Raw genomic sequence first — 71,521 nt, 5'->3', positions numbered from 1 at the left:
GCGTTTCAGAGCGAGAGCAGCCTGTTTTTGCACTAAGCTGCATTTCACTGAAAAAAGGTCTTTCAAACAGGTTTACTAGCCTGAACTGGTTGAATTTGGATCTTCTTCATGGCAAAGGAGTTTTTACCTGGAATTTCATTCATTAAAGGTGAAAAGTGGCTTATGTCAAAAATGAGCGTTTCAGAGCGATTGGAGGCTGTTTTAGCGCTGAAAAGTGGCTTATGTGAAAAATGAGCGTTTCAGAGCGAGAGCAGCCTGTTTTTGCACTAAGCTGCATTTCACTGAAAAAAGGTCTTTCAAACAGGTTTACTAGCCTGAACTGGTTGAATTTGGATCTTATTCATGGCAAAGGAGTTTTTACCTGGAATTTCATTCATTAAAGGTGAAAAGTGGCTTATGTCAAAAATGAGCGTTTCAGAGCGATTGGAGGCTGTTTTAGCGCTGAAAAGTGGCTTATGTGAAAAATGAGCGTTTCAGAGCGAGAGCAGCCTGTTTTTGCACTAAGCTGCATTTCACTGAAAAAAGGTCTTTCAAACAGGTTTACTAGCCTGAACTGGTTGAATTTGGATCTTCTTCATGGCAAATGAGTTTTTACCTGGAATTTAATTCATTAAGGCTGAAAAGTGGGTTATGTCAAAAATGAGCGTTTCAGAGCGATAGGAGGCTGTTTTAGCACTGTACAGTCGCCTAAGGCTGAAAAGTGGCTTATGTGAAAAATGAGCGTTTCAGAGCGAGAGGAGGCTGTTTTTGCACTGTACAGTCGCCTATAAGGCTGAAAAGTGGCTTATGTGAAAAATGAGCGTTTCAGAGCGAGAGCAGCCTGTTTTGGCACTAAGCTGCATTTCACTGAAAAAAGGTCTTTCAACCAGGTTTACTAGCCTGAACTGGATGAATTTGGATCTTCTTCATGGCAAAGGAGTTTTTACCTGGAATTTCATTCATTAAAGGTGAAAAGTGGCTTATGTCAAAAATGAGCGTTTCAGAGCGATAGGAGGCTGTTTTAGCACTGCACAGTCGCCTAAGGATGAAAAGTGGCTCATGTGAAAAATGAGCGTTTCAGAGCGAGAGCAGCCTGTTTTTGCACTAAGCTGCATTTCACTGAAAAAAGGTCTTTCAAACAGGTTTACTAGCCTGAACTTGTTGAATTTGGATCTTCTTCATGGCAAAGGAGTTTTTACCTGGAATTTAATTCATTAAGGCTGAAAAGTGGGTTATGTCAAAAATGAGCGTTTCAGAGCGATAGGAGGCTGTTTTAGCACTGTACAGTCGCCTAAGGCTGAAAAGTGGCTTATGTGAAAAATGAGCGTTTCAGAGCGAGAGCAGCCTGTTTTTGCACTAAGCTGCATTTCACTGAAAAAAGGTCTTTCAAACAGGTTTACTAGCCTGAACTGGTTGAATTTGGATCTTCTTCATGGCAAAGGAGTTTTTACCTGGAATTTCATTCATTAAAGGTGAAAAGTGGCTTATGTCAAAAATGAGCGTTTCAGAGCGATTGGAGGCTGTTTTAGCGCTGAAAAGTGGCTTATGTGAAAAATGAGCGTTTCAGAGCGAGAGCAGCCTGTTTTTGCACTAAGCTGCATTTCACTGAAAAAAGGTCTTTCAAACAGGTTTACTAGCCTGAACTGGTTGAATTTGGATCTTCTTCAAGGCAAAGGAGTTTTTACCTGGAATTTCATTCATTAAAGGTGAAAAGTGGCTTATGTCAAAAATGAGCGTTTCAGAGCGATTGGAGGCTGTTTTAGCACTGTACAGTCGCCTAAGGCTGAAAAGTGGCTTATGTGAAAAATGAGCGTTTCAGAGCGAGAGCAGCCTGTTTTTGCACTAAGCTGCATTTCACTGAAAAAAGGTCTTTCAAACAGGTTTACTAGCCTGAACTGGTTGAATTTGTATCTTCTTCATGGCAAAGGAGTTTTTACCTGGAATTTCATTCGTTAAGGGTGAAAAGTGGCTTATGTGAAAAATGAGCGTTTCAGAGCGAGAGCAGCCTGTTTTTGCACTAAGCTGCATTTCACTGAAAAAAGGTCTTTCAAACAGGTTTACTAGCCTGAACTGGTTGAATTTGGATCTTATTCATGGCAAAGGAGTTTTTACCTGGAATTTCATTCATTAAAGGTGAAAAGTGGCTTATGTCAAAAATGAGCGTTTCAGAGCGATTGGAGGCTGTTTTAGCGCTGAAAAGTGGCTTATGTGAAAAATGAGCGTTTCAGAGCGAGAGCAGCCTGTTTTTGCACTAAGCTGCATTTCACTGAAAAAAGGTCTTTCAAACAGGTTTACTAGCCTGAACTGGTTGAATTTGGATCTTCTTCATGGCAAATGAGTTTTTACCTGGAATTTAATTCATTAAGGCTGAAAAGTGGGTTATGTCAAAAATGAGCGTTTCAGAGCGATAGGAGGCTGTTTTAGCACTGTACAGTCGCCTAAGGCTGAAAAGTGGCTTATGTGAAAAATGAGCGTTTCAGAGCGAGAGGAGGCTGTTTTTGCACTGTACAGTCGCCTATAAGGCTGAAAAGTGGCTTATGTGAAAAATGAGCGTTTCAGAGCGAGAGCAGCCTGTTTTGGCACTAAGCTGCATTTCACTGAAAAAAGGTCTTTCAACCAGGTTTACTAGCCTGAACTGGATGAATTTGGATCTTCTTCATGGCAAAGGAGTTTTTACCTGGAATTTCATTCATTAAAGGTGAAAAGTGGCTTATGTCAAAAATGAGCGTTTCAGAGCGATAGGAGGCTGTTTTAGCACTGCACAGTCGCCTAAGGCTGAAAAGTGGCTCATGTGAAAAATGAGCGTTTCAGAGCGAGAGCAGCCTGTTTTTGCACTAAGCTGCATTTCACTGAAAAAAGGTCTTTCAAACAGGTTTACTAGCCTGAACTTGTTGAATTTGGATCTTCTTCATGGCAATGGAGTTTTTACCTGGAATTTCATTCATTAAAGGTGAAAAGTGGCTTATGTCAAAAATGAGCGTTTCAGAGCGATTGGAGGCTGTTTTAGCGCTGAAAAGTGGCTTATGTGAAAAATGAGCGTTTCAGAGCGAGAGCAGCCTGTTTTTGCACTAAGCTGCATTTCACTGAAAAAAGGTCTTTCAAACAGGTTTACTAGCCTGAACTGGTTGAATTTGGATCTTCTTCAAGGCAAAGGAGTTTTTACCTGGAATTTCATTCATTAAAGGTGAAAAGTGGCTTATGTCAAAAATGAGCGTTTCAGAGCGATTGGAGGCTGTTTTAGCACTGTACAGTCGCCTAAGGCTGAAAAGTGGCTTATGTGAAAAATGAGCGTTTCAGAGCGAGAGCAGCCTGTTTTTGCACTAAGCTGCATTTCACTGAAAAAAGGTCTTTCAAACAGGTTTACTAGCCTGAACTGGTTGAATTTGTATCTTCTTCATGGCAAAGGAGTTTTTACCTGGAATTTCATTCATTAAGGGTGAAAAGTGGCTTATGTGAAAAATGAGCGTTTCAGAGCGAGAGCAGCCTGTTTTTGCACTAAGCTGCATTTCACTGAAAAAAGGTCTTTCAAACAGGTTTACTAGCCTGAACTGGTTGAATTTGGATCTTATTCATGGCAAAGGAGTTTTTACCTGGAATTTCATTCATTAAAGGTGAAAAGTGGCTTATGTCAAAAATGAGCGTTTCAGAGCGATTGGAGGCTGTTTTAGCGCTGAAAAGTGGCTTATGTGAAAAATGAGCGTTTCAGAGCGAGAGCAGCCTGTTTTTGCACTAAGCTGCATTTCACTGAAAAAAGGTCTTTCAAACAGGTTTACTAGCCTGAACTGGTTGAATTTGGATCTTCTTCATGGCAAATGAGTTTTTACCTGGAATTTAATTCATTAAGGCTGAAAAGTGGGTTATGTCAAAAATGAGCGTTTCAGAGCGATAGGAGGCTGTTTTAGCACTGTACAGTCGCCTAAGGCTGAAAAGTGGCTTATGTGAAAAATGAGCGTTTCAGAGCGAGAGGAGGCTGTTTTTGCACTGTACAGTCGCCTATAAGGCTGAAAAGTGGCTTATGTGAAAAATGAGCGTTTCAGAGCGAGAGCAGCCTGTTTTGGCACTAAGCTGCATTTCACTGAAAAAAGGTCTTTCAACCAGGTTTACTAGCCTGAACTGGATGAATTTGGATCTTCTTCATGGCAAAGGAGTTTTTACCTGGAATTTCATTCATTAAAGGTGAAAAGTGGCTTATGTCAAAAATGAGCGTTTCAGAGAGATAGGAGGCTGTTTTAGCACTGCACAGTCGCCTAAGGCTGAAAAGTGGCTCATGTGAAAAATGAGCGTTTCAGAGCGAGAGCAGCCTGTTTTTGCACTAAGCTGCATTTCACTGAAAAAAGGTCTTTCAAACAGGTTTACTAGCCTGAACTTGTTGAATTTGGATCTTCTTCATGGCAAAGGAGTTTTTACCTGGAATTTAATTCATTAAGGCTGAAAAGTGGGTTATGTCAAAAATGAGCGTTTCAGAGCGATAGGAGGCTGTTTTAGCACTGTACAGTCGCCTAAGGCTGAAAAGTGGCTTATGTGAAAAATGAGCGTTTCAGAGCGAGAGCAGCCTGTTTTTGCACTAAGCTGCATTTCACTGAAAAAAGGTCTTTCAAACAGGTTTACTAGCCTGAACTGGTTGAATTTGGATCTTCTTCATGGCAAAGGAGTTTTTACCTGGAATTTCATTCATTAAAGGTGAAAAGTGGCTTATGTCAAAAATGAGCGTTTCAGAGCGATTGGAGGCTGTTTTAGCGCTGAAAAGTGGCTTATGTGAAAAATGAGCGTTTCAGAGCGAGAGCAGCCTGTTTTTGCACTAAGCTGCATTTCACTGAAAAAAGGTCTTTCAAACAGGTTTACTAGCCTGAACTGGTTGAATTTGGATCTTCTTCAAGGCAAAGGAGTTTTTACCTGGAATTTCATTCATTAAAGGTGAAAAGTGGCTTATGTCAAAAATGAGCGTTTCAGAGCGATTGGAGGCTGTTTTAGCACTGTACAGTCGCCTAAGGCTGAAAAGTGGCTTATGTGAAAAATGAGCGTTTCAGAGCGAGAGCAGCCTGTTTTTGCACTAAGCTGCATTTCACTGAAAAAAGGTCTTTCAAACAGGTTTACTAGCCTGAACTGGTTGAATTTGTATCTTCTTCATGGCAAAGGAGTTTTTACCTGGAATTTCATTCATTAAGGGTGAAAAGTGGCTTATGTGAAAAATGAGCGTTTCAGAGCGAGAGCAGCCTGTTTTTGCACTAAGCTGCATTTCACTGAAAAAAGGTCTTTCAAACAGGTTTACTAGCCTGAACTGGTTGAATTTGGATCTTCTTCATGGCAAAGGAGTTTTTACCTGGAATTTCATTCATTAAGGGTGAAAAGTGGCTTATGTGAAAAATGAGCGTTTCAGAGCGATAGGAGGCTGTTTTAGCACTGTACAGTCGCCTAAGGCTGAAAAGTGGCTTATGTGAAAAATGAGCGTTTCAGAGCGAGAGCAGCCTGTTTTTGCACTAAGCTGCATTTCACTGAAAAAAGGTCTTTCAAACAGGTTTACTAGCCTGAACTGGTTGAATTTGGATCTTCTTCATGGCAAAGGAGTTTTTACCTGGAATTTCATTCATTAAGGCTGAAAAGTGGGTTATGTCAAAAATGAGCGTTTCAGAGCGATAGGAGGCTGTTTTAGCACTCTACAGTCGCCTAAGGCTGAAAAGTGGCTTATGTCAAAAATGAGCGTTTCAGAGCGATAGGAGGCTGTTTTAGCCTAAGGCTGAAAAGTGGCTTATGTGAAAAATGAGCGTTTCAGAGCGAGAGCAGCCTGTTTTTGCACTAAGCTGCATTTCACTGAAAAAAGGTCTTTCAAACAGGTTTACTAGCCTGAACTGGTTGAATTTGTATCTTCTTCATGGCAAAGGAGTTTTTACCTGGAATTTCATTCATTAAGGGTGAAAAGTGGCTTATGTGAAAAATGAGCGTTACAGAGCGAGAGCAGCCTGTTTTTGCACTAAGCTGCATTTCACTGAAAAAAGGTCTTTCAAACAGGTTTACTAGCCTGAACTGGTTGAATTTGGATCTTCTTCATGGCAAAGGAGTTTTTACCTGGAATTTCATTCATTAAAGGTGAAAAGTGGCTTATGTCAAAAATGAGCGTTTCAGAGCGATTGGAGGCTGTTTTAGCGCTGAAAAGTGGCTTATGTGAAAAATGAGCGTTTCAGAGCGAGAGCAGCCTGTTTTTGCACTAAGCTGCATTTCACTGAAAAAAGGTCTTTCAAACAGGTTTACTAGCCTGAACTGGTTGAATTTGGATCTTCTTCATGGCAAAGGAGTTTTTACCTGGAATTTCATTCATTAAAGGTGAAAAGTGGCTTATGTCAAAAATGAGCGTTTCAGAGCGATTGGAGGCTGTTTTAGCACTGTACAGTCGCCTAAGGCTGAAAAGTGGCTTATGTGAAAAATGAGCGTTTCAGAGCGAGAGCAGCCTGTTTTTGCACTAAGCTGCATTTCACTGAAAAAAGGTCTTTCAAACAGGTTTACTAGCCTGAACTGGTTGAATTTGGATCTTCTTCATGGCAAAGGAGTTTTTACCTGGAATTTCATTCATTAAAGGTGAAAAGTGGCTTATGTCAAAAATGAGCGTTTCAGAGCGATTGGAGGCTGTTTTAGCGCTGAAAAGTGGCTTATGTGAAAAATGAGCGTTTCAGAGCGAGAGCAGCCTGTTTTTGCACTAAGCTGCATTTCACTGAAAAAAGGTCTTTCAAACAGGTTTACTAGCCTGAACTGGTTGAATTTGGATCTTATTCATGGCAAAGGAGTTTTTACCTGGAATTTCATTAATTAAAGGTGAAAAGTGGCTTATGTCAAAAATGAGCGTTTCAGAGCGATTGGAGGCTGTTTTAGCGCTGAAAAGTGGCTTATGTGAAAAATGAGCGTTTCAGAGCGAGAGCAGCCTGTTTTTGCACTAAGCTGCATTTCACTGAAAAAAGGTCTTTCAAACAGGTTTACTAGCCTGAACTGGTTGAATTTGGATCTTCTTCATGGCAAATGAGTTTTTACCTGGAATTTAATTCATTAAGGCTGAAAAGTGGGTTATGTCAAAAATGAGCGTTTCAGAGCGATAGGAGGCTGTTTTAGCACTGTACAGTCGCCTAAGGCTGAAAAGTGGCTTATGTGAAAAATGAGCGTTTCAGAGCGAGAGCAGCCTGTTTTGGCACTAAGCTGCATTTCACTGAAAAAAGGTCTTTCAACCAGGTTTACTAGCCTGAACTGGATGAATTTGGATCTTCTTCATGGCAAAGGAGTTTTTACCTGGAATTTCATTCATTAAAGGTGAAAAGTGGCTTATGTCAAAAATGAGCGTTTCAGAGCGATAGGAGGCTGTTTTAGCACTGCACAGTCGCCTAAGGCTGAAAAGTGGCTCATGTGAAAAATGAGCGTTTCAGAGCGAGAGCAGCCTGTTTTTGCACTAAGCTGCATTTCACTGAAAAAAGGTCTTTCAAACAGGTTTACTAGCCTGAACTGGTTGAATTTGGATCTTCTTCATGGCAAAGGAGTTTTTACCTGGAATTTCATTCATTAAAGGTGAAAAGTGGCTTATGTCAAAAATGAGCGTTTCAGAGCGATTGGAGGCTGTTTTAGCGCTGAAAAGTGGCTTATGTGAAAAATGAGCGTTTCAGAGCGAGAGCAGCCTGTTTTTGCACTAAGTTGCATTTCACTGAAAAAAGGTCTTTCAAACAGGTTTACTAGCCTGAACTGGTTGAATTTGGATCTTCTTCATGGCAAAGGAGTTTTTACCTGGAATTTAATTCATTAAGGCTGAAAAGTGGGTTATGTCAAAAATGAGCGTTTCAGAGCGATAGGAGGCTGTTTTAGCACTGTCCAGTCGCCTAAGGCTGAAAAGTGGCTTATGTGAAAAATGAGCGTTTCAGAGCGAGAGCAGCCTGTTTTTGCACTAAGCTGCATTTCACTGAAAAAAGGTCTTTCAAACAGGTTTACTAGCCTGAACTGGTTGAATTTGGATCTTCTTCATGGCAAAGGAGTTTTTACCTGGAATTTCATTCATTAAAGGTGAAAAGTGGCTTATGTGAAAAATGAGCGTTTCAGAGCGATTGGAGGCTGTTTTAGCGCTGAAAAGTGGCTTATGTGAAAAATGAGCGTTTCAGAGCGAGAGCAGCCTGTTTTTGCACTAAGCTGCATTTCACTGAAAAAAGGTCTTTCAAACAGGTTTACTAGCCTGAACTGGTTGAATTTGGATCTTCTTCAAGGCAAAGGAGTTTTTACCTGGAATTTCATTCATTAAAGGTGAAAAGTGGCTTATGTCAAAAATGAGCGTTTCAGAGCGATTGGAGGCTGTTTTAGCACTGTACAGTCGCCTAAGGCTGAAAAGTGGCTTATGTCAAAAATGAGCGTTTCAGAGCGATTGGAGGCTGTTTTAGCACTGTACAGTCGCCTAAGGCTGAAAAGTGGCTTATGTGAAAAATGAGCGTTTCAGAGCGAGAGCAGCCTGTTTTTGCACTAAGCTGCATTTCACTGAAAAAAGGTCTTTCAAACAGGTTTACTAGCCTGAACTGGTTGAATTTGTATCTTCTTCATGGCAAAGGAGTTTTTACCTGGAATTTCATTCATTAAGGGTGAAAAGTGGCTTATGTGAAAAATGAGCGTTTCAGAGCGAGAGCAGCCTGTTTTTGCACTAAGCTGCATTTCACTGAAAAAAGGTCTTTCAAACAGGTTTACTAGCCTGAACTGGTTGAATTTGGATCTTCTTCATGGCAAAGGAGTTTTTACCTGGAATTTCATTCATTAAGGGTGAAAAGTGGCTTATGTGAAAAATGAGCGTTTCAGAGCGATAGGAGGCTGTTTTAGCACTGTACAGTCGCCTAAGGCTGAAAAGTGGCTTATGTGAAAAATGAGCGTTTCAGAGCGAGAGCAGCCTGTTTTTGCACTAAGCTGCATTTCACTGAAAAAAGGTCTTTCAAACAGGTTTACTAGCCTGAACTGGTTGAATTTGGATCTTCTTCATGGCAAAGGAGTTTTTACCTGGAATTTCATTCATTAAGGCTGAAAAGTGGGTTATGTCAAAAATGAGCGTTTCAGAGCGATAGGAGGCTGTTTTAGCACTGTACAGTCGCCTAAGGCTGAAAAGTGGCTTATGTCAAAAATGAGCGTTTCAGAGCGATAGGAGGCTGTTTTAGCCTAAGGCTGAAAAGTGGCTTATGTGAAAAATGAGCGTTTCAGAGCGAGAGCAGCCTGTTTTTGCACTAAGCTGCATTTCACTGAAAAAAGGTCTTTCAAACAGGTTTACTAGCCTGAACTGGTTGAATTTGTATCTTCTTCATGGCAAAGGAGTTTTTACCTGGAATTTCATTCATTAAGGGTGAAAAGTGGCTTATGTGAAAAATGAGCGTTACAGAGCGAGAGCAGCCTGTTTTTGCACTAAGCTGCATTTCACTGAAAAAAGGTCTTTCAAACAGGTTTACTAGCCTGAACTGGTTGAATTTGGATCTTCTTCATGGCAAAGGAGTTTTTACCTGGAATTTCATTCATTAAAGGTGAAAAGTGGCTTATGTCAAAAATGAGCGTTTCAGAGCGATTGGAGGCTGTTTTAGCGCTGAAAAGTGGCTTATGTGAAAAATGAGCGTTTCAGAGCGAGAGCAGCCTGTTTTTGCACTAAGCTGCATTTCACTGAAAAAAGGTCTTTCAAACAGGTTTACTAGCCTGAACTGGTTGAATTTGGATCTTCTTCATGGCAAAGGAGTTTTTACCTGGAATTTCATTCATTAAAGGTGAAAAGTGGCTTATGTCAAAAATGAGCGTTTCAGAGCGATTGGAGGCTGTTTTAGCACTGTACAGTCGCCTAAGGCTGAAAAGTGGCTTATGTGAAAAATGAGCGTTTCAGAGCGAGAGCAGCCTGTTTTTGCACTAAGCTGCATTTCACTGAAAAAAGGTCTTTCAAACAGGTTTACTAGCCTGAACTGGTTGAATTTGGATCTTCTTCATGGCAAAGGAGTTTTTACCTGGAATTTCATTCATTAAAGGTGAAAAGTGGCTTATGTCAAAAATGAGCGTTTCAGAGCGATTGGAGGCTGTTTTAGCGCTGAAAAGTGGCTTATGTGAAAAATGAGCGTTTCAGAGCGAGAGCAGCCTGTTTTTGCACTAAGCTGCATTTCACTGAAAAAAGGTCTTTCAAACAGGTATACTAGCCTGAACTGGTTGAATTTGGATCTTATTCATGGCAAAGGAGTTTTTACCTGGAATTTCATTAATTAAAGGTGAAAAGTGGCTTATGTCAAAAATGAGCGTTTCAGAGCGATTGGAGGCTGTTTTAGCGCTGAAAAGTGGCTTATGTGAAAAATGAGCGTTTCAGAGCGAGAGCAGCCTGTTTTTGCACTAAGCTGCATTTCACTGAAAAAAGGTCTTTCAAACAGGTTTACTAGCCTGAACTGGTTGAATTTGGATCTTCTTCATGGCAAATGAGTTTTTACCTGGAATTTAATTCATTAAGGCTGAAAAGTGGGTTATGTCAAAAATGAGCGTTTCAGAGCGATAGGAGGCTGTTTTAGCACTGTACAGTCGCCTAAGGCTGAAAAGTGGCTTATGTGAAAAATGAGCGTTTCAGAGCGAGAGCAGCCTGTTTTTGCACTAAGTTGCATTTCACTGAAAAAAGGTCTTTCAAACAGGTTTACTAGCCTGAACTGGTTGAATTTGGATCTTCTTCATGGCAAAGGAGTTTTTACCTGGAATTTAATTCATTAAGGCTGAAAAGTGGGTTATGTCAAAAATGAGCGTTTCAGAGCGATAGGAGGCTGTTTTAGCACTGTCCAGTCGCCTAAGGCTGAAAAGTGGCTTATGTGAAAAATGAGCGTTTCAGAGCGAGAGCAGCCTGTTTTTGCACTAAGCTGCATTTCACTGAAAAAAGGTCTTTCAAACAGGTTTACTAGCCTGAACTGGTTGAATTTGGATCTTCTTCATGGCAAAGGAGTTTTTACCTGGAATTTCATTCATTAAAGGTGAAAAGTGGCTTATGTGAAAAATGAGCGTTTCAGAGCGATTGGAGGCTGTTTTAGCGCTGAAAAGTGGCTTATGTGAAAAATGAGCGTTTCAGAGCGAGAGCAGCCTGTTTTTGCACTAAGCTGCATTTCACTGAAAAAAGGTCTTTCAAACAGGTTTACTAGCCTGAACTGGTTGAATTTGGATCTTCTTCAAGGCAAAGGAGTTTTTACCTGGAATTTCATTCATTAAAGGTGAAAAGTGGGTTATGTCAAAAATGAGCGTTTCAGAGCGATTGGAGGCTGTTTTAGCACTGTACAGTCGCCTAAGGCTGAAAAGTGGCTTATGTCAAAAATGAGCGTTTCAGAGCGATTGGAGGCTGTTTTAGCACTGTACAGTCGCCTAAGGCTGAAAAGTGGCTTATGTGAAAAATGAGCGTTTCAGAGCGAGAGCAGCCTGTTTTTGCACTAAGCTGCATTTCACTGAAAAAAGGTCTTTCAAACAGGTTTACTAGCCTGAACTGGTTGAATTTGGATCTTCTTCATGGCAAAGGAGTTTTTACCTGGAATTTCATTCTTTAAGGCTGAAAAGTGGCTTATGTCAAAAATGAGCGTTTCAGAGCGAGAGCAGCCTGATTTTGCACTAAGCTGCATTTCACTGAAAAAAGGTCTTTCAAACAGGTTTACTAGCCTGAACTGGTTGAATTTGTATCTTCTTCATGGCAAAGGAGTTTTTACCTGGAATTTCATTCATTAAGGGTGAAAAGTGGCTTACGTGAAAAATGAGCGTTTCAGAGCGAGAGCAGCCTGTTTTTGCACTAAGCTGCATTTCACTGAAAAAAGGTCTTTCAAACAGGTTTACTAGCCTGAACTGGTTGAATTTGGATCTTCTTCATGGCAAAGGAGTTTTTACCTGGAATTTCATTCATTAAGGGTGAAAAGTGGCTTATGTGAAAAATGAGCGTTTCAGAGCGATAGGAGGCTGTTTTAGCACTGTACAGTCGCCTAAGGCTGAAAAGTGGCTTATGTGAAAAATGAGCGTTTCAGAGCGAGAGCAGCCTGTTTTTGCACTAAGCTGCATTTCACTGAAAAAAGGTCTTTCAAACAGGTTTACTAGCCTGAACTGGTTGAATTTGGATCTTCTTCATGGCAAAGGAGTTTTTACCTGGAATTTCATTCATTAAGGCTGAAAAGTGGGTTATGTCAAAAATGAGCGTTTCAGAGCGATAGGAGGCTGTTTTAGCACTGTACAGTCGCCTAAGGCTGAAAAGTGGCTTATGTCAAAAATGAGCGTTTCAGAGCGATAGGAGGCTGTTTTAGCCTAAGGCTGAAAAGTGGCTTATGTGAAAAATGAGCGTTTCAGAGCGAGAGCAGCCTGTTTTTGCACTAAGCTGCATTTCACTGAAAAAAGGTCTTTCAAACAGGTTTACTAGCCTGAACTGGTTGAATTTGTATCTTCTTCATGGCAAAGGAGTTTTTACCTGGAATTTCATTCATTAAGGGTGAAAAGTGGCTTATGTGAAAAATGAGCGTTTCAGAGCGAGAGCAGCCTGTTTTTGCACTAAGCTGCATTTCACTGAAAAAAGGTCTTTCAAACAGGTTTACTAGCCTGAACTGGTTGAATTTGGATCTTCTTCATGGCAAAGGAGTTTTTACCTGGAATTTCATTCATTAAGGGTGAAAAGTGGCTTATGTGAAAAATGAGCGTTTCAGAGCGATAGGAGGCTGTTTTAGCACTGTACAGTCGCCTAAGGCTGAAAAGTGGCTTATGTGAAAAATGAGCGTTTCAGAGCGAGAGCAGCCTGTTTTTGCACTAAGCTGCATTTCACTGAAAAAGGGTCTTTCAAACAGGTTTTCTAGCCTGACCTGGTTGAATTTGGATCTTCTTCATGGCAAGGGAGTTTTTACCTGGAATTTAATTCATTAAGGGTGAAAAGTGGCTTATGTCAAAAATCAGCGTGTCAGAGCGAGAGGAGCCTGTTTCTGCACTGTACAGTCTCCTAAGCTGCATTTCACTGAAAAAAGGTCTTTCAAACAGGTTTTCTAGCCTGAACTGGTTGAATTTGGATCTTCTTCATGGCAAAGCAGTTTTTACCTGGAATTTAATTTATTAAGGGTGAAAACTGGCTCATGTCAATTTTCAGCGTGTCAGACCGAGAAAGTCCCTTTTATTGCACTTACAGTAGCATAAGCTGTATTTGACTGAAAAAAGGTCTTTCACTTAAGTTTTCTAGCCTGAAGTGGTTGAATTTGGATCCTCTTTATGGCAAACGAGGCTTTACCTGGAATTTAATCCATTAAGGGTGAAAACTTGCTCATGTCAATTTTCAGCGTGTCAGACCGAGAAAGGCCCTTTTTTTGCACTTACAGTAGCATAAGCTGTATTTGACTGAAAAAAGGTCTTTCACTTAAGTTTTCTAGCCTGAAGTGGTTGAATTTGGATCTTCTTTATGGCACACGAGGCTTTACCTGGAATTTAATTCATTAAGGGTGAAAACTGGCACATGTCAATTTTCCGCGTGTCAGACCGAGAAGAGCCCTTTTTTTGCACTTACAGTAGCACATGTTAGGCTCTAAAGTTACAGTAGCCAAATGTGCCAGGTACCCCAGAGACAAAGACACAGAACCGTGCTTCAAGTTTAACAACTTTATTAAACAACTTTACGTGGGAGTGGAGCTGGGCCGAGGAGGGAGAGACTGGGTATCCAGGGAGAGGAGAGAGGGTGGAGGGTCCACGTGGTGGTTAGGTGAGGGGCCTGGAAGGCGTGGATGGAGCGAGGAGACACTGGTTTTAACGGAGGGAGCCTGGAACAAACAAAGAGGAGAACAGGATTAGCAAAGATATACAATACAGTCTATTCGAAGATTTACGAGTGCTGCTAGTACACAGCCAGCTAACCTGACCACAATAGTCGACGTTCAAGCAACGGGCGCCCCCTCTCAGCCTCCTCTAATACTCAGGCAGAGTAGATGACGATGTGGAGCAGCTGGGCTGCTCGTCGTCATCATTGCCAGCACCTGAGCTGGGCTGACTGGCTGCTGGCTGCTGGGCAGCCCCAACAGTACCCCCCCCCTGAGGGGAGGCACCGGATGACCGCTCAGGGGCACCTGGGTTGTCCCTGTAGAAAGCATCCAACAAGGAGGGGTCAGCGAGGTAAGACGAGTGCACCCAGCATCGTTCTTTGGGACCATAGCCTTCCCAGTCCACTAAGTACTGGAATCCCCGACCACGGCGACGGACGGCGAGCAGCTTGTGAACTGTCCACACAGGGTCACCATCAGCCAGGACTCGGGAGGCGGAGGAGCTGAAACAGGAGACAAGGCGCTTGTGGCCACAGGTTTAAGCTGAGAGACGTGGAAAACTGGGTGAACCTTGAGAGCAGGAGGGAGAATCAGACGTACTGCCAAAGGGCTAATGACGCGTTCCACAGAGTAGGGGCCAACATACCGGGGATTCAGCTTGCGGGTTGAGGTCTGAGAGGTCTGGAGGCGCAGATCCCGGGCCAACAGCCAAACCTTCTGGCCAGGTTGGTAGACAGGAGCGCATACCCTCCACTGGTTGGCCCCACGCTGGGCTTGTGCGGTGGTACGAAGAAGCGCAGCCCGGGCCGCCTTCCAGACCCGTCTACACCGGCGGAGGTGGACCCTGGTGGATGGGACTGCCACCTCCAGCTCCTGTTGGGGAAACAGAGGGGGTTGGTAACCCAGTGAGCATTGGAAAGGGGACATACCAGTTGCTGCGCTCTCCATGGCGTTGAGAGAGTACTCCACCCAGGGCAGGTATCTGGACCAGGTCAAAGGGTTGCTGGTGGTGACACAGCGAAGGGCCGTCTCAAGTGTCTGGTTGGCACGCTCTGTTTGCCCATTGGTCTGTGGATGGTGGCCAGAGGAGAGGCTGACTGTGGCCCCGATTCCCTTACAGAAGGCTTGCCACACCTTTGAGACGAATTGGGGACCACGGTCAGACACAATGTCTGAGGGAATTCCATGCAGGCGAACAACATGGAGGGTGAGGAGGTCTGCAGTCTCTACAGCGGAAGGAAGCTTGGGGAGTGGAATAAAGTGGACAGCCTTAGAGAACCGGTCAACCACAGTCAGGATGGTATTATTGCCCTGGGATACCGAGAGCCCTGTAACAAAGTCCATACCTATGTGGGACCATGGCCGAGTGGGGACGGGGAGTGGTTAAAGCAGGCCCGCTGGAGGACGATGGGAAGCCTTGCTCCGGGCGCAGACGGTGCAGGCAGCTACAAACTCCTTAACATCCTTGTTGAGGGAGGGCCACCAGAATCTGCGGCTGATGAATTCTGCTGTTCGGCGTTCCCCTGGGTGGCAGGCAATGTGACTGGAGTGACCCCACTCCAACACTTGTGGGCAGACAGAGGTGGGAACGAACAGTCTGTTTCGGGGTCCATTGCCCGGATCAGGCTGGGTTCGCTGGGCCCGCCTTACCATGGAGTCGATAGGCCAGGTGACTACACCCACGACTCGGGTGGGGGAAAGGATGGTGTTCGGCACCTCTTGGACCTCAGGTAGTTCCCCAGTGACCTGACGGGAGAGAGCATCAGCCCTGATGTTCTTGGAACCCGGGCGGTAACTAAGGGCAAAATCAAACCGGCTGAAAAATAGGGCCCAGCGGGCCTATCTGGAGTTAAGCCTCTTTGCTGTCCTTAAGTAGGTCAGATTCTTGTGGTCTGACCACACTATGAATGGCAGCTTCGCTCCCTCCAACCAGTGTCTCCACTCTTTCAGTGCATCATGGACCGCCAGTAGCTCCTTATTACCCACGTCGTAGTTCCACTCAGCGGGGTTGTAGGCACAAGGATGCACTCTCTGGTCCCCCTCAGACCGTTGAGAGAGAACTGCCCCGATGCCCGTATCCGAGGCATCTACTTCGACGACAAACTGCCTTGTTGGGTTGGGGTAGACCAGCACAGGAGCTGAAACGAACAGGCTCTTAAGCTTACAGAAAGCTGCCTCCGCCTCCGCTGTCCAGGAGAAAGGAGTGAAAGGGGAAGTGAGGGAATTGAGAGGGGCTGCTAGTTGACTGAAACCCTTGATGAACCTGCAGACGAAGCCAGCAAACCCCAGGAAACGCCTTAGCTGAGTTCGGTCGTTGGGACGTGGCCATTCCTCTACTGCCTTGACCTTGGCAGGATCCACCCGGGTCTGTCCATTCTCCAGTACATTGCCCAGGTACGTAACAGAGTCAGAGTGGAACACACATTTTTCAGCCTTGACGTACAGGCAATTCTCCAACAGCCGCTGAAGAACCAGGCGGATATGCTGGTGGTGTTCCTCCAAAGACTTGGAGAAGACGAGGATGTCGTCCAGGTACACCACCGCAAAGATGTTAAGCATGTCTCTCAGCACGTCGTTCACAAGGGCTTGGAAAACGGCCGGGGCATTGGACAGGCCAAACGGCATACTCGAAGTGGCCAAGATGGGTGTTGAAGGCCGTTTTCCATTCGTCGCCCTCCCTGATCCGGACTAAGTGGTAGGCGTTTCGGAGGTCAAGCTTCTTGAAAACTTTGGCATGAGTAAGTGGCTCGAGGGTGGAGCTGATAATGGGAAGAGGATATTTATTCTTCAAAGTGAGTTTGTTTAGCCCACGGTAATCAATACATGGTCTCAGGCCGCCATCCTTTTTAGCCACAAAGAAAAAGCCTGCTGCAAGGGGGGAAGACGAGGGTCTGATGATGCCTGAATGCAGGGATTCCGCAATGTAGTTGCGCATTGCTTCCTTCTCTGGAAGAGAGATGTTGTAAAGCCGTCCCTTCAGGAAGGGGGTCCCAGGTAGGAGATTGATGGCACAATCATACGGCCGGTGAGGGGGAAGCGACATAGCCCTGTCCTAACTAAACACTGGGGCAAGATCATGATACTCGGGGGGAACACCTGTGAGGTCTGGGGGAGAGGGCACCGCTTGGGAACCACAGGGCGGGGACAGTGCGGAACGCAGGCAGGTTGCATGGCAGGTAGTGCTCTATCCCAGGATCCGGCCGGAGGCCCAGGAGATATGGGGCTCATGCTTCTCCAACCAAGGTCGACCCAACACCAAGGCATGTAGAACAAAGAAACAGATTGACTCGGTGTGATTACCTGAAAGGGTGAGCATGAGGGGCCTGGTAGAATAGGAGATAGCGCCTAATGGACGTCCGTCTATGGCCTGGGGGAGCAACGAGTGGTCCAAGGGAACCAAGGGGACACCTGCTTGGCGGGCAAAGGAAACGTCCATGAGGCACTCATCCGCACCAGAATCAATGAGGGCGCTGACAGAAAGTGTCTCTGTGCCCCAGGCCAGCGTAGCAGGGAAGAGGCGGTTGGGATTCTTCTTGGGCTGGTGGAAAATAGTCTTGCTCACCAGTATAGCCCCTACCAGCGAGCAGGATCTTTTGGGCGAGTGGGGCAAGAGCGAATGAAATGACCTGACTCACCACAGTAGAGACACAGCCTGTTGTTCAGTCTCTGTTCTCTCTCCTCTGGTGTGAGTCGTGATCAGCCAAAGGAGCTGGGGAACGCAGAGGTGAAGGAGGGGGCTCAGCTCGGCTAGCAGAGAACAGAGTTGGAACCTCCGTAGCTGGGTGGTGGGAGGGTTGGCGAGGAGAGCCTCAATGGGCTCTGTCTGCGCGACGTTCCTGAAGCCGGGAGTCCATTAGGAGGGCCAGGGATATTAAGTCGTTGAGGGTTTCAGGGCAGTCACGGACAACGAGATCCTTGATGGCATCACTCAGCCCCTTGCGATAAACACTGAGAAGGGCATTGGTGTCCCATCGGCTCTCCGCTGCCAGGATTCGGAACTCCAGGGTATACTGAGCCACAGAGCGAGACCCCTGACGGATTACCAGCAAACGACTGGCGGCGTCCTTCCCGTCTACAGGGTGATCGAACACTGCCTGAAACTCCCTCTTAAACTGTGCGTAGTCAGTAGCAAGAGAAAGGTTGCCTTCAACTGCAGCTATAGCCCAACTGAGAGCCTCATCAATCAGAAGAGACATGACCAAGGCAATCCTAGACCCATCGGAAGAATATCTAGACGGCTGATGAGTGAAAAGTAACTCACATTGAGCGAGGAAACCCCGACAGTGGATGAAGTCTCCGTCGAACGGCCTAGGGCTGACCAAGTTGGGCTCAGTTTGGGGGTGCGACTGGGCTGGGGAGGCCGCTGAACCCGCCGCTGCAATGGGAGGGCTGGGACTGGTGTTGGCGATGGGAGCTGGAAGTCCGCTGACCGGTGTTCGGGCTGTAAGGGTATCCAGGGATTTCTGAATGTCGGCCAACGCTCCGGAGATGGCGCTCACTTGGGTGGAAAGGGACGCCACAGTTCCTACTGTGGAACGGGAGGCACTTTCAAGCACTGCTATCTGACTTTGCACAGTGAGAAAGGCCTTCTTCAACTCCTGCTGCAGCTCGGCAAGGTCACGGGCCTGTTTGGCAATCAAACCTCCTAAATCTGCAGGAGTCTGGTTCCCTGCCCCTGGGGACCCGGCTTGGCTCATGGTGACTTGAACGTTCTGTTAGGCTCTAAAGTTACAGTAGCCAAATGTGCCAGGTACCCCAGAGACAAAGACACAGAACCGTGCTTCAAGTTTAACAACTTTATTAAACAACTTTACGTGGGAGTGGAGCAGAGGAGGGAGAGATTGGGTATCCAGGGAGAGGAGAGAGGGTGGAGGGTCCACGTGGTGGTTAGGTGAGGGTGAAGGTGAGGGGCCTGGAAGGCATGGACGGAGCGAGGAGACACTGGTTTTAACGGAGGGAGCCTGGAACAAACAAAGAGGAGAACAGGATTAGCAAAGATATACAATACAGTCTATTCGAAGATTTACGAGTGCTGCTAGTACACAGCCGGCTAACCTGACCACAATAGTCGACGTTCAAGCAACGGGCGCCCCCTCTCAGCCTCCTCTAATACTCAGGCAGAGTAGATGATGATGTGGAACAGCTGGGCTGCTCGTCGTCATCATTGCCAGCACCTGTGCTGGGCTGACTGGCTGCTGGCTGCTGGGCAACAGCATTAGCTGTATTTGACTGAAAAAAGGTCTTTCACTTCTTTTCTAGCCTGAAGTGGTTGAATTTGGATCTTCTTTATGGCAAACGAGGCTTTACCTGGAATTTAATTCATTAAGGGTGAAAACTGGCTCATGTCAATTTTCAGCGTGTCAGACAGAGAAAGTCGCTTTTTTTGCACTTACAGTAGCATAGATGCGCCCACTGGATGCGCCCACTGCTATGGCCCTGCCTGATCGTGGATGCGCCTACTGCTATGGCCCTGCCTGATCGTGGATGCGCCTACTGCCATGACCCTGCCTGACACCCACCACTACTGTCGCTAATATTAGTCACATCTCTGTTACATACGTTCCACTACTATTATTGTAATGCATTACTACATACCATCCTTACCATTAATCACTCTACTGTTATCACTAGTAATCACATTTCCATGTGCATTTCATTATTATTGCTGTAATACATCTTTATGTACTTTCACTCCTGTCAACCATCGCTTATAATTGAATACATTGTGATCTCGTTGATCTGCTCTGTACATGCGACATCTATTGCACGTCTGTCCGTCCTGGGAGAGGGATCCCTCCTCTGTGGCTCTCCCTGAGGTTTCTTCCGCATTTTTTTTGCCTGTTAAAAGGTCCTTTTTTGGGGGGGCAAGTTTTTCCTCACTCGAATCGAGGGTCGAAGGACAGAGGGTGTCGTCTCTGTACAGATTGTAAAGCCCTCTGAGGCAAACTGTGATTTGTGAATTTGGGCTATACAAATAAAATTTTATTTGATTTGATTTTTGATTTGCATAAGCTGTATTTGACTGAAAAAAGGTCTTTCACTTAAGTTTTCTAGCCTGAAGTGGTTGAATTTGGATCTTCTTTATGGCAAACGAGGCTTTGTATTTCTACTGTGTATTTCTATTGTCTGCTCTATATTTCTGAAGTGTATTTCTACTGTGATGTGTATTTCTACTGTGTATTTCTATTGTCTGCTCTGTATTTCTAAAGTGTATTTTGACTCTGCGCTGTGTATTTCTACTGTGTGCTGTGTACTTCTACTGTGTAATTCTATTGTGATGTGTATTTCTACTGTGTATTTAGACTGTGTGCTATGTATTTCTAGTGTATTTGTACTGTGTGTTGTGTATTTGTACCGTGTATTTCTATTGTGATGTGTATTTCTACTGTGATGTGTATTTCTACTGTGTATTTCTATTGTGATGTGTACTTCTACTGTGGTGTGTATTTCTACTGTGTATTTCAACTGTGTGCTATGTATTTCTAGTGTATTTGCACTGTGTGCTGTGTATTTGTACTGTGTATTTGCATTGTGTGCTGTGTATTTCTACTGTGTATTTCTACTGTGATGTGTATTTCTACTGTGTGTTTCTCTTGTCTGCTCTGTATTTCTACTGTGTATTTAGACTGTGTGCTATGTATTTCTAGTGTATTTGTACTGTGTGTTGTGTATTTCTACTGTGTATTTCTATTGTGATGTGTATTTCTACTGTGATGTGTATTTCTACTGTGTATTTCAACTGTGTGCTATGTATTTCTAGTGTATTTGCACTGTGTGCTGTGTATTTCTAGTGTGTATTTGCACTGTGTGCTGTGTATTTCTACTGTGTATTTCTATTGTCTGATCTGTATTTGTACTGTGTGCTGTGTATTTCTACTGTGTATTTCTTTTGTGATGTGTATTTCTACTGTAATGTGTATTTCTACTGTGTATTTCTATTGTGATGTGTATTTGTACTGTGATGTCTATTTCTACTGTGTATTTCTATTGTCTGCTCTGTATTTCTTAAGTGTATTTGGACTCTGTGCTGTGTATTTCTACTGTGTACTTCAACTGTGTGCTATGTATTTCTAGTCTATGTGCACTGTGTGCTGTGTATTTCTAAAGTGTATTTCGACTGTGATGTGTATTTCCATTGTGATGTGTATTTCTACTGTGTATTTCTACTGTCTGCTCTGTATTTATACTGTGATGTGTATTTCTACTGTGTATTTCTATTGTCTGCTCTGTATTTCTAAAGTGTATTTCAACTCTGTGCTGTGTATTTCTACTGTTTATTTCTATTGTTGGCTCTGTATTTCTACTGTGTATTTTGACTGTGTGCTATGTATTTCTATAGTATTTGTACTGTGTGCTGTGTATTTCTACTGTGATGTGTATTTCTACTGTGATCTATATTTCTACTGTGTATTTCTACTGTGATGTGTATTTCTACTGTGTATTTCTACAGTATATTTGGACATTGTGATGTGTATTTCTACAATGTATTTCTACTGTCTGCTATGTATTTCTAGTGTATTTCTACTGTGTGCTGTGTATTTCTACTGTGTATTTCTACTGTGTGCTGTGTATTTCTACTGTGTATTTCTCTTGTCTGCTCTGTATTTCTAATGTGTATTTCGACTTTGTGCTATGTATTTCTAGTGTATTTGCACTGTGTGCTGTGTATTTCTACTGTGTATTTCTACTGTGATGTGTATTTCTACTGTGTATTTTGACTGTGTGCTGTGTATTTCTACTGTGCATTTCTTTTTTCTTGTGATGAAATTTTTATTTTATTTTCCAAACTTTGAAAAAGGCAGTGCAATTTAATAACAAATACAAAACATGATGACAGACATAAGAATGAGAAAACCACAATAGTAAAAAAAAAAAAAAAAAACAACATATAAAATAACCACCCCACCCGCCCACCACCACCACCACCCCTGGGCCCCCCAGAACCAAAAGCTACTAGCAAATTAGGTGGCTAGATCCGCTCCTTTAGTTTCCCTGCCACTGAGACCCACAGCTCAATCTCGGATTCCTTGACTCCAATCACACGAGCAGTGGACAACTCCAGGTAAATAATATCAAGAAATGTGAGGATCCAATTGTTCACTGACAGCTTATCGGGGTGTTTCTACCTCATAGCTACTAATTTCTTAGCTGCAGTAAGGCCAGCAAAAATAAGTCTTTTCTGCTGTCCAGATGTTGAAAACTGAGATAAATCATTCAGGAGTAAAGTAGTTATTGACACCGGAATTGTCAAAGAAAAAATATTTGATAAGTGAGAAGATACACGGCTCCAAAAACTAGCGACAGGAGGGCATTGCCAGAACATGTGAAGAAATGTACCAGGAGCCCCGAGGGAACACAGGGTGCACCGGGAGTCAGCCACCAGACCCATTAAGTGCAATCTTCGTGGGGTTAGGTAAGTTCTATGAGCATAATTCAGGTGGATTTGTTGGTGATTTGGATTACGTGAAGTCAACAAAATGTCAGACCAAACCGTGTCCCAATCAAAATCACTTCTCCACTGTTTGTCTAAGAGCAGGTCCTTGTAAGAGGACTTCAGTAGAAAAGTATAAAAAGTAGAGACAAAGCCCCGGGAGGTTCCTCTGCTCGTAACAAGTTTGTGAAAGGGGTGTTGTTTCAGTGGCTAACCCCACGGGACTCCATAGGCCTTAAGTGCCGCCCTAAGCTGAAGATAAAAAAAGAAAGATGAGCCTGGCAGGTCATAACAGTCTTTCAGATCCTGAAATGAGCGAAGACCAGTATCATTATAAACATCCCCTAAGGTGTGAATGCCTTTCTTCTCCCACTGAGAAAAAGTAATGGGCCTCTGTCTTATCACAATTTGGTTGTTATTAAATACTGTGTATTTCTACTGTGCATTTCAACTGTGTGCCATGTATTTCTAGCGTATTTGCACTGTGTGCTGTGTATTTCTACTGTGTATTTCTACTGTGATGTGTATTTCCATTGTGATATGTAATTCTACTGTGTATTTTGACTGTGCTATGTATTTCTAGTGTATTTGTACTGTGTGCGGTGTATATCTACCCTGTATTTCTATTGTGATGTGTATTTCTCTTGTCTGCTCTGTATTTCTACTGTGTATTTCGACTGTGCTGTGTATTTCTAGTGCATTTGTACTGTGTGCTGTGTATTTCTACTGTGTATTTCTACTGTGATGCGTATTTCTACTGTGTATTTCAACTGTGTGCTATGTATTTCTAGTGTATTTCTACTGTTTGCTATGTATTTCTACTGTGTATTTCTATTGTGATGTGTATTTCTACTGTGTATTTCTACTGTGAGTTGTATTTCTCTGTGTATGTCTATTGTCTCCTCCTTTTTTCTACTGTGTATTTTGACTGTGTGCTATGTATTTCTTGTGTATTTGCACTGTGTGCTGTGTATTTCTTCTGTGTGTTTCTACAGTGATGTGTATTTCTACTGTGTATTTCTATTGTGATGTGTATTTCTACTGTGTATTTCTATTGTGATGTGTATTTCTACTGTGATGTGTATTTCTACTTTGTATTTCTATTGTGATGTGTATTTCTACTGTGATGTGTATTTCCACTGTGTATTTCTATTGTCTGCTGTGTATTTCTACTGTCTGCTGTGTATTTCTACTGTGTATTTCTATTGTAATGTGTATTTCTACTGTATATTTCGACTGTGTCCTATGTATTTCTAGTGTATTTCTACTGTGTGCTGTGTATTTCTACTGTGTATTTCTATTGTGATGTGCATTTCTACTGTGTATTTCTATTGTGATGTGTATTTCTACTGTGACATGTATTTCCACTGTGTATTTCTATTGTCTGCTCTGTATTACTACTGTGATGTGTATTTCTACTGTGTATTTCTATTATCTGCTCTGTATTTCTAAAGTGTATTTCAACTCTGTGCTGTGTATTTCTACTGTTTATTTCTATTGTTGGCTCTGTATTTCTACTGTGTATTTCTCTTGTCTGCTCTGTATTTCTACTGTGTATTTCGACTGTGCTGTGTATTTCTAGTGCATTTGTACTGTGTGCTGTGTATTTCTACTGTGTATTTCTACTGTGATGCGTATTTCTACTGTGTATTTCGACTGTGTGATATGTATTTCTAGTGTATTTCTACTGTTTGCTGTGTATTTCTACTGTGTATTTCTATTGTGATGTGTATTTCTACTATGTATTTCTACTGTGATTTGTATTTCTCTGTGTATGTCTATTGTCTCCTCCTTTTTTCTACTGTGTATTTCTATTGTGATGTGTATTTCTACTGTATATTTCGACTGTGTCCTATGTATTTCTAGTGTATTTGTACTGTGTGCTGTGTATTTCTACTGTGTATTTCTATTGTGATGTGTATTTCTACTGTGACGTGTATTTCCACTGTGTATTTCTATTGTCTGCTCTGTATTACTACTGTGATGTGTATTTCTACTGTGTATTTCTATTATCTGCTCTGTATTTCTAAAGTGTATTTCAACTCTGTGCTGTGTATTTCTACTGTGTATTTCTACTGTTTATTTCTATTGTTGGCTCTGTATTTCTACTGTGTATTTCTCTTGTCTGCTCTTTGTATTTCGACTGTGCTGTGTATTTCTAGTGCATTTGTACTGTGTGCTGTGTATTTCTACTGTGTATTTCTACTGTGATGCGTATTTCTACTGTGTATTTCGACTGTGTGCTATGTATTTCTAGTGTATTTCTACTGTTTGCTGTGTATTTCTACTGTGTATTTCTATTGTGATGTGTATTTCTACTGTGTATTTCTACTGTGATTTGTATTTCTCTGTGTATATCTATTGTCTCCTCCTTTTTTCTACTGTGTATTTTGACTGTGTGCTATGTATTTCTTGTGTATTTGCACTGTGTGCTGTGTATTTCTTCTGTGTTTCTACAGTGATGTGTATTTCTACTGTGTATTTCTATTGTGATGTGTATTTCTACTGTGATGTGTATTTCTACTGTGTATTTCTATTGTGTATTTCTATTGTGATGTGTATTTCTACTGTGATGTGTATTTCCACTGTGTATTTCTATTGTCTGCTGTGTATTTCTACTGTCTGCTGTGTATTTCTACTGTGTATGTCTATTGTGATGTGTATTTCTACTGTATATTTCGACTGTGTCCTATGTATTTCTAGTGTATTTGTACTGTGTGCTGTGTGTTTCTACTGTGTATTTCTATTGTGATGTGTATTTCTACTGTCTATTTCTACTGTGATTTGTATTTCTCTGTGTATATCTATTGTGTCCTCCTTTTTTCTACTGTGTATTTTGACTGTGTGCTATGTATTTCTTGTGTATTTGCGCTGCGTGCTGTGTATTTCTTCTGTGTGTTTCTACAGTGATGTGTATTTCTACTGTGTATTTCTATTGTGATGTGTATTTCTACTGTGATGTGTATTTCTACTGTGTATTTCTATTGTGTATTTCTATTGCGATGTGTACTTCTACTGTGATGTGTATTTCCACTGTGTATTTCTATTGTCTGCTCTGTATTTCTACTGTCTGCTGTGTATTTCTACTGTGTATTTCTATTGTGATGTGTATTTCTACTGTATATTTCGACTGTGTCCTATGTATTTCTAGTGTATTTGTACTGTGTGCTGTGTGTTTCTACTGTGTATTTCTATTGTGATGTGCATTTCTACTGTGTATTTCTATTGTGATGTGTATTTCCACTGTGACGTGTATTTCCACTGTGTATTTCTATTGTCTGCTCTGTATTACTACTGTGATGTGTATTTCTACTGTGTATTTCTATTGTGATGTGCATTTCTACTGTGTATTTCTATTGTGATGTGTATTTCTACTGTGACGTGTATTTCCACTGTGTATTTCTATTGTCTGCTCTGTATTACTACTGTGTGCTGTGTGTTTCTACTGTGTATTTCTATTGTGATGTGCATTTCTACTGTGTATTTCTATTGTGATGTGTATTTCTACTGTGACGTGTATTTCCACTGTGTATTTCTATTGTCTGCTCTGTATTACTACTGTGATGTGTATTTCTACTGTGTATTTCTATTGTGATGTGCATTTCTACTGTGTATTTCTATTGTGATGTGTATTTCTACTGTGACGTGTATTTCCACTGTGTATTTCTATTGTCTGCTCTGTATTACTACTGTGTGCTGTGTATTTCTACTGTGTATTTCTACTGTGTGCTGTGTATTTCTACTGTGTATTTCTCTTGTCTGCTCTGTATTTCTACTGTGTATTTTGACTGTGTGCTATGTATTTCTAGTGTATTTGCACTGTGTGCTGTGTATTTCTACTGTGTATTTCTATTGTGATGTGTATTTCTACTGTGATTTCTATTTCTCTGTGTATGTCTATTGTCTCCTCCTTTTTTCTACTGTGTATTTTGACTGTGTGCTATGTATTTCTTGTGTATTTGCAGTGTGTGCTGTGTATTTCTTCTGTGTGTTTCTACAGTGATGTGTATTTCTACTGTGTATTTCTATTGTGATGTGTATTTCTACTGTGTATTTCTATTGTGATGTGTATTTCTACTGTGATGTGTATTTCCACTGTGTATTTCTATTGTCTGCTGTGTATTTCTACTGTGTATTTCTATTGTGATGTGTATTTCCACTGTATATTTCGACTGTGTCTTATGTATTTCTAGTGTATTTGTACTGTGTGCTGTATATTTCTACTGTGCATTTCTACTGTGTATTTCTATTGTGATGTGTATTTCTACTGTGACGTGTATTTCCACTGTGACGTGTATTTCCACTGTGTATTTCTATTGTCTGCTCTGTATTACTACTGTGATGTGTATTTCTACTGTGTATTTCTATTGTCTGCTCTGTATTTCTAAAGTGTATTTCAACTCTGTGCTGTGTATTTCTACTGTGTATTTCTATTGTGATATGTATTTCTACTGTTTATTTCTATTGTTGGCTCTGTATTTCTACTGTGTATTTCTCTTGTCTGCTCTGTATTTCTACTGTGTATATTGACTGTGTGCTACAGTAGGTACTACTTCGTTGTGGCCGAGTTCACGCGTGATTCTCGCGTGAATCACGCGAGAATCACACACCTTTTTAGTGGCGGATAAATTGTGTTTTCATGAGAAGCGGCAATGTGCCCAAACAACCACCAGGTGGCATCTGTGAGCAGGAGGACGACAACATGCAGCAGCAGGGAGCAGTGACCATGAACGGGAATGGACAGAGTTGCCTGATTTATGTTTCTGTTCATTGTTGCTTAAATACAAGAATGTAGCTAATAATACCTCACCCACTCCACACCTCATTCCAACTCCTTCCTTCAGCCTGTCGCTACAGGGTCCCTCTAGCAAGGACAAACTTAGTGAGTTGTTGATGATGTTGATGGCGGATGAGATGAATGATTTTTTTTCACTATGAAGCCTTTTAAATTACGCACAGCCTACAGAAGTTTCAACGTCCATATAAGCATTTAAGAAATGATTCTTATCAGTTCCATAATTCAGAGAGGATTTTTACTCAACGAAAAAGTGTATAAAGATCAGCTTTTAGGTTGAAGACACGACAGCAGCACGTATGTCCAGACGCTGGTGTGTCAGCTGGGGCAGCGGGTCGGTGAAAGATAAGGCACATGAAAACATTGTGACTGACGTATAGCTCCCCTGGTAGAGCAGCTCCCTCAGTAAGCAGAATCACCCGCTGATACGAGTTCGAATCTCTGTGTAGGCTGTAACTTAAGTTAATGTGTTTTCTTTTCTCATCATCATCATTATGATCACATATGGCTCCAAGTTTGCGCAAATAAATGAGCAAATGAGCATTAATTCTCCACCGGCCGCGGCACCAGCTTTCCTGCTTGTGTACATAGATTCTGACACCACAACTGTAGCGTACCGAATATCAATAGATGATAACCAGAAAAAAAACGTTCTATTGATCTGATTCACCGGCTTCATGGACGTCGGAACTATTTTCTGAGAGGGGGGGCGGGGGAAGCACGCACTTTTATCAATGATTAAGGATTTGATTTGAAGTTATTTTATAATGGCGTGCAGTTATAAGAGAACTAGATGGATGAACACGGCATCTTTATTGTTAAGAAAATGAAACTTTGATCACTAAATCAAGCCATTTAAGGAACATAACGGCATTATTTGTACCCTTGAATGAAAAAAAGAAAAGTCTGCGCTCCTGACTCAGGGCTTTCATGCATATCCAAAAGTGGACCTTCTCTCAGTTGACCCACTGATGAAGATTTTAAGCAGGGTCGAGACATCGCTTTCATCCATAAGGTCACTGTGAACGTTCATAACGGTCAAATGTGTTGGTCTCTCCTGCGTCATGGTGTGCAGCCAGGTTTTCAGCCTGCGCAAGGCTGAGAAAGAGTGCTCGGATGCCGCGACAGATATTGGCAGGGCCAGGCACAGCTTAATGAGCTTCTCCACCTCTCTCGTGGAAAGGGGGTCAGTTCCGAGGAACCCACATCCACTCGTTTCCCCTGAGCCGCCTCAAGAACTGCCTGCTCTCGCCCTGCAGCTATGCGGAGTCCTTCCTGATCAAAACGCCGCTCCGCCTCGGAGCGCACCAGGTCCATATGCACATCCTGGATGGTGCTTACTTCTCGTATCTTCCCGTGGGTAGGGTGGCTGATGGGGTGCGTGAGTTCCGACGTCTATGACCGGCTTTCTTTATTTCAGTTGTGGTGTCAGAATTTAACACAAATATTTGTGCTTTCTATTCCTTATATTTTCTACAACAGGCTTATAGAAAGAAGAACGACGCCACGTCATGTCAGACAGTTTTCTCTAGCTTTATTAAAATACATAATCAGCAGCTTCACAGTAGTCGGATATACAGAAGGTTATTTAAAGCGGACTGAGTCCCTGAAGCCGTCTCCCTGCAGGAGGAGATCCCTTGGCCAAGTGATCAATGTATTTGTTGCAGACCTCTTTGCTGTCCTCAGCGCGCGGGGGTGGGGGTGGGGGCGCTGGCGTAGCAAGCTTTTCAAAAGTGTGGGGGATGGATGTGGTCTTTCCAGTTAAGCAACTTGTTCCAGATGCCTTAACATTTGCATTCCCCCATACTGAGGAATGTGTGTAGGGGACGAGAAGTAAGCACCATCCAGGATGTGTCCATCCTGCATTCGGAGGTGGAGAAGCTCATTAAGCTGTGTCTGGCCCTGCCAATGGCCGCGTTTCTCAGATTCGTTAAGGAGCTCTTAAGTGCTAAGATCTTCTTAGGAGCGCTCTTAAGAACGCTGTGAAAGAAGGATGTGTTTTCCAGAGTCGCTCTTAGCTTAAGAAGATCTTTCACTAAGAAGGAAATGTAAGATCGAGCTGACCCACTCTTAACAGCCTTCTTACAGCCAAATGCTCAGTGATCAAGCCGCGTCAGGGAAATTTACATCCTCCACTTTTCGAAATAATAAAACAATGCTCAATGTTGAAATGCGCTCATAGCTGCGGACCACTGGCGCAAGAAACATAGGCTAATAGAAGAAGAAGAAAAAACCTTGTTATTGAATTACACGTTTAAGTTTTCCACACATATCTGCATATGAGTTTATAGTAGGCTGCTACACATAAAAATACAACAACCCTGTGGCATTTCACAGATATCAAGGAAACAGATGTAATTAAACTCAACTGAACCTCATCCAGAGAGGCTTCACCTGCTACTCTACAGTATATAAATGCGTTGCCAAAGTCCGCGCGTGTGAGAAACGATGGCTACAATACAGCACATTCTCGCTGCGAACCAACAGCGTCGCCGTGCGCGAAGCCAGACGGTTTACATAAATGCATACGTGCGTCAGCACTTCTCCCCACTGGACGTGCTGTCAGACCGGGCTGTCCAGGCAAAGTACCGGCTGCCCCGTGCGGAGATCCAACGGCTGATCACTCTGTCTCCACACATCCAGAGAGCAACCCGCTGCAATTTTGCCCTCAGCCCGGAGGTGCAGCTCCTGGCTGCGCTGCGTTTTTACGCAGTGGGGAGCTTCCTGGAGTTTCATTTTCTTAACAATAAAGATGCCGTGTTCATCCATCTAGTTCTCTTATAACTGCACGCCATTATAAAATAACTTAAAATCAAATCCTTAATCATTGATAAAAGTGCGTGCTTCCCCCGCCCCCCCTCTCAGAAAATAGTTCCGACGTCCATGAAGCCGGTGAATCAGATCAATAGAACGTTTTTTTTCTGGTTATCATCTATTGATATTCGGTACGCTACAGTTGTGGTGTCAGAATTTAATGTATTTTATGTACACAAGCAGGAAAGCTGGTGCCGCGGCCCGGCAGAGAATTAATGCTCATTTGCTCATTTATTTGCTCAAACTTGGAGCTATATGTGATCATAATGATGATGATGATGATGAGAAAAGAAAACACATTAACTAAAGTTACAGCCTAAACTGAGATTCGAACTCACACTAGCGGCAAATTCTGCTTTCTGAGGGAGCTGCTCTACCAGGGGAGCTATACGTCAGTCATAACACACACCAGCGTCTGGACATACGTGCTGCTGTCGTGTCTTCAACCTAAAAGATGATCTTTATAAATTTTTTCGTTGAGTAAAAATCCTCTCTGAATTATGGAACTGATAAGAATAATTTCTTAAATGCTTGTATGGACGTAGAAAATTCTGTAGGCTGTGCGTAATTGTTTCTGCCTCCGCTTATTAGCCATGGCTGCAGCGAGCGAGCAAGCGAAATCACAACCTCAGATGTCTTTAGGGTATCAGATATTTTTATTGGCTATTCTTATATTTAAGCAACATCCAGTCAGGCCGTGATATATGCTCACGGGGGCGGACTGGGACAATAATTCAGGTCGGCAATTTTACCAGTAAACAAATGTTCCTTAAAAAACGACTAATGTAGTTTAGCTCTACTGTAAAACAAAGAAAGCACAAGTGATTATCCAAGGTCACCCAGATAACTGAGGTGTCCCACCGCTGTGAAACAATCAGTCTGAATCAATATGATACGGTTTAGCAGTCCCCCTCTCCATTCACTCTACCTGTAGCCTAAAACAGCGCCACTCTCCATTGCAGCTACATTGTGGTCAAATGTGGAATTGTCCCAAAATCGTTTCAGCTGCAATTCAGTACTATGCTTCCACCTAGTGGCTACAGTTGTCACTGACATTTCACGCGTTGCGTGAATCTCGCTCCCCGCGAGTGAAATGGCCACTTTGAAGTAGTACCTACTGTATGTATTTCTATAGTATTTGTACTGTGTGCTGTGTATTTCTACTGTGATGTGTATTTCTACTGTGATCTATATTTCTACTGTGTATTTCCACTGTGATGTGTATTTCTACAGTGTATTTGGACTTTATGATGTGTATTTCTACAATGTATTTCTACTGTCTGCTATGTATTTCTAGTGTATTTCTACTGTGTGCTGTGTATTTCTACTGTGTATTTCTACTGTGTGCTGTGTATTTCTACTGTGTATTTCTCTTGTCTGCTCTGTATTTCTACTGTGTATTTTGACTGTGTGCTATGTATTTGTAGTGTATTTGCACTGTGTGCTGTGTATTTCTACTGTGTATTTCTATTGTGATTTCTATTTCTCTGTGTATGTCTATTGTCTCCTCCTTTTTTCTACTGTGTATTTTGACTGTGTGCTATGTATTTCTTGTGTATTTGCAGTGTGTGCTGTGTATTTCTTCTGTGTTTCTACAGTGATGTGTATTTCTACTGTGTATTTCTATTGTGATGTGTATTTCTACTGTGATGTGTATTTCTACTGTGTATTTCTATTGTGATGTGTATTTCTACTGTGATGTGTATTTCCACTGTGTATTTCTATTGTCTGCTGTGTATTTCTACTGTGTATTTCTATTGTGATGTGTATTTCCACTGTATATTTCGACTGTGTCTTATGTATTTCTAGTGTATTTGTACTGTGTGCTGTGTATTTCTACTGTGTATTTCTACTGTGACGTGTATTTCCACTGTGTATTTCTATTGTCTGCTCTGCATTACTACTGTGATGTGTATTTCTACTGTGCATTTCTATTGTCTGCTCTGTATTTCTACTGTGTATTTCTATTGTGCTGTGTATTTCTACTGTGTATTTCTATTGTGATATGTATTTCTACTGTGTATTTCTATTGTCTGCTCTGTATTTCTACTGTGTATATTGACTGTGTGCTATGTATTTCTATAGTATTTGTACTGTGTGCTGTGTATTTCTACTGTGATGTGTATTTCTACTGTGATCTATATTTCTACTGTGTATTTCCACTGTGATGTGTATTTCTACTGTGTATTTCTACAGTGTATTTGGACTTTATGATGTGTATTTCTACAATGTATTTCTACCGTCTGCTATGTATTTCTAGTGTATTCCTACTGTGTGCTGTGTATTTCTACTGTGTATTTCTCTTGTCTGCTCTGTATTTCTACTGTGTATTTCTCTTGTCTGCTCTGTATTTCTACTGTGTATTTCAACTGTGTGCTATGTATTTCTAGTGTATTTGCACTGTGTGCTGTGTATTTCTACTGTGTATTTTGACTGTGTGCTGTGTATTTCTACTGTGCATTTCTATTGTGATGTGTATTTCTACTGCGTATTTCTATTGTCTGCTCTTCATTTCTAAAGTGTATTTCGACTCTGTGCTGTGTATTTCTACTGTGTATTTCTACTGTGTATTTTGACTGTGTGGTATTTCTAGTGTATTTGCACTGTGTGCTGTGTATTTCTACTGTGATGTGTATTTCTACTGTAATGTGTATTTCTACTGTGTATTTCTAGTGTCTGCTCTGTATTTCCACTGTGTTTTTATATTGTGATGTGTATTTCTACTGTGATGTTTATGTCTGCTGTGTATTTTTATTGTCTGCTCTGTATTTCTAAAGTGTATTTCGACTGTGTGCTGTGTACTTCCACTGTGTGATGTGTATTTCTACTGTGCATTTCTACTGTGTGCTCTGTATTTCTACAGTGTATTTCTACTGTGATAAGTATTTCTACTGTGCATTTCTATTGTCTGCTCTGTATTTCGACTGAGTATTTCTATTGTGAGGAGTTATTCTGCTGTGATGTGTAATTCTACTGTATATTTATACTGTGTGCTGTGTATTTCCACTGTGTATTTCTACAGTTTTCTGTATATTTCTACTTTGTTATGTGTATTTGTACTGTGTGCTCTGTGCACTGTACAGTAGCATAAGCTGTATTTGACTGCAAAAAGGTTTCTCAAGCAAGTTTCCTAGCCTGGACTGGCTACTATTGTTCTGAAATGCTAAAAATTGACATAAGCCAGTTTTCACCCTCAATGAATTAAAGATCAGGTAAAACCTTGTTTGTCATGAAATAGATCCACATTCAACCAGTTCAGGCAAGGAAACTTCAGTGAAAGACCTTTTTTCAGTCAAATACAGCTTATGCTACACTGTAAACCCGAACGTTCAAATTAATTAAATAGATTAAGTACTGCATACTCAAAGTTTTAAAAAAGTTCTACTAACTTAATTATGTCAAGTTTGTGTAACATGTTCTTTCTTTTTGAGTAATTTATACTAATAATGTTTGATTAAATTGAAATATTTCTTTATTAAGTAAGCATAAATTAAAAACACAACTTAAGTACAAGTTAATAGAATTAAGGCCTACATATAAGAATGGTAAAGTCTTCTTATTTCTATTATTTCAAATAGGTGGAATTTAATAATAGGCCTTGTACATGTTAAAATGCAATAAAAGGGGGGGAGCACCGAAGACAGGCAGCACGGAGGACTGCAGAAAGTTGGACCTACGTGGCAACAGTCAGCCTCACTGGACTTACTGTAAGTTTTGAATGTTCATATATTGTTAATATACTAACATTTAGTTGTATTTTGGGTGCGTGTCGAAAAAAATAGCAGAAATGGCGGGTCCCTATTTTTTATGTGCTTTGCCACGCTTCCAGAAGGAAACATTGTGCTAGCAAGCCTAGCAGGTGTTCAGTTGTGTGTTACCTGTTTTAATGAGGCAGTTTAAAATGTTGGATACTTGTCCTAGAGGAGGTTGCAGGGCCGGCTCTTGGCATAGGGGGTATAGGCAGTCGACTAGAGCATAAAACAAAGTGTTTTAATCTTTATAAAATGTAATTGAATCCCCCCCTCTCATGTCTCATGGTGCAACCAACCCCGCTGTGCCCGCAGTCACACACACAGCAGAGGTGTGTGCAGTGAGATTGTTTTCAAGCCGTTTTCTTGTTAGAAATGCCAGCCCCACATAGCAAGCGGGTCAGGGCCAGATCCGGCATCAAGCCGGCACCTCTGGCCTACATCTGGCATGGCAATAGTATGTTAGCCAGATGTGGGCCAGGTCTGGCAGTGATGGCACCGTTTATGAAATGGCATGCCAAATGTGGGCCAATTGTGGTTAGGTGTATGTGGCCCAGGTCTGTACAGTAGCAGACAGGTCTGGGCCAGATCTGGCATCAAGCCGGCACTTCTGGCCTATTTCTGACCTGGTAAATAGTATGTTAGCCAGGTGTGGGCCAGGTCTGGCAATGATGGCACCGTTTATGTAATGGCATGCCAAATGTGGGCCATTTGTGGTTAGTTGTATGTGGCCCAGATACGTAGCAGACAGGTCTGGGCCAGATCTGGCATCAAGCCGGCACTTCTTGTCTATTTCTGACAAGGCAAATAGTATGTTAACCAGATGTGGGCCAAGTCTGGCAATGATGATACCGTTTATGTGATGGTACGCGATACATGGGCCAATTGTGTGTGAGTTTATTAGACCCTAGAGTGACTTTGACTAGGGTCAAAGGGGACTATTTAAGGTTTAAAAAAAAAGAGACAGGTTTTACACATTTGAATTGTTTTTTTTTTAAGTATATTTTTGGGGCTTTTATGCCTTTAATTGATAGGACAGTTCAGAGAGTGACAGGAAATGGGAGGCAGAGAGGGGGAATGACAGGCAGGATAGGGCCGCTGAATGTGGGATTCGAACCAGGGCCGCCTGCTCTACACATGGGGCGGGTGCTCTACCAACTGAACTAAACACCGCCCCAACACATTTGAATTTTAAAAAGGCAGGACAGTCCCTTTTCTTTAATAAATGATCAAAGCTTTGTCCGAGAAGGCTGAAATCCTGACATGGCCTCTGCAGTTTGTAAAGTCCCCAGCCCATACAACCTTCAGAAACTTGAAAGGTCATCCTGGTGCATGTGAGGTCTTCAAATAAACCCCTTTATTTTTATAAATTTTCACATTCTAAAAGACTTAAAGAGCATATTGCAGGTTAGACCCCCCCCCTTAAACCAATGCTTAGAAATATAATGTAGGAACAAGTTTTTCTTAAAATTATATTTATAAATATAAATTTATAAATAAGACTTCCGTTTTTGGGAGAAAATTTTACTTCCGCATCGAAAAACCCTTAACGGAAGTGACGTAGGCAGAGGGAGAGCGGTCGGTTTGAACAATAGGAAAACAATGGATTGTGGTGCTGGTTCTGACCCCGAGGGAACTTTACATGTGTATAATTACAAATACGACAGACCACAACCGTATAACTAGGAGTCCATTATGCACATTAGAGAGCAGAGAGACACCAGGAGGAGAATTGATGGCCAGAGGAGAGAGAAATTGAGCTGTGGTGTCAGGACAGTCAGTGCAGAGTTGGTCAGAGACTGGTGGCTTAGCTTACTGTATACGCATTAGCTACGGATATGCTTACATCACAACATCGTACAGATTACTACCATGTATCATGCAATAAAAAAACTAGTATTGATTATCTAATACATGTCGGAGTACTGATACTTACCAATGACAGAATATATAGAATATTTAGATTGACTACAGTAACATTATGACACAAGTTTGGTGAGAGAACATACATTTTATTAAAAACTGACTCATGAAAGTCATGACGTCAATTCTTCCCCTCAACAGCCAGCAGATGTCACTATTTTGACTGTATCGAATGCTTCGAAGCAGTGCATCATTTTCCAGGCAACTTTGTCAAAGTGGTTCAGTGCTTCAGAAAGCTTCGGTTTCACCACCACTAGGCAAAAGTTGCAATGATGGCTAAGGTGACCCATTCAATGGGTAAAATAATAATAAATAAAAGTCAGATAGCCAGCTTTACAGTGTCACATTTCATTGATTAATTTGGTGTTCCTGTTCAACCACTAGATGGCAACACCAGACATAAAATATTCATACTATTCAGTATTTTTTGTATAGCTAGGCTATTTAAATGTCTCAAATACAATAAATTTGGTTCCACAATAAAACACACATTAACAGATACATTGTCATCTAATAGTTTGCCCATGAAATCACATTTAGCACAGTCTACAATTTATAGCCATCATGGATGCCATAGCGATAATCAAATCAAATTACACTATCATCAAAACTGTAATTAATCAAAATTTTCCAGAACATATTCAGTTTATATTTGGCTGGCAATATGCAATCAATACAACTATTTACAATTCAACATTTGGAGAGTACAACATAACACAACTCACCATTTAAGAACACACTCACTCATCACTTGTATTGGAATTTAGCTCGCCTCTCTTTCAAGCAAGCAAAGCGATCAATCACCCTCTCATTGAAATCAGGCATGTTCCTGACAAGTTCCCTCTCCATGGAAAGCAGGCCCAATGCATTCAGACGTTCCTGTCCCATTGTATTTCTCAGGAATGTCTTGAACCTCTTTAAGGTGGAGAAACACCTCTCAGCTTCAGCTGTTGTCATTGGAGTGATTATGAGGATGTTCAACAGCGCCACAGTCTCAGAGAAGGTTTCCTGGAGGTTGTAGCTCTGTAGAACCTGGTACAGAGCCAGTGCACTGCAGGAGCCCCTGAAGTCTGGACTTTCGTAGATGAGAGAAAGCTCAGTCCTGAGCCTCTCCTTGTGTAGCATGGGGTATGCCCTCATGGTGGTATTCAGAGCCTCTTCAGGGAATGTTTTCAGATGCCGGTCAAACAGCTCTGCCTCTAGCAGCACGGCACTCACAAGGTAGCTGGTGAAGGAGAACCTGTCTTTGGCATGGCCCAGGATTGTTTCACAGATCTGTTAAAATGATAAAAATGTATAGTCAGTAACACACAATTGTAAAAAAAAAAATTCTACTGGTGTTGGCATGAATGTGGCCATGATCTACTGTATCTACTGTCTCACAGTTCCAAAGTATGCATTTTATTATTCATGCAGACTTATTACTGTATCCTTGTGTGAGTATAATGGACAAGTAATGGGTGAGTAAAACAAATGACTACCATCCATTACTGAATTACTGAAAAAGAGATTGTGACTTTATCACTTGGTTCCAACACTTGAGTATGCCTACATCATTGGTCAGTAGTGAATGCAGATACCTCTTTTGACAGCCTCTGCTACTCTTGTTCATAAGGCTCTCCTTGATCTTGTGGTACCTGGTGCTTCTTGCTGCTGCTGTTGAGAGGAGCTTTGGTCCCTGAAGGGAGACAGATCAAAAGTGTGAGAATATGATGACAGTATGTCAATGCCATTATCAATAATTACTCTCTTTAAAAAAAAGTAATACTAGTAAGTAATAAAAAATTGCCGCGAAACTCTTTCATTCACCAATATTTTGTTATGATACGCTAGTGCTATTCCCCTCTGAGTCCGGGGGTTAGCGGTTATCAACACCCGGGGTCTGTAGGTTGACCTACTGACCTCTGACCTGGACGATATCATCTCCGACCGCTGCCCGGCTCATTCTGATAATAATCATTCCGCTTCGGCATTCGGGTCCATTTTTAGTGCAACTAGCCAGAGCTTTAGTAAGTCTAGGTTGCGGAGAGGAAGCTGAACTTCGTCCAGCTGCTCATTTTGTTCAGACAAGTCGGACACACGCAGAAACGAACCGTAGCATTAGCGATAGCAACAAGGCGCGCCGCAGTCGGAGATGACATCATCCAGATCAGAGGTTAGTAGGTCAACCTACAGACCAACAGCTAACCCCGGACTCAGAGGGGAATAGCAGTAGCGTATCATAACAAAATATTGGTGAAATTAACGAATTTTGCGGCAGATAATGTGTTATTTAGAGGCTACATTGCACTGCCCTGTGTACTTGCATTATACAGATATACGCGGCTCTCAGCTGGATCTAATTTCGTTGGAACGACTTGTAATGACACCAAAGTTATCTGGGTGAGTAAATGATCGTATTTTATGCTAGAAATAAGGTCCAGATTGTAAAAAACGGTTATTATCCATTAATAATCAAAAGAAATATACCATCTGACCCATTTAAAAAAAAAAAAAAACAGTGTTATGAGTATGAAAAGCCTCAGAGTTATCAATGTCCTGTATCAAATCATGAATGCTGGCAGTGAATATGCCAACAGCTTCCTCCTTGTTGATCTTCTGGAGGGATCTGGAAAGGGGAGCCGCAGCAGACGAGGACAGGACAGTGCTGCACTCTCGCACTCTCAGAGAATCCATGAGGAGCCAAAAATGCTGACAGACATGAAAGACATATGTGAAAGGCAGAAGATTACAGTACATAAATAACACAAGATATACAAACTGAAATACAAGTTATGATACTTTTTCATCAGAAATCACAAGAAGACCCTTACCTGCTTTATTTTTGCACAAGTTCCCTCCTGCGTCTCAATGTTTCTTTCCGTTGGAGTTACTTACTTCAGTTTCTCCACAACAGGCTGAGCAGTTAGTAAATAGAGACATAAGCTGGCTTTGGCACACAATGAACTTGTCAGTAGCCCTGAAAAAAGAAAATTACCTATTAATTTGCACCATGACACATCTTGGGCTGTGCCTGGAAAGCTAGGATAATAAGAGGTCAATCTTTATACAAATATGTAACTTAATACATTCAATGGTTGGTTTACTACATATACCCTTGTCCAACCTGCAATCCCATACAACAGCTCTGTCACAGAATGTGTTCAAGTGTGTTAAAAATGGAGGTCAGATAGTGTTGGAGTTGTACCGCCTGTATGCATATAGATAGCATATATAACTCGAAAAATTGTATTTCCTGCGAAAATACAGCGTGAATGCTGACGGCTGAATTGATTTCGGAAATCTGCTGAATGTGCTGGAAAACACTTGCCTAATGCATAAAAAATGCATACAACTATGAGAATGAATGGTCAAGAATTTGCAGAAAAAGCTGTCTTTTTTCAAAAGCTGAAAAGTCAAAGGCGGAAAAGTAATAGGTTCAAAGAGCTTAAAAAGCTGAACATTTTGATAATTGGATGGTTTCTCTAGCTGAACATGAAGCTGAATATTTGAAAAGGATGAAAAGGCTGAAAAGCTGAAAAGTAATAGGCTGAAAGAGCTTAAAAAGCTGAACAGTTTGACAGCCAAACAGTTTCTGTAGCTGCATATGCTGGAGCAATAGCAGAACCAAAGTTGAAAATGTCCCCATAAGAATGAATGGGAAAACACCTCCCAAACTCCTGCAGGTTTAGAAAAAAGTGTAATGGTTATGGCCAAAATATGTATACAGTGAGTAACAGGAGACATTGCTGAACCATGTGATGTCTTTTTTATTTCTGTAAAGTGAAAAATGAGGGAGCCAGAGCGAGAGACAAAACCGGTACCGTCTGCTCCACTCCAGAAATTTAGGCTCAAAGTTAACACTGCAGCTTATGGGGGAGTTGCTGGAGTGCTTGTCGCTCGAGGGCTTCTACAGCCAAAAGTTTAAGTCCTACATCTGAAATAAGAACATCACCTGAAAGCCAACAAGATTTCCTACATTTCTATGTATATATTGTCTATGTGAAGTAAAAGCTGTGGGACCCAAATCAAGATGAAGAGAGTTTTTTCTCAAGTTTTTGCAGCTGCTCTCCACTCTAGCGATGATGTCACCCACTCTAGCTCACGCAAATGTTATAAAACAAGACTTACAAGTGGCTGTTCACGTTCAGCTGAGTCTCTGTCTGATCCGTTACTGTCTCCTGCCGGGGCGGCAGCACCAGCAGCTGCTGACAGACAGCGGTCCGGATGAGGCTGTCGGCACCGAAGGCACCGCACCGCACCGCACCGGGGGTTGGAGGGGAGAGGGGGGCGGGGGGTCGCACAGTTCTTGCTTCGGAATCCCAGTTGAACTCCATCAGATCGCTGGAGTGATAACCCTCTGGTTTAAACTGAGCGACACACAACCGAGTTTTTCGTAGCTGACGCAGAGGTCAAGCCCCGTCTCTTCAGCTGCACAACACGCACCCAGGCACGGAAGATAGCACCGTTTTTTTTCTGGTGGACCGGTGGACTCGATGTCGTGACAGGCTGGAGTTTGTGAAACCACCACAAACTGAATAATTTACCATGTCCATGATAACGCAATCCAAACCTGCTGTAAACACACTGACTCACGATAAGACGACCGCTCTGACAAATAGCCATCTGCTCCCACACTAAGCTATGGCAGCTGCTAGCATACAACTCCCTCTTGTGACGTAATATGACGCGATGTTGGAAAAAAAAAAAGAGAGAGACAGAGAGAGTTTTTAGGCGCTGTGCTCACTTTTTCGGTTAAATTTGTGCTCTTGTGTCTTGAAAAAACATTTCAAATCCTCACTCAACTTTTCAAATGGTATTTTTCACACATTACATTTATTTTGTAAACCAGTATAACCTGCAATATGAAAAATCCTTAGGCACACTTGTATTGGGGGGTCAACCACCGTGCAAAATTTAGGGTCTCTAGGGTCAAAGGGGGCCATTTAAGGCCAAAAAAGACATGTAAAACTGTTTAACAAAAATATCAAAACTTTATTCTAAATGAATACGATTTGAGTATGTTGCTCAGCTAAAATTGTAATACAAGAACATTTTGGTCCCATAATTGGAGCGTTCTTCGTTTTCCTAGTGGCCAGCAGTTGTGAGCTTTTGGAATAGATAACAAGTTTCAAGTCATTCAGTTTGTTGGAATGGTGAGCCTCATTTGGTTTAAAAATGTGAAAGTTTGAAGGCCCGCCTACCAAAAAGTAGATGTTTAATCAAAGCCAAACCAATGCTTATCTACTCATCTGGGGCTACAGAACAACATATCAAAAGCTCAGACTTCCACGACCTCTATAAAAAAAATGCTATAAATTTGTCAGTATGTCAGAGGGTGTAACACCCTTGGGTTTTTGAAAAGGACCTTTTTTCTAAATGACTTATATTTTGCTTTCGTATTCTTGTGTAGGGGCCCCAAGACAACCTCCATGCAAATTTTGGGGTCTCTAAGGTGAAAGGGGGCTGCATGGCAGCCAAAGAGACAGGGGGTATTAAAGGTGAAAAAACAGGATTGAAGGGATTTAGCCAGATTTTTATGTTGCTCACTTATAAGTGTCATACAAAAATATTTTTGTCCCATAATGATTAGAGCTTTCTAAAGCTACTTAGCTTTCCTATTCAAAACACTCTGTACACATTCAGGATGACAAACTCTGTTATTCCTCTTAATCTGCACACAAATGCACCAGTCTGCTTCGAGTCGGATTATGCTGACCACTGGGGCATACCTTTTATGCAAGAGTGTTACTGTTCTGTGCATGTTTAAAATACTTTTATTAAAACATGTTACTGTATATCCTACTGTATAGCCTCCCCTTTCACCCCCTCCATGCCCCCGGCTTTACTGTGCGGTCCCGGCCGGTGGAGCCCCCGCTGCACCATCCACCGGGCCGCCGGTAATGCTCCACTGTCACACCAACTGGGGTAAAAGTCCTCGCAGACATTTCATGGGACACATAAATAATCAAAGTGCACGTGCAGCTAGTGGAAACGAGCCAGGAAAGAGCATGCATGACAGCGTGACGTGAGCATTTCCTCAGAATGATTGACATGTTGGAGGACAAATAAGATGATCCACCCGGGGTGCTGCATTTGCAATGTTATAAAAGGTTGGCCACCAGAAAAATATCTATGACCCAGTAGGATTACAACCTATATGGACAAGCAAGTTAATTTTTTGCTGGAAATCCAATATGGCCACCACAATATTAGCCCCAGTATAATTGAGGTGAATAGGGCAAAAATTTAAACTAAGAGATATATCCATGAAACTTCACAGGTTGATCACTGACATGAATAAGAACATCCTTTGTATTGGAGGTTTCCATGAATATATATTTAAATATGCAAATAGGGCATTATTTGATTACATTTGCCTTAGCCTAACCCTAACACTGTAAAGTAACTCGGATTAATGGGTAGTCGGACTTTTGGGTGGTCGGACTGACGTATGCTCCCCCAATTCTGTATGGAGGCAATTTCCCGAGCAGCATCAGAAATCTCTCTAGTGAGAGGGAGAAGACAGACTTCAAAGCTAAGGCTGTTAAGAGAGGACTCAGGGTGGGGGAGGGGATGCCACCATAGGATGCCACTCAACAGGCTTAGAAACTGACCTTCAGTGTCACTACAATGAGCTGCCAGAGCTAAAATATCAGTCTTTCCTAAATATTGTCTCAATATTCAGCCTTCCATTATAAGTCATTTCTTACAAGTTACAAAATTTAATAGAAAAGAAAAATTCTAATTGTATTTTTTATTTTATTTTCAATAGTAATTTAAATATACATATCTGGTATAAAATATGTGAAAATCCCTATTAAAGATAAACAGCATTTAAAAAGTTCAGACTTGTGCTGCTCTGTATCTCAGATTGAATAAGTGCCATACTACATGCTCCTCTGAAAGTTCACAGTCAGGTCAGGTGCAAGTCAGGGTGGGGGAGGGGAGCTTTCAATGCACCTGCACCTCCAAACTCCCTCCAAAAACACTGCTGCGTTCAAGGCAGGCAGGAATTACTGATTTCCTGGAACTGAATAAATAATGATTATTAATACATGTTTAACTTCTTAATCCCTTTATGATTTGAAATTATTTGAAGATAAAAAAATATTTTAACTCATTTTTACTAATCAAAACCATCCCATGGCTTGCATGACTGAGAATATTAAGATTATTTCATTTTTAATAGGCAGTTTTCGTAGTATTCACTCTGCTTAAAACTATATTTGAAGTAATTATTTAATATGGGAGTAATTACCTCAATCTGTAGTATTTTTACATTGAAACATTTGATAAAAGTTTCCTTTCAATTTGAGGCCATAACAGTAGTGAAGTTTCCCACTGCCTGTGAATGCAATCGGAGAAGCAGATCGTGCAGAGAAGTTGACTGAGGACTGGAGGTATGTTTGCGATACTATTTTTTTTAAATTAATTTTTGCATGTTATCTTGTCGACATTCAAATTACCCCATTTACTAAATGTTTGAAACCTTAATTACTATCGTCTATTGTATCCTCGTAGCATGAAGTCCGCGAATAAAGCCAAGCCGTATTAGGTCGATTGTAAAGTTACAAAATACATAAATTACGAGATTGAAACAAACAGTGAAAGTTATTCAGATTTTAATGATTAACATCTGTGATAGACTGCCATGAGCTGTTCTCATGGCACAATCCTTTGTGCATATGGTGGCATGCAAGGTTAGCCACAACCACTAGCCACAGCTGTAGTCACCATGGATTTTATTTCAACCAGTATGTAACAAATTACATTTCCATGCTCAACGCTTTTTTTTTAAATGTCGACTTACTCGATTGTGATTTTATACAAAGACGTATTGAAAATGTCAAGATTAAACTCTGCAGGGGACGTCGGCGCCGTTTTGGGAGGAACGCGCATAGTCAAAAATGACCTCCTAGTGTTTACCAAACCACACCTTGACCTTGTTGGAAAGCGTCATGAGGTCAAAGAAAGATGTGAATGAGAATTCAAAAGGACTGAACCTGTTGCGGTGCTCAGAGAATCCGACTACACTATGTCTTCGGGTGTTATTGACATGGTCTGCGAAGGAACAGAAGCACATGGCTAATTCATATGCAAAATAATGTCATCAGACTGTTCGGACCTTCTCTTGAATTATAAACTGTAATTATAAACTTGAGAGGCAGAAGAAACTTTCCTGGAGAAATATACTTAACCATGGGCGAAACTTTAGTTTCAGAAGTGGGGGGGACACAAGTAGGAACGGCAAATTTGTGTACGCATAGCGCGTGTTGTGTTCTGTAACGCTGTTACGTTGGAGTGTCACTAGATGGCACCACTGAATAAGACAGGACTATGTATGTAGGTGAAGAGAAGAAGAAGGAGCTGTTGTTATGAAGCTGTACTTCCTGCTGAAGATGTTGAGTAAAGTCCCTTGAGCTTACAAGTTGGTTTTCATTCTTCACTACACCACAGTGCGCTCGATTTCTGCCTGCGTAGAGCTTAAATCATGCCATTTCTATTTAACCCTAGCCTACTATTTTGTCATTAGCCATACTGCCAGTGGCGGAGCGTGGGTCTCAGCACAGAGAGGGAGGAGCATTCTCGATGGGCCCTTGTGATAGTTATTTAAACATTGCATTTATTCCATTATTTAAACATGCTAGTCACACTAAATATTTCTGCAGAAGACAATGCCACAGATCACCCCCTCTGACACACACACACACACAGGTCACTGTCTGAGTCAGTGGCTACCATGTCTAAGCCATGTAGCTACCATGTTAATTGTAGACTGTCTGTGTCCATTTAATGTTTGTGTTGTACCAAAGACATGGTAGCTACTGACTCAGCCAGACATCAACCTGCTTGAGCTTTCAGCACCATAGACAGTGTTGGTCACAGACTGACAGTCAGACACAAATCAACTCAACTCAGTAACCAATCACACAAGCAGCTCCATGGCTCCATGTTGTCCCTGTGTGATGTTCAGGACAGGTGAGGACAGTCTGAGGACAGAGAGCTCTGAGGTTGAAGTTTATAATTATGAAATGCACCGTGAGACTGTGACAGGTCTGTACGTCTTGACCACATGTCAGCTGTTCAGCTGTAGTAGAGGAAACTCCGCTGTTCTCAGCTCCACCGCAAGGAGCGCTTTTATTTTTATTTTTATTTATTTTTTTAATTTAGCTCCGGTAGCGACCCGGCTGAAATGCATGAGGATGCGCGGATCCGGTGTATTTATCAAGGCTTGGTCATCCTGCTGAGGCACCGGGTTGGTTTGAGCTGCGTTCATGAAGCCAGTCTTTAATCTCGCGTCTCCAACTTGTTCAGAACGCTGCTGCCCGATTTTTAACAGGCACGTCCAGGTGTGAACACATTACCCCTGTGCTGTCGTCACTCCACTGGCTTCCAGTTCGTTTTAGAATTGATTTTAAACTTTTATTGTTTGTTTTTTACTCCATTAATGGCCTGGCTCCCTCCTACCTGTCAGAGATTTTAACTGTCCGCGATCATGGCAGGGCCCTCCGTTCTTCCGGCCAGCTCCTGTTAGAGGTACCAAGGTCAAGACTTAAACAGTGGGGCGATCGTTCTTTTGCTGTCACAGCTCCCAGGCTGTGGAACAGACTGCCCCCTGACATTCGCACCACTACTGACCTCAGCCTTTTTAAATCGAAGCTGAAGACACACTTTTTTAGATTGGCATTTAACTCTGACTAGGGTAGTCCTGCTCTTAGGTGTACTTATTTTGCCTGTTTTTTACTTAATGCACTTTTGGAGGGCCTTTAACACCCTGCAGCACTAGTAGTACTTTCTTGTGTTTTCTTGCAGCACTGTAGCACTTTCCTGTGTTTTTTATGTATTGCTTTTATGTATTATTTTATTGTTTTGATGTAAAGCACTTTGGGTACCGTCTGGCTATTGTAAAGTGCTATACAAATAAAATGTGATTGATTGATTGATTGATTAAGTTAGAGGCTACTTTCAAACTCGTTACTCACTGGTCGTCAGCGTTTTAGCGATCGTACAGCCTGAGGCCAGTATACAACAGGTAACGGTGTTGTTGTCTCTTTTCACCTCCTCTCTTCCTTGTGTGATCAGTGCGCTGCATACACGTTTTAAACAGAGATGGCTAAGCGCCTGGTTTAACACATTAGTTAGCTAACGTTAGCTACAATAGTGTATAGAGTAAAGTTAGAAATACCAGTAATGACTAATCAACCCACATTTTCTTTCTTCCTTTTTAGTCCCGTTCCAAATAAGGACTTTAAGTTGAGCTGTCGGCTCCTTTTCATCTTTTTGCTGCTGTGCCGCGTCCTGTCTGTGTCTTTGATTGAGCACGTAGTGTGAGGGGGGCTTCCGAGCGGTCAGTTTACGCAGGGTTTCTTGTTGTTTTGCAATTACAGCCTGTGCCTACTGTTAGTTTTCAAAGTGTAAAAAGTGGGGGGGACAAAAACATGATTTTGAAAAGTGGGGCGGACATGTCCCCCCTGTCCCCAGTGGAAGTTGCGCCCTTGTCTTCATAGCAAACAAGTTTTTACCTGGAATTTAATTCATTAAGGGTGAAAACTGGCTTATGTCAAAAATGAGCATTTCAGAGCGAGAGGAGCCTGTTTCTGCACTGTACAGTAGCCTAAGCTGAATTTCACTGAAAAAAGGTCTTTCAAACAAGTTTTCTATCCTGAACTGGTTGAATTTGGATCTTCTTCATGGCAAACGTGTTTTTACCTGGAATTTAATTCATTAAGGGTGAAAACTGGCTTATGTCAAAAATGAGCCTTTCAGAGCGAGAGGAGCCTATTTTTGTCTAAGCTGCATTTCACTGAAAAAAGGTCTTTCAAAGAAGTTTTCTAGCCTGAACAGGTTGAATTTGGATCTTCTTCATGGCAAAGGAGTTTTTACCTGGAATTTAATAGATTAAGGGTGAAAACTGACTTATGTCAAAAATGAGCATTTCAGAGCGAGAGGAGCCTGTTTCTGCACTGTACAGTAGCCTAAGCTGCATTTCACTGAAAAAAGGTCTTTCAAACAAGTTTTCTAGCCTGAACTGGTTGAATTTGGATCTTCTTCATGGCAAAGGAGTTTTTACCTGGAATTAAATTCATTAAGACTGAAAAGTGGCTTATGTCAAAAATGAGCGTTTCAGAGCGAGAGGAGCCTGTTTTTGCACTAAGCTGCATTTCACTGAAAAACGGTCTTTCAAACAGGTTTTCTAGCCTGAACTGGTTGAATTTGGATCTTCTTCATGGCAAAGGAGTTTTTACCTGGAATTTCATTTATTAAGGCTGAAAAGTGGCTTATGTGAAAAATGAGCGTTTCAGAGCGAGAGGAGCCTGTTTTTGCACTGTACAGTCGCCTAAGGCTGAAAAGTGGCTTATGTGAAAAATGAGCGTTTCAGAGCGAGAGGAGCCTGTTTTTGCACTAAACTGCATTTCACTTAAAAAAGGTCTTTCAAACAGGTTTTCTAGCCTGAACTGGTTGAATTTGGATCTTCTTCATGGCAAAGGAGTTTTTACCTGGAATTTAATTCATTAAGGGTGAAAACTGGCTTATGTCAAAAATGAGCATTTCAGAGCGAGAGGAGCCTGTTTCTGCACTGTACAGTAGCCTAAGCTGCATTTCACTGAAAAAAGGTCTTTCAAACAAGTTTTCTAGCCTGAACTGGTTGAATTTGGATCTTCTTCATGGCAAAGGAGTTTTTACCTGGAATTTAATTCATTAAGGGTGAAAACTGGCTTATGTCAAAAATGAGCATTTCAGAGCGAGAGGAGCCTGTTTCTGCTATGTACAGTAGCCTAAGCTGCATTTCACTGAAAAAAGGTCTTTCAAACAGGTTTTCTAGCCTGAACTGGTTGAATTTGGATCTTCTTCATGGCAAAGGAGTTTTTACCTGGAATTTAATTCATTAAGACTGAAAAGTGGCTTATGTCAAAAATGAGCGTTTCAGAGCGAGAGGAGCCTGTTTTTGCGCTGAAAAGTGGCTTATGTGAAAAATGAGCGTTTCAGAGCGATAGGAGCCTGTTTTTGCACTGTACAGTCGCCTAAGGCTGAAAAGTGGCTTATGTGAAAAATTAGCGTTTCAGAGCGAGAGGAGCCTGTTTTTGCACTAAACTGCATTTCACTTAAAAAAGGTCTTTCAAACAGGTTTTCTAGCCTGAACTGGTTGAATTTGGATCTTCTTCATGGCAAAGGAGTTTTTACCTGGAATTTAATTCATTAAGGGTGAAAACTGGCTTATGTCAAAAATGAGCATTTCAGAGCGAGAGGAGCCTGTTTCTGCACTGTACAGTAGCCTAAGCTGCATTTCACTGAAAAAAGGTCTTTCAAACAGGTTTTCTAGCCTGAACTGGTTGAATTTGGATCTTCTTCATGGCAAAGGAGTTTTTACCTGGAATTTAATTCATTAAGACTGAAAAGTGGCTTATGTCAAAAATGAGCGTTTCAGAGCGAGAGGAGCCTGTTTTTGCACTAAGCTGCATTTCACTGAAAAAAGGTCTTTCAAACAAGTTTTCTAGCCTGAACTGGTTGAATTTGGATCTTCTTCATGGCAAAGGAGTTTTTACCTGGAATTTAATTCATTAAGGGTGAAAACTGGCTTATGTCAAAAATGAGCATTTCAGAGCGAGAGGAGCCTGTTTCTGCACTGTACAGTAGCCTAAGCTGCATTTCACTGAAAAAAGGTCTTTCAAACAGGTTTTCTAGCCTGAACTGGTTGAATTTGGATCTTCTTCATGGCAAAGGAGTTTTTACCTGGAATTTAATTCATTAAGACTGAAAAGTGGCTTATGTCAAAAATGAGCGTTTCAGAGCGAGAGGAGCCTGTTTTTGCACTAAGCTGCATTTCACTGAAAAAAGGTCTTTCAAACAGGTTTTCTAGCCTGAACTGGTTGAATTTGGATCTTCTTCATGGCAAAGGAGTTTTTACCTGGAATTTAATTCATTAAGGGTGAAAACTGGCTTAAGTCAAAAATAGACGTTTCAGAGCGAGAGGAGCCTGTTTTTGCGCTGTACAGTAGCCTAAGCTGCATTTCACTGAAAAAAGGTCTTTCAAACAGGTTTTCTATCCTGAACTGGTTGAATTTGGATCTTCTTCATGGCAAAGGAGTTTTTACCTGGAATTTAATTCATTAAGGGTGAAAAGTGGCTTATGTGAAAAATGAGCGTTTCAGAGCAAGAGGAGCCTGTTTTTGCACTGTACAGTCGCCTAAGCTGCATTTCACTGAAAAAAGGTCTTTCAAACAGGTTTTCTAGCCTGAACTGGTTGAATTTGTGTGGCGGAGCGCTGTTGAACGCCCGTCATTTCCTGACCGGCGCGCTCTCTCTCTCAGAGAGTGCCGGTGGGGCGCCTCATTGTTCCGGCAGAGCCAAGCTCCTTATCACCTGTTTCCCCGCCGGCCGCATGTCGCGGTCCAGCAGTGACATAAACTTTTTACCCTGAACTCTGTTCTCCCCTCCGTGGGTTGTCGAGGGTGCACACTCGGCGCCTACGCGACACGTACACACACACACACACACACACCTACACACATGCTCACCTGCTGTTGCTGCGGAGGTCTGTCTCGGGTTCACGGGCCGAACCGAGGCAGTTCCGGGCCACGTCATAAGTAGCGCACTGTGGCGTGCTTCCATGGGTCAGGCGACCATGGACTAAACTATGTGTGTTAATTGTTTTGAAATATTGTTAATGTATGTGTTCTGTGGGAAAAGTGGCACAGCCATATGAGGGGTTATTAGTGCCACAGTACTGGGGTTATATTCAAAGGGGTTCTGTTAGTTTTGTGCTTTGTTTCCCAGTTTATGTTTCTTAACCCGTGTTTTGTTAATTGGTTTGCCCGGGGGAGGGGCCAAGGGGGTTTTTAAAGAGAGCTCGGCTCACTTGAAGGAAGGATTCGGCTGAGTGGCATGTGGATAACAGTTGCTGCCTGTTCCTTGTAAATATTTTTTTTACTCTGTCATATTGTAAATATTCCTGCGTTTTTTTTGTTGCTTTGCCACCTGTGGGTATTTTTGTCTTTGGGTTTTTGGTGTAATAAAAAGAAAATCACCAAACTAAAGTTTGCCGACTGGGCCATCATCTTTCCAAACCAGCGTTTCAAAGTATCGAACCCCGACATTTGGTGTCAGAAGTGGGATGGCCAGTCGACGAGGGCGCATCCGGTACACAGGAAGACGGGTACTGGGTTGCGCTCACAAAAGGAGGAACCAGTGCAGGACAAAGATGGCGAGGAGGGAGCCTGGTCCACAGCCGAGGAGGACGAAGGGGGTGCGGCGGCCCCAGTCCGGCAGGCCGGCCCTGGAGCTCCAAGTCCAGGAGAGGAGCTGGTGGCGGTCATGAGGACCTTCCTGGAGGGACAGCAGAGAAGAGAGGAGGGGTTCCTGGCAGAGCTCAGGGGACTCCAGGCTTCGTGGCCAGCCCCGCAACTGGATCAGGCAGTGGCAGGGCCGAGGCCGGTAGCACCTGTCCCTGCACCTGGGTCCCTATCACCATCTGAGAGGTCGCTGATGAGCCTTAGAATGGACTTACCTACACCTGCTGCACCGCGCCGCAGTTCACCCTTAAGGGCGGCAAGGTTTGGGGTGAGCAGTGGGACAGAACCTCCGAGGCCGGAGAGCAGACCCTTTGGTGACCCCAAGATTCCCCAGTACCTGGCTGGGGAGGACATTGGAAATTACCTGCTTCGCTTCGAGCGGATTGCCAGAACGTGTGGTTGGCCAGATGGTGAGTGGGCGTGTCGCCTGGTGCCGCTACTCACTGGGAAGGCGCTAGAGGCGTACACCGCTATGGACGAGGAGAGGGCTCATTCATACCCGGACCTGAAGGCGGCACTCCTGACCAAGTTTGACGTCTCACTGGAGACGTATCGCCAGCAGTTCCGGGCCATGGCAGTTCCACCGGGAGAGAACCCAACAGAAACTTACCACCGCTTAAAGGGTCTCTACCGTCGATGGATTCGGCCAGAGCAGCATACCAAGGAGCAGATCGGTGAGCAGGTCATCTTGGAGCAGCTGCTGCGAGTCTTCCCAACAGACATCCGCACCTGGGTGAAGGAGCACAAGCCAACGGATGGGTTAGCTGCAGGCAAGCTAGCGCTGCAGTACCTCAACGCACGGAGGGGAGGCCCGCCTGCTTATCACGGTGGTCCCAGTCGCCAGGTTTCGTCGCAGCCCAGACCAGCAGCCAGAGCCAGCCAGCATCCGCCTGGAGAATCCCGGCCCACACCTCGCCAGCGCAGCCCCGGTAAGGAGTTCATCTGTTTCTACTGCCAGCAAGCAGGGCACAAGGCTTCGTTGTGCCCCATCAGAAAAGCTAAGCTTAGCGGGGCATGCTACACTCCTCGGGCTGAGGTTGCAAGTGCTGGGGGAGGGCAACAGCGTTTTAAGGACGTTACCATTAATGGTGAGTCTGTGACTGCTCTGGTTGACTCGGGGAGCTTCCTGACGCTGGTCCGAAGGGAGTTGGTGCCAACGGGCGTGGTGGATTATAGCAGACAGGAAGACATTTTGTGTGTGCACGGGGACAGCCATTCCTACCCCACAGCTGAGGTGACGGTGGTGGTGGATGAGCAACCTTACCTGCTGACGGTCGGGGTGGTGGAAAGGTTACCTGTTGCTGCTATCCTGGGGTGGGACTTACCTGTGCTGCTGGACGTGCTGCTGGAGGCCGGCCCCAAAGACAGTGACCTGGGGAAGGGTTTGTCCGGTTATGTGATCACCCGCACCCAGGCCAGGGCGGGGGTGACAGCCGACCCAGGGCCGAAAAAGGGGCCCGATCCAGAACTCTTTTCAACCCTGGACAGCAGTTTGTTTGAGGGGCCCATGAAGGGGCCCAGGAAGTCTCGCCGCCAGCGGCGGTTTGAAAAGGGGCTGAAGTCCCGGGAGCCGGACTGTGCAAAGGGACTGGCAAAGGGCATGTGGGAGGTGCCAGAGGACATTGGGGCCCTGCAAAGGGAGGATGGGACTCTGAAGTCCTTGTTCGCCAAGGTGGTTGGGGGGCTGGATATGTCAAAAGGGGAGAAAGAATGTTTTGTTGTTGACAGTGATGTTTTGTATGCAGTGGCGGAGGGGGTCAAACGCCTTGTGGTTCCTGTGTCATGCCGGCCGATGATAATGCACCTGGCACACACCTTGCCTTGGGCAGGTCATCTTGGCCGCAACAAAACCTATTTGCGCATATCCCCCAGGTTCTATTGGCCTTCCATGTATGTTGATGTGCAAACCTTCTGCAAAACCTGTCCCACCTGTCAGAAAACTTGCTATGTCTGCCAGTCCGACCGAGCCTACCTACAACCCCTGCCCATGATCTCCACTCCGTTTAGGCGTGTGGCCATGGACATTGTGGGCCCATTGGTGAAGAGCAGTGGGGGGCACCAGTACATCCTGGTGCTCTGTGACTACGCCACACGGTTCCCAGAGGCTTTCCCCCTGCGCACGGTCACTGCTCCTGCTGTTCTGCGTTGTCTTGTTCAGTTGTTTTCCAGGGTTGGTGTTCCGGACGAGATCATCACAGACCAGGGGACCAACTTCACCTCCAGACTCCTGCAGCTCTTCCACCGGCACTGGGGATTTCGGCGATCAAGACCACCCCGTACCACCCTCAGACGGACGGCCTGGTAGAGCGCTTCATTCAGACCCTGAAGAAGATGCTGCAGAAGTTTGTGGCCGACACTGGGAGAGACTGGGACCAGTGGCTGCCCTACCTGCTTTTCGCCTACCGGGAGGTTCCCCAAGCGTCCACAGGGTTTTCCCCGTTTGAGCTTCTGTATGGCTGGGAGGTACAGGGGCCATTGGATCTGCTGCGGAAGACCTGGGAGTCTCCCGCAACCGGCACCAGTGACCGTGGTGTGGTCCAGTTCGTGCTGGAGATGAGGGACCGGTTGGCAAGGTACCGAGACGAGGCCGAGGTCAACCTTCGTGAGGCCAAGCAGACCCAGAAGGCGTGGTACGACTGACAGGCCAGGCACAGAGAGTTCCAGCCTGGCCAGAAGGTCCTACTCCTCCTGCCATCCTCCAACAGCAAGCTGCTGGCCAAATGGCAGGGCCCGTACACCGTCCTCAGGAAGATGGGCCCGGTGACCTACGAGATCCACCACCCGGACAAGAAAAGGGCAAAGCAGGTTTACCACGTCAACCTGCTGAAGGAGTGGAGGGAGGCTCGGGTTCCCGTGGCGTCTCTGCTGGTGACGGCGGTGGACAGCGCGGGGGAGGAGGAGTCTACCCTCGCCGACCTGAGCCAGTCTGCGGAGCCTGCTCTCGGGCACCTCTCTGCCGCCCAGTCCAGCCAGCTGTGCCAGGTGTTCCAGCGGGTCGCCAAGCTCTTCGCGGCCAACCCGGGGAAGACTGACCTCGTGGAGCATGTGGTCCGGCTGAAAGACAAGGGGCCGGTTCGTCAGAGGGCCTACCGGGTGCCCCAGCACCTGGTGGCCAAACTTCAGAAGGAGGTGGAGGAGATGCAGCGCTTGGGGGTGATCGAGCCGTCGCAGTCTGAGTGGTGTAGCCCGGTGGTCATTGTGGGGAAGAAGGACGGTTCCCTGCGCATCTGCATGGACTTCAGGAAGGTCAACGCCATGTCAGAGTTCGACGCCTACCCGATGCCCCGGATCGACGACCTGCTGGAGAGGATTGGTCGGGCTAGGTTCATCACCACCCTGGACCTCTGTAAAGGGTACTGGCAGGTACCCCTGGAAGCGTCCAGTCGTCCCTGCACAGCGTTCCAGACACCTGCTGGCCTCTTCCAGTTCACGGTGATGCCCTTCGGCCTACATGGAGCACCAGCAACTTTCCAGAGGCTGATGGACCGTGTCCTGCGGAGGTGTGAGGACTGCAGTGCTACCTACCTCGATGACGTGGTCATCTTCAGTGCCACCTGGGAGCAGCACCTGCATGATCTGGAGCGAGTCCTGGGCCAGATCCAGCAGGCAGGCCTGACGCTGAATCCAGCCAAGTGTCAATGGGCCTGGGAGGAGGCGAAGTACTTGGGGTACCGGCTTGGACGAGGGGAGGTCCGACCACAGGTGGACAAGGTCGAGGCCATCCGTAGCTGCCCACGCCCTCGCACGAAGAAGGAGGTGAGGTCCTTCTTGGGCTTGGCCGGCTGGTACAGGAGGTTCGTCCCACAGTTCGCCACCCTCGCAGCACCTCTGACAGCACTGACGGCGAAGGACCAGAGGAACCCGGTCATCTGGAACGAGGACTGCGAGGCGGCGTTCCAAGCTCTCAAGGCCTGTTTGTGCTCTTCGCCAGTTCTGAGGAGCCCTGACTTCAGCCAGCGGTTCCTGGTTCAGACCGATGCCTCAGCGGTGGGACTGGGGGCAGTCCTGGCCCAAGGTGAGCCTGGTGACGAGCGACCGGTGCTGTACCTGAGCCGGAAGCTGCTGCCACGGGAGACCAGGTACTCCACTGTGGAGAAGGAGGGCCTGGCCATCAAATGGGCCCTGGAGAGTTTGAGGTACTACCTGCTGGGGAGAGAGTTTGACTTAGAGACTGATCACAGGGCTCTGACCTGGATTAACTCCATGAAAGACCACAACAGTCGTCTCACCCGCTGGTACCTCTCTCTCCAGCCGTTCCAGTTCCAGATCCGACACCGAGCGGGCAAGACCAATGTTGTGGCAGACTATCTCTCCAGGTTGCCGCACATCGTCAACCTCGGGGAGGAGGGGGATAATGTGGCGGAGCGCTGTTGAACGCCCGTCATTTCCTGACCGGCGCGCTCTCTCTGTCAGAGAGTGCCGGTGGGGCGCGCTGCGCCCTCATTGTTCCGGCGGAGCCAAGCTCCTTATCACCTGTTTCCCCGCCGGCCGCATCTCGCGGTCCAGCAGTGACATAAACTTTTTACCCTGAACTCTGTTCTCCCCTCCGTGGGTCGTCGAGGGTGCACACTCGGCGCCTACGCGACACGTACACACACACACACACACACACACACACACCTACACACACGCTCACCTGCTGTTGCTGCAGAGGTCTGTCTCGGGTTCACGGGCCGAACCGAGGCAGTTCCGGGCCACGTCATAAGTAGCGCACTGTGGCGCGCTTCCATGGGTCAGGTGACCATGGACTAAACTATGTGTGTTAATTGTTTTGAAATATTGTTAATGTATGTGTTCTGTGGGAAAAGTGGCACAGCCATATGAGGGGTTATTAGTGCCACAGTACTGGGGTTAGATTTAAAGGGGTTCTGTTAGTTTTGTGCTTTCCCAGATAGCATACGGATGTGGGCCACTTCAGGCAACAATCCGGCACTGTAGGCATTCTTCTGGCCCGCACAAAACAGATGTGAGCCTAAACTGGCCCATGTGGTAAATGCTACATTCGGCCCTTATATCACAAAACAGATATGGCCCATCTTTGGCAAATACGTGGCAGAGTAGGGAATGGTTATTCCTTAAGTGAACCAAGGCTGGGCCACATATGGTTCAGCACACGTGGCCCACCTTTGCTGAAACACATTTGGGCCAGTTTTGGGCAAAAGACGGCAAATTAGCATCGACTAATCTGGATGTGAGCCTAAAGTGGCCAACATATGAGAAAATACAAGTGGCCCACCTTTGCTGAAACACAATTGGGCCAGTTTTGGCCGAAAGACGGCAAGTAAGCATCGACTAATCTGGATGTGAGCCTAAAGTGGCCCACATGTGGTTTAGCACACGTGGCCCACCTTTGTTGAAACACATTTGGGCCAGTTTTGGCCGAAAGACGGCAAATTAGCATCGACTAATCTGGATGTGAGCCTAAAGTGGCCCACATATGAGAAAACACAAGTGGCCCACCTTTGTTGAAACACATTTGGGCCAGTTTTGGCCGAAAGACGGCAAATTAGCATCGACTAATCTAGATGTGAGCCTAAAGTGGCCCACATATGGTTTAGCACACGTGGCCCACCTTTGTTGAAACACATTTGGGCCAGTTTTGGCCGAAAGACGGCAAATTAGCATCGACTAATCTGGATGTGAGCCTAAAGTGGCCCACATATGACAAAACGCAAGTGGCCCACCTTTGTTGAAACACATTTGGGCCAGTTTTGGCCGAAAGACGGCAAATTAGCATCGACTAATCTGGATGTGAGCCTAAAGTGGCCCACATATGGTTTAGCACACGTGGCCCACCTTTGTTGAAACACATTTGGGCCAGTTTTGGCCGAAAGACGGCAAATTAGCATCGACTAATCTGGATGTGAGCCTAAAGTGGCCCACATATGACAAAACGCAAGTGGCCCACCTTTGCTGAAACACAATTGGGCCAGTTTTGGCCGAAATACAGCAAATTAGCATCGACTAATCTGGATGTGAGCCTATGTGGCCCACTTATGAGAAAACGCATGTGGCCCACCTTTGCTCAAACACAATTGGGCCAGTTTTGGCCGAAAGACGGTAAGTAAGCATCGACTAATCTGGATGTGAGCCTAAAGTGGCCCACTTATGGCTCCACACACGTGGCCCACCTTTATTGAAACACATTTGGGCCAGTTTTGGCTGAAAGACGACAAGTTAGCATCGACTAATCTGGATGTGAGCCTAAAGTGGCCCACATGTGGTTCCACACAGGTGGCCCACCTTTGTTGAAACACATTTGGGCCATTTTTGGCCGAAAGACGGCAAGTTAGCATCGACTAATCTGGATGTGAGCCTAAAGTGGCCCACATATGGTTCAGTAACATTGTGGGGTCCATACTTTGTGAAGTACAAATGTGCCAGGACAAGAAAAGACAAGACAAGTTAAGTTAAGTTAGTTTGCTTCTCTCATTGAACCGCTGTCCACTATTCAGGGTATAGGGGATAACAGGACCCAAATGCAGACTCAAATGGAACAGTTTATTATTTTAGAAAGAGGTAAATAAACAGGTAATCAAAGTCCAACAGAAATAAAGTAGCAACAAAAGAGTCAACGAGCCTAAGTCTCGGACAGGGGAAAAAACAAGGAATCCAAAGTGCAAAGTGCAAGTAGATATTCCTTTTTCGGTGGAAATGTTCCATGATGGGCATGATTGGCAATGTTGCAGCATGAACGACCTGCAATATTGATCCTTCACTCATTCTGGAAGAAGCTCGCCACTAATGGAGCCCCCGTCCAGCTTCTTTGCTGGAGCTTGAAGCAGTTAGAGGACTGAAGACTTTTAGGCCTGAACTGCCTTAATTGTGTTCTCCACTATGGAGGTGAGAATTTTATCCAAGCTAATGTCTATCATGAACAACACATCCCCATGGCAAGCCCGGATGTTGCACCCATGATACAAAGAGAAACAAAACCGTTCATAAAAATCTGAGAGAAAAAAGTTAACACAACAAGCGGATGGTGAATTCTGAGAGTTGTTATCCGTCTGATACCAGCAGGAATTACATACAGTAGGCATAGTCAAGTTTAACTTGTTCTTCTCTTAGTGCAATATTATCTGTCAGTATAAATAATATGCTGACTGTGATGAATTTGTTGTTTGTTGATGAAAGTTAATTTATAAAAATATATATATATTGACCAACAATTCTGTGTTTTCTCTGATTTGAGTATATGCATTTTCATGTGTGGCCAATGGAATGTCCTTCCAGAACTTATTCTACACTGAAAAAAGGAGACTGGCCAACTCTTGGATTTATGTCAGAATCTTGGGTGTATTGAACACAATTGCCTCATGTTTTAAAGTTAAACGTAACTATATAGTGTAGAAACTACATAATATGCAGAGAGGGTACATTAATTTGTTCAGATCATGTTGGGATGAAGTGAGTCAATAAAGTAGCGATGTTAATTATCGCGGTACCGCACGCGATTTCGTCTTGCGCACTTTACAGTCACGTCCAAGAGCTCGCCGTACGGTCCGCCACGCCACGCCACGATTCGGTCGGTAAGTCTGGATTTTCTGATTAAATATTGTCGAAATCTCAGCCAAATGTAGTTTAATGTCTTGAGAGTCACTACGTAACGTTAACGTTGAACTAAGTGAGTTCGGTAAAGTCCCATGAGCTTATTTGCTCGCGCTATTTTATCACTATGTTTTATTTGAATTTGTTTTTTGAGCGGGAGCCGTCCATGTTACATTCAACTTAACTTTGCGGCGCTCCTTAGTCTTCTGTTTGAATTGTTTTGCCAACTGACTGTTCAGTTACATTGTGTTAACTAGCTAACACACTAGCTAACACCGCTGATGACAAAGCTAATGTCATCAGCGGCATTAAGTTAGCGACCCCCCTCCCCCCAAACACCGTGTAATGAGAACATGAGCAGAAGGAGAGGAAATTCAAACAAAAAAGGACACATTAACTGGTGTGCGTCTGCTCTGTCTGAGCAGTGGTAGCAATAATCACGTAGCCATGGCCTGCCACTGCCTAATGTTCATAATGGCAACTTAACTTTTTCTTGGATACAAGCTGCTGGCTTTGCACAGTCAGCCCAGTGTTTGAACATGGAACATGATTAGTCTCTGTTCTCATCAGAGAAGAATCACATTAATTATTTGATATTTTACAATGGTTTATGCAGTGTACCTAAATAAAGTTGCCGGTGAGAGTACATCTAATGTATGTTTATTAAAATACAGTTTTCATAATGCCTAGATAATGCCTCATAATGCAAACTCAAGTCTGCATATCACCTGGAGTCAGCTGATGGATCATGGGCTCAAGTTTTTGTGGTGAGACCAGGATGTTGTATTTGCTCTTATTATTACCGTAATTAGTAGTAATTAGTAGTAGTTAATGCATTACAGATTTTAATGAATCCCTCAGCACATGCATACACAGACACTGGCCACCTCATTAATACATCTGTGGTATCTTATACGACAACTCTGTCATAGGTTCAACTTTTACCTGTATATATTGTCAGACAGGTGATTAATGTAATTAATTTAGCTAAAGCCTTAATTTAGGCTTGGACTTTTGTCTGTGTATTTTTAAAATGTGTCCTGCTCAAACTGTTTTTCCAGGATCTCCAACCCTACCTTTAATCCTTCTTTGTTTTTACTTCCACAGTGAATGGTGCTAGAAGTGTTCCAGTGACAGAGTGAATGTGGCAATGCAAGACCTGCCCTTCAGTTTTTCCAAGTAGGTCCCATATTCTGAAGTACTATCGAGTCAGACATAGACATTATGGGAATAACAATCGTATTCCATGTGTGCATGCAAGCTGCCCATGCACTTTTAGAACGTGGAATGCATTGTTAATTCATTTGAATAGATGTTATTAAAACTAGTCGTCATCAGTCAGAGAAATGTACATTTAGTTGCCATTTGTGTCCTTGTAAGGATCTTGTGTCTGAGAGGGATTACTGGACTCACGTTAATGCACATTTGAAGATAAATGAGGTTGTAACGTGCATGTTCTTGGATTGCAAATTTCAAACAAACATCTTAGGATCTTTTAAATCCCACAAGAGCAGAAAACACAGGTCTTTTTCACTAAAAGATTTTAAACCAGGAATTGTAGTATCAGCCACCCTCGCTTCCCCAGAATCTGCTTCAAATACGTCTGATGATGACATTGGTGAGGATGCTCAACCAGGTAGCAGTACTGGTGTTCTAAATGACCACCCAGATGTAATCGAGCACAGTTTGGCAGCAGCTTTTATGTTTTTTTTGTGATGCTCCCATGATCAGCAATGTACAAGAGAGATGGCCAGCTCTTTTTGATGCAATGGAGGTAATTTAAAAAATGATGCCCTGACTAGTTGTGTCATAGATATGGTGTTCATGTGAGAACCTGTGAGTACTGATTCCACTGAAAGGACCCAGTCATTTTTATCATGCATTCACTGTCACTGCACTGCACTATGAGAAATGTATCTTTTTTTATATCATCTCCGGAGATTATATAACGTCCAGTCCATAAAGGTCAGGTCCAAACAGGTAGTTTTACTGTTGGTTTTTAGATACTGGTGTCACATGCTGACTGTTTAAAAAAGTCAGAGTTTTTGTCTTTGATCACTTTCTTCTGTGCTACTGAAAATTTGAGTTCAAATATCTCTATTGTCTTTGTTATAATTCTTAAGGATGACATTGATGCCGGAAGGGAGTCCCTCATTAAAGGACTCTGCATCTATCTGAATGAGAATCCCGACGTCTTGGTGCAGGAGTACATGGTGGGTGTTTTGTGAGTAGATTGTGGCTTTGCTACATTTCCAAACGTATTCAGTTAACCCTGTGATCCTACTTGGACCGTTTAGGTCCATTTGCCATCTTTATCACCTTGGCAAAGTGATTCCAGTGCTGAGATTAAAAACAAATGGTCCAAACAGTCCATTTTTTCTCCATAATCCCCCATTATGAAAGTGAAAAACCACCTATATTGACCCCTCTGCCACAGAGTGAAAAAATATTGTTTCTCTTACATTAGGGATTACACTAGTGTGAAAACACTTCAAATTTGTGAATCTAGTGAAAGAAGGAAAAATCCACCATCTTCTTACACTGCACTGACCCTCATCTGACAAGGGCAGAATTGGGACTGGGATACAGCCCTGGAGTAAATCAAGGTTAATAATAAAAAATCATCCAGGAACATGAAAACAACTTCCAGAAGAAATGAGGACGAGAATTCAGTCTTTACATTAGCTTGAAGGCTCTTCTTCATTTGATCTGGAATTTGTTATGTCTGTATTTTATTTTTTCTCTCAGAAATTGACCATGAATGGCAGCATGGCAGGGCAATCTTTGGCTGTAGTAATCTGCTATGCTGCTTACATGGGTTTAAATAAACTATTGCATTAGAATTGCTGCATTCAAAAGCATCAATTTTTTTATTTTATTTATTTATTTTTAAAAAGCTTCAAGAAATGTTTTATCTTTAACCAGGACATGACTGAGGCCACTGCACTGAGTGCCATTGAGAAAACGACAGTGGGAATATGTCACCAGAGAGACGCCAGGCAATGACTTTTCTGATGTTGGCATCATCATCGAGGGTGTGGTGGTTCTTCAAGATCTGGATAATGTAGCCCTTGCAACAGCCTTTGGACTTTTTTACTCTTTGAACATGAGGTATCCGTCACAGCTCCGCTATACTTTTGAAGTGATTCAAAAGGTGGTAATGGAGTTGGATGTGGCTCAACTCTCGAGGAAAGCCCAAAGCTTAAAGACAAAACTGTTCCAGTAAGGAGAGCTCACTGTTGTTGTGCACGTGAGGCGGTTAGCTCCAGGTAGGAGGACAATTAAAGCTCACACTTGCTCTCCTGCATTTTGGAGGTTGAATTTCCAGGTGAACAATCAGCAACAGCATGGGATGTTTCAGTTGTAGTAAGGAATTTTAAATACTTCTAAGATACTGTTCTGTTTTGAACCAAGATGTCACAATGAGGTCAGTCATTGCTGTTTATCCTATGGCTCTTGAATAAAGGCTTTGACATGCAACTGTTCATTTCTGTTTTTAATTGGGGTAAAAATGGGTAATGTCAATGATTAAGAGAGTTAATAGAAAGGTATTAGGCATTAAAATAAATGATTGTTGAAATGGCAATGGCAACTAACGTTTTTGCATTTCAAATCAGTTCTATAGTTGAATCGAATTGTTTACAGTTACAATTGTTATTTAATTTAATCTTGACAATAGAGACCTTGAACATAATGTTTGTATTGTTCTCTTCGAAGATGGTTGCCTGTAGCCTTTTCAAAAGAAAAGGTCTAATTTCCATTCTGTGGCTGAGTCGGTAAAACACTGAAAAACTGACATTACTTGTTCACTGTTGATTTGTATTACAGTAGAACAGTAATGTCAGTTCAATTCTTTACCTACTGTCACTGCAGTGAAATTAGACATTTTATTTTGAAAGGTTACTAGTGGTACAGGCAACCATCTTCAGAGAACAATACAAACAATCTGTTTTTAGGCCTCCATTGTAAAATTGTGTAATTGACACTAGACTATAATACGAACATGTAAAATGAAAATAGCGTGTAGTATTTACGCTACCAAATAGTATTGGAGTAAAAGTTATTGAATAGTGTTGAAATGAAGTGATGAAATTGTGAAGGATTTAAATGTTCCAAGAGCTCAAATTACTTTATCAAAACATGTTTTAATCACACTGTATCAACACAAAATATACAGGTTTATTGAACATGAATAACTTGTGTTAATTTAACTCAATTGTTTAAGTTGCTGCCAAAGCAAAACATCTGTGTGCAACCAATGTCCACCATTGAATTAAGTTAATCCAACATGTTCCTTTTTTCAGTGTATGTACAAATCCCTACATGTTCTCATGCTTGTCAAAGCGCTGGTTACTGAGGAAGCGAGTTTGCACACATTGTTGAGTTACATGTGTGTATACGTGTCTGGTTATTAATATGTGTATGAATGTGGTTATTAGAGGAGGATAGTTGGACTGTTATCTGTTTGAATGTGTGATAAGAGTAAGAGAGTATGTGCTGTTGTGCACTTCATGATTTGGTGCTCTTGTTCCCTGCTTTTACTAGTGTATTCTGTCTATTTTTAAAATATTATGGTCATCATGTCACTCATATTTCAATGATTTTAATACTGTATCTGCTTTAACTTTACCTGCCCAGGGACTACAGGCGGAACTATAACCTGGCTCAAAGCATCTCTTCTTGTCTTACAAGATTAATGTTTTTTTGTGCATTGTCCCTGTTTTAAATAAATAAATTCAATTCAATTCATTAAATTCACAACATACTGTACATTCCTTGACCGAGTGTGCCAATAAGAGCATAGCCTAGGCCAAGAGTGACAGTTCATTTGTGAACAGAAACCGCTCCCACCTGCTCTCTGTGTCACATAGAAAATGACTGGCAGGTCGACATTGGAAAATGTATTGACCTACATTTACCTGAACATATCACCCACAGTGACAGTGTTTTTTTTTTTTTATTAAGTCAACGCTATTAAGTCTGTAAGGATCGTATCTTTATTCAAACTCTACTTTCCGTTATGTTTTTTTCCGCTTTAAGTTGGAGTTTTCCAAATTACGAGTCTTTTGAATGCATCATATTCGAATTGACGAAAGGGAGCAAGGGAGCAAAAAGTGCGCGAGCCGGAGATCGAGGAGAGAAGTCACGGTGAGGTGAGTCCCTGAACGAAAAATAAATGAATGAATTTCTGTGGGAAACATTCAGCTCTTATTGTTGGAACTTCACATTGTTTTGTCAGGTTGCCAGTGCTGCGAAAAATGTTAGCTAGTTAACATTCAGTTTTTATACAAGGTTAATATGACCAGGCAGCAGGGCTCGAAATTAACGATGTCCCGGCGGGGACCATAAAAATTCCTGCTGGGACACACTTATATTTTGTCCGGGACAATTACGGGACAGTGAAAAAAAAAATGTCAAACGCTCACTCTCAAACAAAATGCTCAATTCCCTCCTCCGTATATCATTGCATTTCCCTGAGGTTGAGGACTATAATGCAGAGCAGGCAGTTGAGAAGTGGTGGCAAAGTGGTCAGAGAACATGCCGACCCATGTTCAACGACTCTGTGTGAGACAAGAAAAATAAATCTCTGTGGCAGTGAACTTTCCCTCCAGAAAACAGCATCCCTCCCCGCGAGTGAAATAGTCAGACAGCGTCCTGTTTACTGATGGTGATTATGTAATTTTGTACGAAAAACGTAACTTTGTCACTTTCCAGGCTGTTTGGTGGGTCAGGATCTCAATCACAACACATTATAACAGCATCCATATGATTATAACAGTCAGAGGGTACATGTTTAAACACATGCCGCTGAAAGCCCCACTAGGATTCAGAGAAGCACAGTACAGAAGCACAGAATGTGTTGCTGCCGTTATTACTGGTACCGGTGCCGCGTCGAGTCTCCCTGATCCTCTCCCCAACACACAGCCGCTTCTAGCCGCAGCGGCAACCTGAGCGGGGTCGCTCTGCGAACTACGGCGCCGCGGAGCTACAGGCCCCGGTCTTCCTACTCCTCTCCCCCACATACAGCACCCTGTGCTGGGTCGCCCAGAGCGACGAGTCTCCCTCCAGCTCTGGAGCTCTCCACGGTGCTGCTAATGGCGGCTTCTCATCGTCTTTCAGACCTTAGACCATAGCTTTAAGTAATACAATTAATTAAAAATGCTGATAGTCTAATACTCGTTATAAAATACTTATAATACAACAACATATACACCCAATCACATTTTATAAGGCACCAGTTTAAAGCTGCCATTCTTAAATTGCTCTGTTTGCTTTGAAGAAGACATACTCTGTGCCGAAATGTCAGCAACCTGCACCATAATAAAAATATCTAAAACTATGTGCTTCACCATCTTCTCCAGCTATTTATCTGCCCCCTGCTCTAAGATGCACCAGTCTGCAATCAGTTCGTCAGCTGAAGGCGAGAGTTTTCCTCCTACAATTTTAGTAATTGGCTGGTCATGGCTAGACTGTTTTCAAACTACATTCATTGCTGCCCAACTATGGGCAGGATATAGCATGTCATGCAGTTAGCCATTTCTCACCATTGTGTGCAATCTATCCAAAGCTTTACAGTTTTCTCAATTTTTAGGAACGGTCAGAAACAATCAATTAACGGCCACTGCAACAGACCAGGAGGTGGAGGCTTATATAAAAAGGTGGCTTCATCTCGCTGGAGACAGGGATGGTGGGAGGAGAGAGAGAGAGGAGAAAAGGCGTGCCACACAGCTCGCACGTAAGTCAGCTACAATACCTATTTTGCAATATATGTGTGATACTGTTCTACAGCAGAAATCAAGATGAAGCTGTCAGCATATGTAAAAAAAAAACGAGCGCAAAGTACAGAACAAATCTCCCCAATTCTAAATGAGCAAATACAATTAAAAAAGGCAGTGTTGTGATTTTTGCCATTTTTTCCGCTATGGTCACTTAGGAATTAGAAGCTTGTTCAGCCACCATGCAGCAAGCATAGCCATTTTCTTGTAAATGTAAAGATTTCACTTGGCAGTGGTGGGACAGTAATGTAAACTGTAACTGGAATTGTCACCCATTGCCTTTCTTAAAAGCCAGTACATGGGTCTGAAAAGTAGGGAAATCACATTTCAGTTAGAAACACATCTTTAATGAAAACTGTATTTGACTTTAGTATAATATTCTATCTACAAAATAAATTAATGAATATGAAGCAACAGCTGAAATATATTTTTAAATATATTAATATTACATGCCATCTCCCTGCTAAATTGAGCTGGAATGAAAGAACCCCCTATCAAACACAAAAACATACTTCTAATGTTAACATGAGTGGATGAAGTTTTGAGTCTTAAGATGTGGTCTTATCTAACCTCAAACTTTTCCCTTTACTGCTGCATTCATGGTCTTCAGCTCCACCATGTGGGCAGGTCTGATGTAACTACACAGCGATTGTGTGAGTGAGGCTAGCTGACTCATTGTCATCTCAGACTTGATATGTGATAGGTTTAATATGTAGGATGGAGTTGCTTCCAACTGAGAGCCTCAGCCATGTTGCAATGGAATATAATACTTACCTTGGCATAATATATAAAGAATAAACCAGGACAGAGAGACCTCACCTCAACTTTTATCCCAACTCTCTCCTCTTGTGAGGGCTTTTAGATCTGAGTATGGCCCCAGTGTTCCGCCAGAGCACCGTGCCATAGCACACAGACCTCTGGTCCAGTAAATGTCCAGTTTTGTGGATACCTATTACGCACCACCAGACTGACAGCTATCTTGGGGGTCCCCATGGAGAGTCATTAAAGAGGAAATATTCAAGATTTTTACCTACTTTTTACTTAAAGCAGAAGTAAGCGATCCGGTCGTTTTGGCTAACTTCCTGTCAGCGGATGGAGTTAGCAGTCCCCGCCCTCTTCCCTACGTCAACACATGCGCGTGCATCCCTTGGCTGCACACACAGAGAGGACCGCCCCTTTATGCCGTTCTCTCTCCTCATTGGATAAAGGTTGTAGGATACAAGGAAAGTTTTCTCCTCGGCTTACAGCAGAGCAGGGTGACTGACAGACCCGTGTTTCGGACCAAACACTCTATATAAGTGATTGCTGTCGGAAGATATAACTATATAAGACTTATATTAACACAAACATTCCGCTTACTTATGCTTTAATGAAACAGCTCCAGAGTAATGTTGCTGGCTTGTTCCAGGGAGAATGGAGGCTCTCTGCCTTCCACCTAGCGTCACTTGGCTGAAAACCAACCTTGTAAGATCAGACCCTCCGACCCAGTATCCCAGCTCTCGTGCTGGCAGCATCATGACACACCAAAACACCCTGTATCCATTATCTTTTTATGAAAGGATAGAACCACACAAATACACACATTGCAACATGTATATGATATGCTCCATTAATTGCATTATGGCTGGCTTCAGTGAACCAACAAATGCTGAGGAAAGGTTAGCAAAATAGCAAAAAATCAAATGGCTGTGCACTATTCCCCTTTAACATGAAGACAAACTCAAATATACATTATGTTTTATTACTGTAACTTCAGGTTAAATGTGAAGTTTGTCAGAGTGTTTGATGAACACAATATTGTATAACTTTATATCACTTTACAGGGCCTTTTTTGTTTGGTCTCCTGATAAGGTTTTGTGTTTTGCACTGCAACCATATACAGTAACCACAGTACTGCTTTACTGAGTCAACAAAATATGTTCTTTTGTGCATTTCTTAAAGGGCCAGATGAAGAGGAGACAATGGTGGGGCCATGAGTGAGCGTGTTCCGCAACAGTGTTCCGCAGTCAGAATTTTCATGTTCATCTTCATGTTTGTTTTGTTTGTGTTGTGTTGTTGTTTGTGGCACATGTTAAAAAAATAAAATAGTTCTCTACTGTTCAGAAGTTGTTTCTCGTGTCTGGTTTTTTCTTCAATTCTTCAGTAGGTATCTTCATCTTTGACTGAGACCAACAAGACTGGACCATTGCCACCATTTAACACAGTATCTGGAGGTACCATAATGACATGTACAGTAGCCACAAATTCAGACCAGTTCTGGTTTATTTATATGATGTGTTCATATTTGACATAGAACTTTGTCATGGTTTGGTTGTGACTCCAATGTGTACAGGCTAGACAAGATCATAGACTGTAAACCAGTTCTGATGTATTCAGCTCTTGGTTAATATGTAGCATTATGACTAGGCTGTGGGTCATATGTGAGAAACAAGTGTGGACCACTCATGTCATTCCATGTGGTAGGTGGGTCAGAATAAAAATGCATAGTGGCCCAAATTTGGGTGAGTGCTGGTTTATTTGGTCTATTTTTGGCTGACACTTGGCACTGTGTTGGTTTGGTTGTGGCCCACTTCTGGCAAACAACTGTGGACCACATTTGTGCCATCATTCCAAGTGGTATATGGGCCAGAATAAAAATGTACAGTGGTGGCCCACATTTGGGTGAGTGCTGGTTTATTTGGTCATGGCTGACATTTGGCACTGTGTTGGTTTGGTTGTGGCCCACTTCTAGCAAACAGCTGTGGACCACTCATGTGCCATCATTCCATGTGGGATGTGGGCCAGAATAAAAATGTACAGTGGTGGCCCACATTTGGGTGAGTGCTGGTTTATTGCGTGTCGGCTGACATTTGGCACTGTGTTGGTTTGGTTGTGGCCCACTTCTGGCAAACAACTGTGGACCACCCTTGTGCCATCTTCCCATGCCGTACTTGGGCCAGAATAAAAGTGTACAGTGGCCCACATTCGGTTGATTGCTGGTTTATTTGGCCTGTTTTTGGTTGACATCTGGCATTGTGATGGCTTGGTTGTGGCCCACTTTTGGCAAACAGGAGCGGACCTCCCAAGTGACATCATTCCATGCGGTATGTGGACCGGATGAACATGTCAGGTGTGGGCCAGATATGGGCCAAAAGAATTTTGCTATCTGGGTTGTTTCCCAGTTTATGTTTCTTAACCCCTGTGTTTTGTTAATTGGTTTGCCCGGGGGAGGGGCCAAGGGGGTATTTAAAGAGAGCTCGGCTCACTTGAAGGAAGGATTCGGCTGAGTGGCATGTGGATGACAGTTGCTGCCTGTTCCTTGTAAATATTTTTTTTACTCTGTCATATTGTAAATATTCCTGCGTTTTTTTTGTTGCTTTGCCACCTGTGGGTATTTTTGTCTTTGGGTTGTTGGTGTAATAAAAAGAAAATCACCAAACTAAAGTTTGCCGACTGGGCCATCATCTTTCCAAACCAGCGTTTCAAAGTATCGAACCCCGACAATTTGGATCTTCTTCATGGCAAAGGAGTTTTTACCTGGAATTTAATTCATTAAGGGTGAAAAGTGGCTTATGTCAAAAATGAGCGTTTCAGAGCGAGAGGAGCCTGTTTTAGCACTGTACAGTCGCCTAAGCTGCATTTCACTGAAAAAAGGTCTTTCAAACAGGTTTTCTAGCCTGAACTGGTTGAATTTGGATCTTCTTCATGGCAAAGGAGTTTTTACCTGGAATTTCATTCATTAAGGGTGAAAAGTGGCTTATGTCAAAAATAAGCGTTTCAGAGCGATAGGAGGCTGTTTTAGCACTGTACAGTCGCCTAAGGCTGAAAAGTGGCTTATGTGAAAAATGAGCGTTTCAGAGCGAGAGCAGCCTGTTTTTGCACTAAGCTGCATTTCACTGAAAAAAGGTCTTTCAAACAGGTTTACTAGCCTGAACTGGTTGAATTTGGATCTTCTTCATGGCAAAGGAGTTTTTACCTGGAATTTAATTCATTAAGGCTGAAAAGTGGGTTATGTCAAAAATGAGCGTTTCAGAGCAATAGGAGGCTGTTTTAGCACTGTACAGTCGCCTAAGCTGCATTTCACTGAAAAAAGGTCTTTCAAACAGGTTTACTAGCCTGAACTGGTTGAATTTGGATCTTCTTCATGGCAAAGGAGTTTTTACCTGGAATTTCATTCATTAAGGGTGAAAAGTGGCTTATGTGAAAAATGAGCGTTTCAGATCGATAGGAGGCTGTTTTAGCACTGTACAGTCGCCTAAGCTGCATTTCACTGAAAAAAGGTCTTTCAAACAGGTTTACTAGCCTGAACTGGTTGAATTTGTATCTTCTTCATGGCAAAGGAGTTTTTACCTGGAATTTCATTCATTAAGGGTGAAAAGTGGCTTATGTGAAAAATGAGCGTTTCAGAGCGAGAGCAGCCTGTTTTTGCACTAAGCTGCATTTCACTGAAAAAAGGTCTTTCAAACAGGTTTACTAGCCTGAACTGGTTGAATTTGGATCTTCTTCATGGCAAAGGAGTTTTTACCTGGAATTTCATTCATTAAGGGTGAAAAGTGGCTTATGTCAAAAATGAGCGTTTCAGAGCGATAGGAGGCTGTTTTAGCGCTGAAAAGTGGCTTATGTGAAAAATGAGCGTTTCAGGGCGAGAGCAGCCTGTTTTTGCACTAAGCTGCATTTCACTGAAAAAAGGTCTTTCAAACAGGTTTACTAGCCTGAATGAGTTTTTACCTGGAATTTCATTCATTAAGGCTGAAAAGTGGCTTATGTCAAAAATGAGCGTTTCAGAGCGATAGGAGGCTGTTTTAGCACTGTACAGTCGCCTAAGGCTGAAAAGTGGCTTATGTGAAAAATGAGCGTTTCAGAGCGAGAGGAGGCTGTTTTTGCACTGTGCAGTCGCCTATAAGGCTGAAAAGTGGCTTATGTGAAAAATGAGCGTTTCAGAGCGATTGGAGGCTGTTTTAGCGCTGAAAAGTGGCTTATGTGAAAAATGAGCGTTTCAGAGCGAGAGCAGCCTGTTTTTGCACTAAGCTGCATTTCACTGAAAAAAGGTCTTTCAAACAGGTTTACTAGCCTGAACTGGTTGAATTTGGATCTTCTTCATGGCAAAGGAGTTTTTACCTGGAATTTCATTCATTAAAGGTGAAAAGTGGCTTATGTCAAAAATGAGCGTTTCAGAGCGATTGGAGGCTGTTTTAGCGCTGAAAAGTGGCTTATGTGAAAAATGAGCGTTTCAGAGCGAGAGCAGCCTGTTTTTGCACTAAGCTGCATTTCACTGAAAAAAGGTCTTTCAAACAGGTTTACTAGCCTGAACTGGTTGAATTTGGATCTTCTTCATGGCAAATGAGTTTTTACCTGGAATTTAATTCATTAAGGCTGAAAAGTGGGTTATGTCAAAAATGAGCGTTTCAGAGCGATAGGAGGCTGTTTTAGCACTGTACAGTCGCCTAAGGCTGAAAAGTGGCTTATGTGAAAAATGAGCGTTTCAGAGCGAGAGCAGCCTGTTTTTGCACTGTACAGTCGCCTAAGGCTGAAAAGTGGCTTATGTGAAAAATGAGCGTTTCAGAGCGAGAGCAGCCTGTTTTTGCACTAAGCTGCATTTCACTGAAAAAAGGTCTTTCAAACAGGTTTACTAGCCTGAACTGGTTGAATTTGGATCTTCTTCATGGCAAAGGAGTTTTTACCTGGAATTTCATTCATTAAAGGTGAAAAGTGGCTTATGTCAAAAATGAGCGTTTCAGAGCGATTGGAGGCTGTTTTAGCGCTGAAAAGTGGCTTATGTGAAAAATGAGCGTTTCAGAGCGAGAGCAGCCTGTTTTTGCACTAAGCTGCATTTCACTGAAAAAAGGTCTTTCAAACAGGTTTACTAGCCTGAACTGGTTGAATTTGGATCTTCTTCATGGCAAAGGAGTTTTTACCTGGAATTTCATTCATTAAGGCTGTAAAGTGGCTTATGTCAAAAATGAGCGTTTCAGAGGATAGGAGGCTGTTTTAGCGCTGAAAAGTGGCTTATGTGAAAAATGAGCGTTTCAGAGCGAGAGCAGCCTGTTTTTGCACTAAGCTGCATTTCACTGAAAAAAGGTCTTTCAAACAGGTTTACTAGCCTGAACTGGTTGAATTTGGATCTTCTTCACGGCAAAGGAGTTTTTACCTGGAATTTCACTCATTAAGGGTGAAAAGTGGCTTATGTCAAAAATGAGCGTTTCAGAGCGATAGGAGCCTGTTTTAGCACTGCACAGTCGCCTAAGGCTGAAAAGTGGCTTATGTGAAAAATGAGCGTTTCAGAGCGAGAGCAGCCTGTTTTTGCACTAAGCTGCATTTCACTGAAAAAAGGTCTTTCAAACAGGTTTACTAGCCTGAACTGGTTGAATTTGGATCTTCTTCATGGCAAAGGAGTTTTTACCTGGAATTTCATTCATTAAAGGTGAAAAGTGGCTTATGTCAAAAATGAGCGTTTCAGAGCGATTGGAGGCTGTTTTAGCGCTGAAAAGTGGCTTTTGTGAAAAATGAGCGTTTCAGAGCGAGAGCAGCCTGTTTTTGCACTAAGCTGCATTTCACTGAAAAAAGGTCTTTCAAACAGGTTTACTAGCCTGAACTGGTTGAATTTGGATCTTCTTCATGGCAAATGAGTTTTTACCTGGAATTTAATTCATTAAGGCTGAAAAGTGGGTTATGTCAAAAATGAGCGTTTCAGAGCGATAGCAGGCTGTTTTAGCACTGTACAGTCGCCTAAGGCTGAAAAGTGGCTTATGTGAAAAATGAGCGTTTCAGAGCGAGAGGAGGCTGTTTTTGCACTAAGCTGCATTTCACTGAAAAAAGGTCTTTCAAACAGGTTTACTAGCCTGAACTGGTTGAATTTGGATCTTCTTCATGGCAAAGGAGTTTTTACCTGGAATTTCATTCATTAAAGGTGAAAAGTGGCTTATGTCAAAAATGAGCGTTTCAGAGCGATTGGAGGCTGTTTTAGCGCTGAAAAGTGGCTTATGTGAAAAATGAGCGTTTCAGAGCGAGAGCAGCCTGTTTTTGCACTAAGCTGCATTTCACTGAAAAAAGGTCTTTCAAACAGGTTTACTAGCCTGAACTGGTTGAATTTGGATCTTCTTCATGGCAAATGAGTTTTTACCTGGAATTTCATTCATTAAGGCTGAAAAGTGGCTTATGTCAAAAATGAGCGTTTCAGAGCGATAGGAGGCTGTTTTAGCACTGTACAGTCGCCTAAGGCTGAAAAGTGGCTTATGTGAAAAATGAGCGTTTCAGAGCGAGAGGAGGCTGTTTTTGCACTGTGCAGTCGCCTATAAGGCTGAAAAGTGGCTTATGTGAAAAATGAGCGTTTCAGAGCGAGAGCAGCCTGTTTTTGCACTAAGCTGCATTTCACTGAAAAAAGGTCTTTCAAACAGGTTTACTAGCCTGAACTGGTTGAATTTGGATCTTCTTCATGGCAAAGGAGTTTTTACCTGGAATTTCATTCATTAAAGGTGAAAAGTGGCTTATGTCAAAAATGAGCGTTTC

General features: G+C 43.0%; 1 protein-coding gene and 1 long non-coding RNA gene across 4 annotated transcripts; one reads left to right on the top strand and one right to left on the bottom strand.

Annotated features, from left to right (window-relative positions):
• Positions 1 to 35,513: 35,513 nt before the first annotated feature.
• LOC311254034 (uncharacterized protein) lies at positions 35,514 to 63,155 on the bottom strand. 3 transcript variants are annotated; one of them, XM_084384462.1, is made up of 4 exons: positions 39,550 to 41,207; positions 38,253 to 38,398; positions 37,077 to 38,130; positions 35,514 to 36,714 (listed from the first exon to the last, which is right to left on the bottom strand). In XM_084384462.1, exons 3-4 carry the CDS (start codon positions 37,170 to 37,172, stop codon positions 36,187 to 36,189), a joined length of 624 nt encoding a protein of 207 aa, XP_084240588.1. In that variant the 5' UTR covers positions 37,173 to 38,130; positions 38,253 to 38,398; positions 39,550 to 41,207; the 3' UTR covers positions 35,514 to 36,186. The 3 variants fall into 3 exon arrangements, 2 of the variants coding, with proteins under 2 accessions (XP_084240588.1, XP_084240587.1); XR_014622155.1 differs by having other exon boundaries at positions 37,020 to 38,398; positions 39,550 to 41,228; XM_084384461.1 differs by lacking the exon at positions 39,550 to 41,207 and adding an exon at positions 63,143 to 63,155 and having other exon boundaries at positions 37,077 to 38,398.
• LOC311254036 lies at positions 62,385 to 66,135 on the top strand. The gene is made up of 3 exons (XR_014622156.1): positions 62,385 to 62,413; positions 63,853 to 63,996; positions 65,978 to 66,135. It is a non-coding gene; the product is annotated as an uncharacterized lncRNA (long non-coding RNA).
• The last annotated feature ends 5,386 nt before the right edge of the window (positions 66,136 to 71,521 follow it).

Source organism: Pagrus pagrus, assembly GCF_965226575.1.
Source record: "Pagrus pagrus genome assembly, contig: HAP1_SCAFFOLD_166, whole genome shotgun sequence".
Lineage (NCBI taxonomy): Eukaryota > Metazoa > Chordata > Actinopteri > Spariformes > Sparidae > Pagrus > Pagrus pagrus.
This window is presented reverse-complemented; position numbering and strand designations above follow the sequence as displayed.

Bases quoted from the DNA above. Each gene is read 5' to 3' on its own strand.
- LOC311254034 (XM_084384461.1), bottom strand. From the start codon at position 37,172: ATGGCATTGACATACTGTCATCATATTCTCACACTTTTGATCTGTCTC. The intron at 36,715-37,076 runs GTACCACAAGAT...TCATTTTAACAG, and splicing joins GCAGCAGCAAGAAGCACCAG to ATCTGTGAAACAATCCTGGG.